Source organism: Athene noctua, chromosome 24, assembly GCF_965140245.1.
Source record: "Athene noctua chromosome 24, bAthNoc1.hap1.1, whole genome shotgun sequence".
In the NCBI taxonomy this organism is placed as follows: Eukaryota; Metazoa; Chordata; class Aves; order Strigiformes; family Strigidae; genus Athene; species Athene noctua.
Genome location: NC_134060.1, coordinates 44,648 through 115,985, shown reverse-complemented (window position 1 = coordinate 115,985; position 71,338 = coordinate 44,648). Strand labels below are relative to the sequence as shown.

The following is a 71,338-nucleotide window of genomic DNA, read 5'->3' as shown; positions in this document are numbered from 1 at the left end:
GAGGAGAAAAAGCCTTGCAAAGGATGAGCCAAACTATCACTCTGCACCTCCCATGCTCCCCAAAACATATGAACAGTACAGCGATATTTCTACACAGTCATCCTCACATAACTTGGGACTTAAAAAAAAAACAATTTAGGTTTGAAATGAACTCTAGATAGTCAGGCAATTTAACACTACTTTGACTGTAGAAAAAACTCCTGATCTGCTTCATTCCAGTTTACACTGGTGTGGATTTTTTCCCTGTTGCAGGTAACTCAGTATTGCACTGCAAAAGCAACCCAGAAACATATTTCACTTTCTGTTGACTAAATGGATGGGAAATGTACTGCCAAGATAGACAAGTCTCCTGAGTGCAAAAAACATCTGTAATCATAATTAAACAATAAAGCGCTGGTAGCATCTGTTTCCTCACATCCCTGTGGGGCTTATGTGCAGCACTTGAGGTGATCTCAGTATACTGGTCAAAAGGGTTAATTATTCTACAGTGGGAAGTAGAAAAAAGTAACACTCTGAGGGGAAAGTATCACTGAGGAAAAGTACATTACCGAACCAATGGCCAGGACTGAAGAACAGATTCACAGCAGGCTGCTAATGATGAGACAAAGATTACAGCTAGAGGGATCTTGCTGGTAAGGACATCAACTCAGAAATAATAATGCTGAGGTAGCACACGCTAGAATGGATGGTGTAAACAACAACAAAAAAAAAAAGATAAGGAAAGAAAACTATGAAGATGGAAAAAAAAGATGCTCTTAGCTGATACTTATTAATTCTACTAAGTATTTTAAGTTCTGTGAGCTAACTAGGAGGAGAGGGGAGCTTCTTTCTAATCACACTTCAGCAGATGATGAGGGTTTTTTTCCCCTCTCCTTAAAAACCACCTCCATAGAGCTCTGTGTTGCAAAACAGTCCATAAAACTTAAGGATTTTTAAAGGGTCACGTTCACAGGGCCAGGCACATGTATTCTGTTATGATTGTTGAACTTATAAAAATGTGTCATTTTGAATTGTGAAGATGAAGTATAACACAGTGAGATATGTTCAGTTTCCTCATGCCTTAAGAATATTTTGTTCACTGTATAGTTATCACACACTTATTTCTGCAAGGCATGCTGCTTCTTGTACATGTCAGCTGAAACGACAGCAGCTCTACTCAAAGACAGATGATGTACCTCCTGCTGTGCTAGCAAACAGACACTCAACACGACTTGACTTTCACAGCTAACGGGCATGGACATTGAACTTTGCAAATGAAGCCTCAGACTTAAAGGATGTGTCCAAAAAGTCCAAAACTTCAGACTCCAAGTTGTAGTCTCTGCCTCTCAGCTTGATCAAAGCAGTGCTCTCAGTTGGCCTTGTTCTATCTTCAATTCAGCTTGTGATTCAAGGAAAGATTTGAAATGGGAAAAGACACACAACCTGACTACTGACAGTAAAAAAAATGTAACACTCTGGAAAATCAATACAGTTTTTGTTTAATGGAAGAGTTAAAATGGAGACAGCAAATTGGTTGAGTTTTCCAGTATTATACCATTATATTGCAGAAGAGTTTTCTCACACAGACTTCAGAATAACTAAAATAACTTTGTATGTTGAACTGGATTTCTTTATAGCAGAATTTCCTAGTTAATTTATGTAAATAATGACTTAGAAGGCAAGCAACGAGACCATCAAGGACTATTTCCCAGAACTGGAAGGATGGCAATGATCATGCATTTACATCTACCATTGCTGAAGACAGATAACTGGAGCCTGATGACCAATGAGATGTTCTTAAAACAAACAAACAAGAAAACCCAACAAGTTTAACCATGGAAGTTATTTTTGAGTGCCAGCAGCTGATTCTACCCTTTAGATATGCAGTTTCTTGAGGTTTGTGGTAATAAAAAAAAAAAAAATAAAAAAAAATTAAAAAAGTAATTAAATCCTCGGTACTTCAGAAACACTCAAGTTACATAAGAAAACTTTCTTGCCACAGTCCCAATGGCATTTCATAAAAGACTTATGCTGAAAAAGGCAACCAAAAGAAAGCAGCACAACATTCTTCATTCCTCAAGGAAGATCTCCATTATGCTTAGTAGCTTTAAGGAAATTTCAGTAAGTTCTTTAGTCGAACCATTCACTCCTAAACTAATAAAACCATGCTGGGAATTTTAATGTGTTTTTTTTTTTAGTCAGCAATTACCTGAAATTCCTACCATTAAAAGAAAAAGACATGAACAACTGTTTGTGCCTTATAAATATCTCAGAACACAAAACACAGATAAATGGTATTTGATTCTGCTATTTACCACAGTGTAAACCAAGAGCAACTCAGAGGTTTGGAAAGGAATAGGGCTGTATCAGAAGGGCAGAGGGAGGGCGACAGCAATACCTTTACAGCAGAGTTTTATAGTTTCTCAAATAACAGTGGTCATCCCTCCCAGCCCAATGATCGCTTTCACCTGGTTAGTCAACTGCAAGCAAATTTGGTAGAATTTCCTTTAAAAAAACCCCAAACAACCAAACACCAACAAAACAAAACCCAGCCAAAAAAACCCCCACCCAAACCCACACCCAAACAAAACAAAAACCAACCCCCAAAAAAACACAGCTAGAGGAAAAACATTCAATTTGTTGTCCCCATTGAAGTAAACTCTACACTATAAACTAAACAATTGCCCATCTTTTTGCAGCAATTCTAGATATGGTTTGCTTGGAATTGGTCACAATACTGTATTACCCTACTCCCATTAGTAGTTAAACAACATGAGACGGAGGTGCAAGAAGAGGAAGGACATGCTTAGGGCACGCAAGAACAAGTGGTTATCACCAGTTCATGTACAGTGGTTACAGTACATAAACACATAAGAAGTAAGAATTATTTCCTCACATACTGACTGGCTAGGAACATATTTTAACCTTAGTTACTCGTGGGTATAAGTCCTTTCCTATAGCATTCAAATGAAAACCAAACAAAAAAAAACCACACACACACACTGCCAAGTCAGGCTTCTTAAAATTTAGGATTCTGTAAAAACAGCATGGTAGCCCTGGGTTCTAACATAGAAGTAATAAAACCCAGCTGATTTAAAAGCTTATACAAATCTTCATTTAGACTTATTGTAAGCATATCATTAAAAAAGCAACTGAAAGCAACAAAGAACAAGACAAGCAATAAATTATGATCTCTATGTTTTCATTAAAATGTTTGGGTTTTTTTTTTTTAAACATTCACAGACAGGTGGGGTATCTTCCATTTTGCCATTGTCTGGAAAACTGATTGGCCTGCTTTTCTTTGGCATGCCATTAGGAAACGTGGTGTGTTTACTGATTGAAGTATTAGGAAACTAATACAAATTAAGAAAACAGAAATAAAGCTGAGTCTTATTTTTCCCTTTGCTATCCCAAATACTTGGCTTGCTGGAACACTGCCATTAGGCTTAAATTCAATACTGAAAATGAAGTAAGTTATTTTACAGTACCAATTAGTGTCCATTTACTCTTTGACCTTCTGGTTATGGGATTCCTCAGAACAGAATTTGTTGTAAAAGAAATCTAAGTCAGATTTTTTTTTTTTTTTTTTAACGACACAAATTGTAGAAGTATGACCTGATGGTAAAGCAAAAAACCACCCCATTACAAAAACAAAGGATGGTTCTTACTAGAGAACAGACTTTCTCTTTTGCAGCCCTGTGTCAGGAGTTCACAGCTCTAACCTAAGCATTCTTGAGAGGCGTGGATACCATTCTTCACCACCATTTTTTCAGGCTGACAAAGACTGTACTTGGAAGAAAAAAACCTCTAATCTCAGAAAAAGTAGAGCAGTTGCTGTGTTCTCTAGGAGTTCAGGAAACACTGTCGCTCCACAGAGCAAAAAATCTCCTGTGACTGAGAGAGGAATGGATAAAATAGTGCTGACTGCAGTGAACCCTTTCCTTAAAGGCAAGGTATAGCCAGTATGCAAAACACATTAAGATTCTATACATTTGTGATTTCTCTACTTAATCAAATCCAATCTAGTAATTACAAACTATAACTTCCTGTACAAGATACCTTGGGTTAGATTTAGAAGACACTATTCATGTCTTTGTTTTGCCTATTGACAAAAGCATTTGACTGTATCAGACATACTCAACAGGTTTAGATCTAGGTTGAAGCATAAAACCAGCAAAGCAGCAAATGCCTTTTGGCGTACAGAGACAGTGCATGAGTAAACACTTTATGTGTTCTATAATCCCATATATTCCCAGCAAGCACTAAAATGAACGTTTTGGACAATTTTACTCAAAATAAGAGCTAACTTTCTATTTGCAAGCATTCTAAGTATGTATTGCTTCCGTACTGCAACGGGTTAGAAAATTAAAAACCTACATGATACAATTTTCAAAGACAGTGATAAATCTCACACAATCATTAAATTTAGTAAAAGAACAAAATTTTTGCACATAAATCCAAAAGCAGGTAAGAGTTAAACCAAAATATTTCAGAAACAAATGTACAGAAGAAGTTAGGCAAGTTATTTAGTTTGGCCTCTAATATTTTAACTACAAAAGTAGCTTTGTTAGCTTTGCATTGTTATAAACATACACCAAATGAGTGTCCTTGTATAATCGTCCACTTCCATAACTATGCAGAAATGTCAGAAAGTTCAATTCTATCAAAACCTTTTATTTACACATATAGAACAATTCAAATGTAATTTTAACTGGGCTTCTTTGAAAAATATACTTCAAACTCATGTCAGGCTAAGCTGCAACTTGACTAAAATTTGAACCCTCAAAAGCCTAATCTTACTTTTCAAGTGATAGTGTGCATGTCAAACACTAATTTCCTAAGTTTTAGCTTTAAAGAACCGCACTGTAAAAAGGTCAGTCAAGACTACAGTTCATTTTGTGAAGAGGAATCAGAACTAGAGAAACCAGTGACAGAAAACTCTTCTTAGAGGAAAACTGCAACCAATAAAATCAGGTATAAACAAAACACCTTTCCTTGCTGTAACTGGCATTTGACAATACTGTGACCATATTCGAATGCATTAATATCTCTACATGTATTTTGTTGGAATCTATTCTAAAATACAAGTTGAAGATGCTTATATCTAGAGAAATCTAATACCCACCAATGGGGAGCACAGTGATCTCTGAACCCTCTACCTCGTACTCTGCTGTGTGTGGGCTCTTCTACATGGAATTGCTCCACCAAACCCAATAAGTATTTTTAGCATGCCACGTACTTCCTTCCTGGCCTGACAGAAGCAGCAGCAGATATTTTAGCACCACAATATAGCAAGAGAACAGTAACAGAAAGATGGAAGCTAATCCGGCTTCTCTACATACAAGCTTTCTGTTATGACTGAATCCATTTAGATTTCTTCAGCTATCACAACACACAAACTGTGCATGAGGATTAGCTGACTGCTGAAAAACACCACACAAATCTATTTAAAAAAAAAAGCAAACTCAAAATTTAAGCATCGTGTCTACCACTACAGACTATAATAAGGCAAAAGAAGCAAAGACAAAGCCTCTTCCAGTATTTTGTTCATTCTACATTTGACAGCTTTTTATCTAGCCAGGCAATCCAAAATCTATAGTTACAGAAAATTGTAGAGAGGGATTCAAAATGAGAAAGGAAATGGGAACAAAATTCAGTGTAGATCTCCTCTACTTTGTATATAATATTTGATTAACAAAACGAGACCTCACCTTAAAGCTTCACAAACCAGTGCAAAAATAACATCCTCAAAGTAAAAGAAATACATGCCATGAAGAACTATCAGAGTATCTGTGGGCATTTGTCGGAGCAGCAACTCTATTCTTTCCTGTGTTTTCATATGCTAGAAGGAAGAAAGTAGTCAATTATGAATGGATCACAGAATCTCTTTTTATATGCATGGTAGGGTAAGACCTACTTCTTGCTAAATGGAAATGGCTTGGTATCTAATGTTCCACAACTGCAATTTTACATAGGGCTTGGCTAAATATATTCTGGATATACTAATGCAACTTAAAAGAAAACAAAACAAACCTAAAATAAGGCATTATACTCTAAAATCTTCCCAAATATTGAAGGCTGCTAGTATTATGCCAAGAAATGAGACCCTCAAAAGTTTAACGCTGTTTGTACTTATTTTCATAGAACAAATCATCTATAATTAGGTATAGTTATGAACTACATATGTTAAAGCATGTTACAATACATTTTCTTACATGTATCTACCTTGCAGAATTCAGAATAAATTTGGTTTGACTTTATTGTTTAAGTATGAATGTACATTACAAATCATAGTTACCAGTTTGCTGTGTGTATTATAAAAGCCTAAGAACTATAGATTACAGTATATGTCAAAAAAAATCTGTATTTTTACTAGAATATTACAAATCTGAAGGGATAATACCACATGACTTAAGTTAAATTTCAAAGTCTCTCCAAGTATTTTTTCTGCATTTGGAAATATTAAAAATGTAACATTGTTACACGAACATTCAAAATATCAATATACAGAGAAAGTAATGCAAGATTTCTCCTTTCCCAACAGACAGCTTAATTACATATAACTATATCAGTATGCTGATATACAGTATTCCATTCAGCCAAAGATAGGTGAAGTCATCTCACTGTATATGAATCTCTACACTACCACTGGAAAAAAACCTGCAGTTAAGGAAATGGCTGGCTAGTAATATATTTAAAACCCCACCTGACATGATAAATGAAAGAGAATAAATGTATACAGCTAGTGAAACTTCCAGGGAACAGGGGGAGACTTCAACACTTTTGCTGACAGTGACTTTACTGTCAGTGGCCTGTCTCTCTCGGAGGCAGCTGTCAATCACAGACCATCTTTCTCTCCCAGAGGAGTTCATTGTGCCTGCAGACAGTTGTGGAATAACTGCTCCTAGGCGTCAGAGCAGCAGATGGAGTGTATCTGTCAATCATTGTCACTAATTATTAACTTCTGTCACTCAGAGCAAGGCAACATATCTCCGCCTGATCCTCTGTGATTTGATCTGCTACGCCACCTCAGAGACAGACAGTTCAACCTTTCATTATGTGTCACATACACAGCCCTCTGCTGGGTCAGCCCTCGTGACTCAGTGTTCCAGCAGAATTCTATTTTAGCCACTGAACATTACAGGAAGAAGCTGGCATGAAGGAATCAGTCTGTGCTCAAATGCAGCGGTCACTCATTTTCTGTAAACATTGTGAAGGTAGAGAAGCATGGAAATACCAGTCTCCTAAGTTTTAAACACGGAGAAGGAAAAGAATCTAAACATAAGCCAAGTAACTCAGATTTTCACACGATAAGATGCCCTCTGTAATTTACCAAAATATTATCTTATCTCAAAAGACTTACTCTGAAACTCTGGCAACTTCTTTTAATGGCAATTATTTACAACTGTTAGTAAGGTTAGGGGGAGGCAGACCAGACAAGAATAATCACCCCTTCCTTTTACATTGGCCAGAAAAATGACTAGACATTATCATCGGTGATTTCTGATTGATGTTTGTCTGCGTTTTCTATCTTGAAATTATGGGTACCTCTATTAAAATTCCATGCAACAACATCGGCCATACTCACTAAAGAAAAATGATCAATAATGAAAATACATCACTGCAGGAAAAGCATATTCACTCTATTTATTTCCAACTATACACTTGATGCCCCTCTAGAAATTCTACTTAGAAACCCAATGCAGTGTCCCAAGGTTGACTAAGAACTTATTATACACAGTTGATGATATAAAAGAAATCATAATGCCTTCAGTCCTATAAATGATATATAAATGATATAAAAGAAATCATAATGCCTTCAAATCCTATAAATTCAAGAGGCTCCAGACACTTTTATAAACTCAGAAAATTTCAGTTTTTCTTCAAGCATCTCTGCTTTGGGAAAAGTCTTATGCAGACCTACTGAAACAAAAACACCCCTCTGCAGACTTGAGTCCTTTCCATCATTTTCAGTATTGGCAAAGTCATTAATGATGAGATGTGTTTAGGCATAAAAAGTGGTGTGGATTTTTAACAAACTACTACTGCTATATTATAATATTAATTGTATTCTACCATATTCTAATAGCAAAATTCAAAAATGTGGATATCAAAAGGGGATTCAAGCCACAGGTACAAATTACAGGACAAGATCTTGAGAGAACGCTTTCAAAAATTACTTAGGGAAGCATTCCAATTTAAGCTTCCCCTGCGATGTAGTGGAAAAATAGATGAAAGCAATACCTGGGTGCATATAAGAGTAGAGAAGGCAAAGAAAAATGGTTCCATTATTGCAGTTTGCATCAGTTATTCAAGTGTAATGCAAGTTCTTCTGGTGTTCACTTTTGAAAGGAATAAAAAAGACTTACAGGAAGAACCTCACCATTACAAGAGACTTGCAAAACTCAGTATTTTTTGTTTCTGAAAAGACTCCAAGAACTAACTTCATCATCATTTATAAGGAACATCATGGAGAGAAAATGACAAATATTCTGCAGGCTTTTGAAAACTGGTCTGAAAAGAAAGGAAACAAAGTGAAACATGAACAAGTTAGACATAGGGTGAAAAAACCCAAACACCCCGCGTTACCACTTTTTAATAATAGAGGTGATCCAGTTCAAACAGCAGATTGTCCACAGTTTCTTGATATTTTCGAACATCCTTCTCTCCAGACAACCCAATTTAGGTGAGTACAGGTCATTTTTAGAAAAGTTAATGGGTTCAAGAAGGCATTAATGGTTGAAATACCATATTAGTCTGTCCCATTTCCATTGTTCTCAGTCTTTTTAGTTTCCTAAAAAGCTATTAAAGTTTAAAAAATTTAAGTAGTTCAGTTCTCATCTTAAATTCTATTAACTCCTTTAACCAATACCACTTAGCCTGACTACGGCATCTCAATAGCTAGCTATGCCACGTTATTTCCTTTGTTTCAGTTAAAAAGTAACCAATAAAGTTCAAATCTTAAAGACTCATGGTAGACTTGAAAGTGCACTCATAAATTTGAACAGTAGATTCTACATTCATTATCTTCCCCTCTGAATACTAGATGACTTTTCCATACCCAAGGATACAGATCCCAGCCAGCCCCAGGTTCAGTAATTCCCTCGCCCAGCAAAAAAACAACACTCAACCAGCAAACAACAAAAAATTAGATTTATTTAGGTATCTGTTTTTAAAAGGTCATGACAATTTTGATATCTATTCAAGATCCTTACCCACTTCTCTCTTAGAATACTTCTAACTCAAGCACAAATCAAGTTTCAAATTGATAAAAAACAAAAACCAAACAAGCACATAGCCAAAAAGGAGAATCATCACTGGAAACTGCATAGCAAACTGATATTCCAAATCTTGGAAAATTTTACTTTCTTTCCTCACACATGTCCATTTGAAAGAAGATACATTCCAGTGCTTCTCATTGTAAGGACTTTTACTAATGTACAGTTTTCACTGGAAAATGGGAACAAAAAGAGACCATGAGACTATTTCTATGTCCTCTGGTTTACGCCCTGACCATCTGCTGTCATTACAGCTCAAAGTACATTTAATTTCCTTTCATAACCTTTGACAACAAGAATCACTAACAGTATTTTATTCTTCAACAGAAACTTTTATAAAATATTACAGTCAAATCAATTGCATTAACACATTTGAACCCCTAAGTTCAACACAGTGGAAAACACAATACTTCTTTATTGTATCAGCTGTCTGGTCATATATAAATCATCTATTACTAAAACCAAAAGTATTGAGAGTACTATTTATCCAGAGTTAGCAAAAGGAATTATCTGACAGCTGAAAATGAAAAACCACTAATAAGCATTACATTGTATTGAAAAGTTTAAACAATGTGATTAAGGAAACTTTTGCAATAATAAGGAGTGTATGTGATTCTGTTTTACCTTGCTAACAAAATTCCTCTGGGATTTCTTATTCTGTTATACAATAACTAAACTGGAATATTATGTTAAACAAGTCTCACATTCTACCCGTATCCAGAATATATTTAAAATTAGGAGATAATGTTCTTTCAATGTATTGCATTTCACGAAAGCATTCGTATTTTCACTCAAATTATTTGCCTAAAGCAATAAACAGAACAGAAGGAAAGTCAAAAAGCCCTAACTAATGCCTCGGCCATTTGGAGGCTTAAGAGATGCACTGTAAAGACATTTAAACTGTATTTTATAAAGTTTATTTTTAAGAGATGAAACAAGGAATTCTTTAGAAAGACTGAGAGAAGTCAGTGCGGGAATATAGTGAAGAGATGGCAGAAAATAGTGCATTTACCATATCTCCTGCTGTACGAAGCCAGTAACAAAACAAAACAAAACAGCAAGCATGCAGTGTAATACTTCAGGAATCAAACAACATTGAAAAGGAAAAATGCCACATGGATAATCTTTATGTTGCCTGTACTGTTCACTTAGTGATTAGAAAATTTCGGTTACAAAACAAACGAAATCAATCAAGATTTGTCTGGGAATAATATGCAGTTAAGAAAGAGCAAAATTTGTCACTTCTGTTATTTGCTGTGGTCACCAGTGATTAGACCCGATCAAATAACCAAGATGTTATCAAGATACAAAAAAATCAGGCCAGATAACTGTCACTGCAATGCAAGGTCTGACAGCAGCCCCACATTGTTGATCAGAAAAAGCCACACGATAAATACGGTATTCCCAAGTTATACAGAATTACACAGTTTCTTTATACTTGCATTAAGCCTAGGTTGTAAACCATTCCTTATTTAATTGCAGTTTAATTTTATTTAGGGCACTATTTGCAAGTATTCAGAGATGAAGAAAATGTTCCAATAACTGCTTTTGCCTGGTGCTGCCAACATGCGATTTGCACCGTACCAACCAGCAGCTTCACTACATCTGAGGCAGAGACTATTACTTAATGTATTTAAAGTCAAAATCCTTGAATTTAAAGTCTTCCATAAATGTCCTCAGTATGTGTACTGCAATCTGCAAATTATTGGCAAGTATTCTGGACATACAGCTTGCAATTTACTATTTATCAGTCAATAAGCCCAGACACATAAATACTTTCTAGCCAAGTATAATGCCCTAGTAAGTTACCATTGCAAAGCATGATGGAATTTTCAAACAAAACAAAGTACACCGAGACAGAAATAATATCTTCCACCCTCCAAACTATTAAAATTATTACCCAATACTACTTTAAATACTTAAGGTTCAGACTTGTATGCACCCAAACCAGCATATGCAGTCCATTTGCTTCCATAGAGTTATAATGCAATGATGCAAATTCATAAAAATGCATCCAAATCTAGGTCTTTATTTTGCTCAGATTTTAAACTATATTTAAACCCAGCCACAAGAGGTCAAATTCGTAATTCTGTATAGCTGTTTTTTATGTCAAGTAGGTTGTCACAGGAACATATGAGGGTGTAAGTTTATCCTACATTTGAAATTCATTTCAGCTAGACAAGGCAAACCAATCTCAGACACTCCCTCTTTTATACTATTTCTGGTTTAATCCCATCTCAACCTACAGTGCTTTTATTCAAGCCACTACTGGATTCAATAAATTTCATACATAATAATGGAGGAAAGGAGATGACAAAAGCATGTGTCATGAACACTTGGTTTAGAGAACAATTTTCTGAATCTCAACAGTTCATGTTTCCAAGCAAGACAATTAAAAATCCCAAGAACCTATAACTGTGGTTCCTAACATCATTGTGAGCACAAATAAATTTTATTGGTTTGGTCATGTACACAGGCATAAAGAACCACACATTCTCCTCCTAGATCTTCAGAAAAAGTAACTATAAAACTCCAAAGAACCATTCAGCAATGAATTTACAAGTGGGACCTATGAGCCTAATTCCCAAATGCTCTGCTCAGCTGTCAGTCAGCTCCGAAAGCTACCCATATTACCTGCGCATTTAAGTTTCCACTAGGTAAATTCCTAAGGCACTTAATTTCTGCCTATCCATAGCAGGTATAAGTGAACCTTCTCCTTGCTGTACTCTGTAGGAAAATAAGATTAACCTGCTTTGGTTGTTTAAAAGTCAGGCATCTGAACCCTTAACAAAGCGGAATTTTAAGCCCATCATTTTTTCTTTGGCATTTTCAATTTTCTGGTTAAAGCAATTCAGTAAGCAGGCTATTGTGGATCCCAATTTTGGGGACTAGGTATTTCCTCGATATAGTACAATGAAAATGAGATGCTTAAGACTGGAATCCCCATGCCAAAACTAAAAAATGTGAGGTAACTGTTTCCAGCAACATCACTGAAAGAAGGATGGCATATTATGTTGTGCCATAAGACATAAAAGATGGGGACTACAGTGCTGAAATAACAGCCTATTGTGTAACCTAGCTTTTTTGGCTTTCTCAGGTGTTCCCTGCCCTGTAGGCCTCCCATGTTTCCATTTAACATCAAATTTTACTCTCTTCATGAACAGTTATATATATATATATATATATACACACACACAGCTAAGAACCCACCACACAAATAAGAACATAAACTTGAATGCTATTCAAGCTTCAACAGGCTTTTAGATATTACGATAAAGAATCTGCAATGGTATGAGGTGACCAAGGATGAATACCTTTATCTTTAAAAAAGAGAAGTTGTGTGGCAGACACATTACACAATGCTGAACCAATCAGGAATACAAAATAAGCACAAGGTAGAAAATTTTTAGAAATAGGCTAATATAATTCCTGTGCTGTCACTATAATGATGGAGAACAGCACCAGAAGAATATTCATTCTAGTAATGTCTTTCCTAGGCTAATAGGAAAATATTATTCTAATGTTGAAAATGAACATCCTGCCCTGTCCACGTCAGAGAATTATTTTACAGAACAAAATGTCAGAGTTGGAGCAGTTCCAGAAAGACATTTTCTATTCCCCAGAGAATTGAGACTGGTAATAATGATAATAATTTTTATTATCGTATCACAACAACAACAACATTTCATAACGAATAAGCTGGGATGCTTTGTGCCCTCACAGAAATGCATGAAACCTGATAGTCTTAATGTTTGATTCTGAATATGTCTGTCAGGAAACAAGCTCAAGCCTTCAGCAGCAGCGGCTGCCTGATTAGTCTCACAGTCACTCCAACGAGCTATCAGCTTCTCAGCGTGAAGTTCTCCTGCATCACTGCTCCAAGCCTTTAGGCAAAGGATTCTAATAATGAGTCACAGTGCCGTGACTGAGGCCACACTTCTGCTCTGGTGAGCTGCTTGCTGAGAGGGACTGCATGCTCCCTCATTATCATTTTACAGCTTTTTTTCTATTTTCTTTTTTTTTTTTTTTTTATTTGTTCTTTTGTATTCCTTTTCCTTCCTCCAAATGCTTGGTGCATTTCAGTGAGAGTACTTAGTGCTACCACCAGGACAGAAGCCATATGCTCATGTTTAATAACCTTCTGGTGTGAGGTAGTCAACATAGGAAGCATAGGAAAAACATTAGCTGAAAAAGATGTGATCAACTTGGTAAGTCTTGGTCAGAGCATGTTGGTCTGCAAGGTGCACAGCCAGACCATGAAATTCAAAGCTTCGTTTAAATTCACACTGCCTTTATGGTATTTTCAATTAAGTTTGAGAAGAGGATCTGTTCGTTCTTGGTGTTTTGACATTTTGCACAAGTATCTTTTGAAGAAGGCACTATCAGAAAAAACAAAGAATTCAACACAGAAGAAAAAAATATTATCCAACTTTTGATTGAAGGACTCTGCTGCAGACACTGAAGTGAAAAAATCCCCTTTCTGTTGTCTTGAAAACAGATTTTCCAAAGATGAGAACTCCCCCAACTCTTCCATTCACTTACTCTTGACAGATTTCAGGGATCCTCCTATCTCCTCAAACATGACTGCTTTCACTACCACTACTCCTAGTGATACATCATTTTCATACAGAAATAGCTGCACAATGACTAAATCTTAATCTTTCTCCTGCTCCTTGAGATTTCTGATTTCTTTTTTTTTTTAATATTACAAATAGTTCAGGTGATCATGCATTTCTGAAAGTCAAAACAAGTGCAGGTCTTGAAGCTTTTTAAGAATGTTACCAACACATCTACTTGGTTAGCATTATCTTTAAGTTAGGTAGTCTTAAAAATTCTATAAAAACAAATAACTAATAAAGTCAAATGTAATTCTCATGATGGGTCTTTCTTAGCCTCAAAATTCTCATATCTGGCTTTTGATTTTTTTAAGTGAACTGACCATTTACCCTCATCCTACTACTTAAGAAGCTGTGTGACCTAATTGCACTGGATTTCCTCTATATTTAACTTTTTGTCCCTGAGAGAGTTCTGTGGTACAATTACAGCTAACTTAACAGTAAAATTACAGCTAACTTATTCACTAATAGATTCATGTATTCTTTAAGATTGATGTGCTGTGAGCCATTACAGGCTAAGCTAAGTTGACAGACTCTATTAAAGCGCAGTACTGTCATGGAAATTGTGATCTTAGCACAAATGCATGTGACGGATACCAATTACTTTGCTCTTTTTCATAAAAAGTCTGCATGACATTGGAGTTATTATGAAAGACTGATAAGATCACAGAATGCTTTACATCATGATTTTCAAACATGAATCATCCTTAATCATGGAGTAAGCATAACTGCTTATCTATCACATTATGACCTGTTGTATGCAGGAGAGGCAGATTAAGCCACTCACCTCCTAACCAAAGTTACTATCAGACTATGAGACTATCAGTCACTGATGGAAACTGGCATCTTTCTTTATGACAACAGAAGGATGCTTAACGATCTTAACATCTTCCATTCAGAAGCATTAACTTATTAGATGAGCAAGTCTTTTCCAGAAAGCAATTATTTTAATCAATGCTACATCATGTAAGTTATCATCCCTTAACAATTGTCTTTAAAAGCAATTAACTAGACAGTTGTTTCTAAACACCCTAAGACTGGTGTTGCAGTCAAAAGGAAGGCACTTGTTCAGTGTGCCACTTACTGAAAAAAATCCATTTCCAGTAGTTCAGAAGCAGGAAAAAATATATATGTAAAGACATTTAGAAACAAAGGAAACACTAAAATTTAAATGCCTTCATCAGAATTCAGAAAACTGTAGACTAGATCCTTCTGCCTCTCTATATTTAACACAGCAAATACCAAGGTCACGTTCTAGGTTGATTTACTTACGAATAAAGATAAATGCCAACTGAATAGCAAACACTGGACTCACTCCTTCCTGCATTAAGCAGCTGTATCTAACAAAATAAATTAAGGACTTTGAGAAACAAAAATTTTAGCTTTATTACCAACGAAGAACTGAAAACCTTGGGAAGTTTTCACTCCACACCACTATGAGTGATTTCTGAAGATTTGGTTTTATTAGGCCGTTGTTTGGCAATTATTGTACGATTTACAAGAAGTGATAAAGCCCAAAACATGGTTAAATGTCTGACTTGTAAGTGGTGACTCAGATATTCAAAGAATGCATTGGTATAAGAATGCATGAGTTCGGTCATCCTACATGTCCCACAAAGTTAGATTTGGGTATTGTTACTTAGAATCTCAGCCATAGGCTGCACATGTAATTGTAAGAGGGCCCTTTGCGCTTACCTTAAAACACATAGGCAAAAAAACAAACAAATCACAAGTCTACCAAACAACATAAATTTACAGTTATCCAATAAATCAAAGGTTTGCGCAATGACTGTGGCATGGCACTCAACTATACATACTGTCTTCCTATAAAGGCATATAAACCAAGCGCTGACTTCCCATGCAGAGACTCATGAGCATTCATTGATATCCATAAAGCACTTATGTTTTAGAAATAATTAAACTAGCCAAAACAGACATATGACACACAATCAGTGTTTCATGTGGGGCTTTTCAGGAGTTTCCTCTGCTGTATTGTTTTTTAATTTTTTTTTTTTCTTGTAAACCAACATTTACAAAATAAACAGATTTTTGTATTGCTGGCTTTCCTTCATGTAAAGTGTACAAAACAGTTATTCATCTTAAAAAACAATTCACAACAGTCCATTTCAAGACAATTCTCTACACAAGTTTCTTCTGAAGACAGTTTATCTAAACACAAACTTACAAGATGAAGCCAGAAATCTTGGGGGGGTGGGGGGAAAGAAAAAGTAAGCAAAAAGATAAACCATGCTCAGAAATCCTTCTTGTATGTCCTGTGTTCTAACACATTAGAAATACTGCAAGACCATTCATTCCCTCAGCATCTTTACTATACTTCCCACATGCTTGTAGCTATAGCCGAAATACTTAAAGAAGATAAATTAAGAAAATTCCGACAGAATTAAGTAGATGGAAAAATACTACTACCGCTGTGCCTGTTAGAACCATGACATAATTTTTCTTCCCACGATAAATTAGCACTTTCCTGATACAATGAAAAACGTATTTAGAAATATTTTCCATTCTCTGAAACAAGTACTTATTGTCCTCCTGCCCAGTAGCGGAAGACGTTATCAGCTCACAGTTGTTCACAGCAGGTTTTCAATGATATAGTCACATATCAACATTTTTGCTCATAAATACTTAAGTGCATCGCAAATATTCAAACATGTAAAAACTGTGACTAAATAAACTTCCTCCCTTGCAGCTCTACTAGACTCTTTGTGTAAGATTCGTTAAAAGAGAACAAGAGAGCCATCTAGAGGGCAAGGAAAATAAACTACCTTTAACGATCACAAGGGAACTCTGAATGACCAATTCACTCACTGTAAGCTGGAAAAAAAAAAAAAGCCAAATAGATATAAACCTAACTGAAAACGATCCACGTTACTTTATCCACCAGAGAGCTTATTTTTACTTGGTATTTCAACATAACTCACTTAATCGATAAACCTGAACCCTGAAAGTGTCAGTTTTCTCCTTTTAGGATGATAATTTATACAGAAAGTACATATTTTGATAAAAACAAAATGGTTTTCACTACATGGCATGGAAGTCTAGAAAATTAAAAGGACTGATCCATAATTAGGGGTAAAGATGTCAATTCTGTCTAGCTCCTTAACTGCATTACTGGACTCAAACTTTCCTTCAGTACTCACTGACTGGTGCAAAACAAAGCACAGCACAAAAAGGCAGCTAAACTCACCTTGACCTTCCTTACTACAGTATCATAAAACAGCATTTATGGCCATAATGCAAATGGCAGTTCATAACTGATAAGTTGTAAACCTTCATGGTAAGTCACAGAAGCGGGAGTTCCAAGTGGAGCATCTTTATAAGTAGCTATTTCTTGGTACATCAGAGAATTCAATATATTACAATTGAGTGGGAAAGGGTTCTGGATAATTCTTACTGTTTAGTCAGATCAATTCGTGGCAGTGGGAAAGCTTAATGCAGTTCCATTAGTGCAGCTGTTTTGGAACAGATGTTATAGGTTACGAAAAATGTGCAGAAGAACCAAATTATGATTTGAAGAAAATACAGAGAAACATCTTTCTAGAGTTTTGATTCAGACTGGGCAGAGGGAAGATTCTGGGGTGAAACAACTAATTAATCGGCAATGTTTTTCTCTCTGGACCGATTTCCTTTTTTGTTGGGCTCATTTTCTACTATAAACTGTTTTAAGAAAAAGTCTAGAGAAGACCGTTCACATTGAAGTACCTCATCCCCTAGATTTCTGGATGAGCCTGAGACATTTCACACCTTCCCTTTGTTTCATATCTGGTATGAAGTGTGAATGGCCCGCTTACCGACACCACCAAGAAATAATATGGGAATTAAATCTGAAAGTGTTCTCTTTAAAAGATTCTTTACACTGGTTTTCTAATGACCTCTTCCCTAGTTTTGTGATGGTTTCAATTGACTTTTTGATCACTGGTATAGCTATAAAAAGCAAAACACCTCCTCCTAACCCTAATATAATGAAATCTTAAAATTTTATTATTCATTTTTAATGGAAAGAACTTAAACTTCCTCAGAAACCATAAAAGGCAAGTTTTTGATCTGTCAGCTAATGGAAGTTTGCTACAGAATCATGCCTTCAGCAGACAGTCTGATAAAGGGTATATCTTGTACTTGGATGACAAGATACATGTTAGATATTGCCCATTATTATTTAAAAAAAAAAAATTCTTTCATTTTAAACAAGACTATTTTAGGGGTTCTTCTATTATTTAGTGTTTGGTTACTCTCTTATCAGTCTTTGAATAGTTCTAAAGAAAAAATCACATACCATCAACCAAAATTACAAGCTCAGACCAAGACACTGTCTTAAAACATACGTTCATTTAACATTTAGGTCATCCCGCACAAAGGTAACGTTTCTGTTCATCACTCTGTAGTTCAAAATTGTAATATAACCCCTGCTCTACATAGTGTCATTTTCCAAAAGCAGTTAACATCAATATTTATATCAAATATCAACAAGGATATATGTATTAAAAAAACCAAAAACCAATAAGCCCCGCACACACCAGAAGAGGGGGGCAGAGGGGAGGAAAGACTGCATGCAAATCACATCACCTTCCAGGTCAAAAACTGTCCGGCCTAGCTCCTGGTTGATCTTCAAGTGAGATTTCAAAACCTGCGTGACTGCAGCAGCTCAGAAGATGTCCCTGAACAACGAGTCCTATCATTCTGTTTTTACCCCACTGAGTTCCAGCTCACAGGTACATGTGTGAGAAAAGCTAGCCTTGAGACAGATGGGATTGGAAGTGTGACATGCGAAGGCTCCGAATTTTTGAAAAGTGAATGTGCTTATGGGGAAGTGAAATTTTTCCCTTTTTTCAATGGTAAACAAAATTATCAGTCTCTCAAAACACTTGCAATTATATAGGCTTATAAATGCAAGTGTTGCCTCTTCTCTCTTACAGACTTCAGATAAAGACATAAGCAGTCAGCAGCCTGAGATGGGGGGGGGAGAGAGAAGGGGATGAACATAACATCAGCAATAAAAACTCTATTGCGAAAACCAGTCAGAAGTGAGATGTGGACAGACTGTAATAGTTTCTCCTCTCAAGATAGGAAAGAAAACAGAATATCAAAGAATTAAAAGCCACCTAATTTTCACATTTGCCACTTTTTAATCAAAGAAAGTCTTACCTTAAGATTGCAACAGACTTCAGAGGAAGAGTTAATTCACCTCCAGACGATTCCACTGTGAAAGCAAAGTGTGTAACTTTAGACACTTGTAGTTGCTAGAAATAAATATGAAAACCCTATTAAAAAGGCTGCATGAATTCTAGGTAAAATACCAATTTATCTCCTGAAGCTGAGCTCTGTTCCTGCATTTGGAATATTGTCTATTTTGCCGTGAAAAGAAAACAGCTTCCTGAAAAGTCACAATTCAGATTCTGTATCTTGCAAACACTCCACTCCTCAAATGCCTCCAGCATTTGTCTAACCTCCTGTTTAAACAGATTTATTTTAATTGATCCTTTTCCTTCTGAATGGTCCCCAACTGCTTTTCTTCACTTGCCTCACCAGGTGTCTGAGAGGTAAATCAGAATAATTAGTTCCAAATTACCTAGTCGATTGCTGAAAAAAGTGACATTATCTAAGGTAAAAAATCAGGAAGAAAAACCAGACTCCTCTAACACACAAATAAAGGACAGAAAGGAAGAGGGCAGTCAGAGGACTCTTTTGTCCTCCACCAAGTCCATTAGGTTAGCAAACGTGGCCATACTCCCTGCTACCAAAGACAAATCAGTTCACAAACCTAACTAACAAGCACTGACTGTAGCCTCAGTAACCCGAAGAACATGACCAACCGTCATATCTTCAGCATCCGTAAAGCAAAGAAAGCAGCAAACCAGTCTTCAGGAGGTTTCATCGGCCCTGAACCTGTTTTCTCTATAAAAAACTTCAAAAAATTTCACAGATTTGGTCTGGCTTAGCTTGGACTGATTTATCAATACTAGCTGTGAATGTACTTCCACAGAATTTTGTGTTTATGTTGTAAAAATGTCTTAGCTAAGTAAACGGCAACAAAAAAGACAGAACATGTATTCGCATACAGTCGGTACTATTATAATCCAAGCCAGAACTTTTGAAGAACACTGATCTCTTAAAAGATCAGGAGGAAAAAAAACCTGCCTACGTTGTGTCAGTAGAAAGACAGAGAGCTCACATGGAAAGTCGTGACAACTGTTCACTTCCCATCAAGCAAGAGGTGGGGTTACAAGCTATACCTGTGTGTGCTTGGCATAGAATTTAAGCCTAGATCAGTGGACAAGGAAGTAAAGACCTTTCTCGCCTTGCTAACAGGCATGCTTTGTACCCAGAGTCGCATTTTGTATTTTATTGTATTTTGGTGGGCTTTGTTGTTGTACACATTTGCTATATTTTCACCTAAAAAACAGAACAAAGGTTTGTTTTAAAGACTCTGCTTCTGATTTACTCAAATCAAATTTGTCATCCCAGAGCCCATATGAAAATGTTTTCAGGATACCTCTTAGACTTGATGAAGAAATTATATACAATTAGTAACTGTAACACAGAACCAGGTTCTGATGCTGCTGAGCAAATTATTTTAAAGCCAAATCCTTCTGTACTTGCACTGAGGGCAATTACAGAGAAAGTCTGCTGTGGCACAAGCCTAGTAACTAACTATGCTACTTTTCCTAGTTGACATGAAGTATCCTACTCAGTAATTGCTTTTGATTGTATAGTACGATACCAAATCATTCAAAGAGATTACTCTCTCTGTATGCACAGACTGGGAATAATGAGCAATCTATCTGTCACATGGGACAATACTGGAAAATTGTCAGCATTAATTACATTATCAAATATAAAATGGTCTATTATTTCAGTGACAAGTTCTATAAACAGAAATACAATTTGTTTAAAGGGCATGGCTAGCAGTGTCAAACAGCAAGCACTCAATGCCTTCTGTGTAGTTCACTTCTACACCATGCACACCAGACTGGTGAGGAGGAAAAGAATCTGAAATATTGTGTATTTTTTCCTCCATTATATGGAACTTTTACAGTGGGAGTGGAGAAGAGGACCAGGTTAAGATCCTCAGCTGTGCTCAGTTCACACTGAAAAACAGCGAAAAATAACTACAAAAGGCTGCACAAGTAATTCAATAACTGCAAAAGTAATCCCAGTCCAGGCACACACGATTTCAAATGCTCTCATGACAAGTGAAAGTCCACCCTCGTACTACTTACACCTGTGAATGGTTCATTATGGTGTGCATTCAGGAATAGCCAGAGGGAAATGTTTTCTAAACAATGCGCAGAATCTTTAGCCCAGTAAACAGTCAATATTCATGACATGCAAAGGACTGAGGTGTTGTGGATATGTGTTCATTAAAGTGAAGGATGTGCTTTGCAGCTTGTATTATCACTAAACTTTTCGGGGTTTGGTTGGGGGATTTTTGGGTTTTGAGCGTTTGGGTTTTTTTTTTATTTGATACAGCTCACATTTTCTTTCCGTTTTCAATGCTGTCACAGCAATGAAAAATAAAACAGTAGTACTTTTATTTGCATTTCTAAAATACCATGAAAACTGTTCCCAGGCAGGACCCAATAATGTTATAGACTCAAACTATGCCACTCTGCTTGAAGCTATAAAAGATACTCTTTTTAAGAAACCAAGAAATTAGTAGTGTAATGAAGTAGCTAAAACTGCTGTCACGGTTTTTGCTGTATATGAATTGCATAGCTGTGGAGGTACAGTAAGTGCCTGACATAATGACATAATGAGTCATGACTGGAGCTGGAAAGCTTATTTGCCCCTAAGTGACACGAAAGCAGGGAATTAACATCAAAGTACTTACATCGAATATAAGATATATTGCTTCACTTCACAGTAGGTTTTTAAACTCAGATGTTAAATGATGGAATATTGATCTATTCCTCTGTGAAATAACGAAACTTGAATTTTTAAAAAGCATATCTTATTTGCTGTTTCAATGGCAATTCTTTTCATACTGAATATATTATATTGTTATAAATTCTTTAACTAATATTTCACCCCAAACACAAGCATCTGGAAGGTGAATCACAGAAACAAAACAGTAGCTGCTTAAGACCAGACAAATTATAGCTTTCAAAACAAATACCAGAGCAGAGCGCGAAGAAGGAAAATATTCAAATTGCACAGCAGCAACTTTGACTTCTATTCAGAACCACAAAAAAAAAAAGGAAACTCGTTCTTATCCTCAAAAACCAATCTACTTCCTGACTAAAACTAGGAAGAACTTACAAATTTCAATAAAATCATACCAAGACTATGGAATTTTCTCTGTGATACGGCTCTCCCTTTTTTTTACAAGGTCCAGATTTTTATAATGGTATCACTAATAAAGCTGTGCACCTGGAGATACACAAACACCCACTAGCACCATCTTTACATGGATTTCAGAGCATGACCAGAAAGCAACCTAGGGTTAATTAAAAATGAAGAAATTGGTCTTTCTTTCTTTTCTTCTTTCTCACACTTAAAGGATATCTGTCACACGTTAAGACCAAACTGGGCAGTAACATACAGCTTTGAAACTCAGGAGCTCCAATGACGAGTAATTCTTAAATCAAAAAAAAAAGTGCAGCTCGTATAGCTACATATTAAGAGAAGCTCGGCAGATTTGCTTGGTTCCCAGTAAACTCTGACGATCTACAGTTTTTAAAACTACAAAGTCAGTTAAAACAGAGATACACACTTTAATTTTCCTTTAAAAATGTTATACACACTTTATTTTGCCTCTACTACTTGATGCTGTGCAATGTTTACATCAATATGAAGCTTTATTTATAATCAAAACATTTGCTGACCCACATTCCCTTGGGGAATAATACCAAACCACTTCCAGAGAGGAAAAAAAAGCATTTTTCTTTCTATTTTTAAGCACATTGCACACTACAGACCATACATCTATGCCTGGTGGTCCTACCACCAATCTCTCTTCAGTGATACTGTATTTTAAACCACATATATACTGCAGATTAGACAGTGTTTCATCTGTTGCTTCTACTCTTCAGCTAGCAGTCAGAAGTATTCTGCAGCATCAGAAAGCTGCTGGGTGTATGGAGCCCCTGAACGTCATCATCTCCAACCGCCCTCAAAGCTGTCGCTAACGCTAGACCAGGTCAGCCCTAGCTTTTCTTAGCTGAAGCTCGAAAACATCCAAGGGTGGAGACCTATAACACCCTATGTAACCTGCTCCAGAGGACTGCATCACCTTCTCAGCGAAGGCTTTTTTTCCTTAGTGTCTAATCTGAACGGCCCACGCTGCAACCTGATGTCACTCTCCCCCATCACACCAACAGCCACTATCAAGAATAGCTCAGCTCCGTCACCTCTGTACCTCCTCTTTGACAGCCTATTTACACATATGTAGTGAGAACAAATGCTTACGTTAAAAAGGATGTCGAGTAGTTGCAAAAAAATAAGCAGTCGTACTCAAAATAAGAAAAACGCAGTAATAATTCTACACATGGAAAAATACTCTGTTCATAACACAAAGGAAAAAATCCTGACGTGATGGATCTTGGGAAAAAAAAATTTTTTTACTCTGCACTTGAATGAAGTGAGAGGCGAACCAAATCCTATTTATGCAGACAATCATAAGAGAATTTTACCAAATGTAAGTTGACTCAAAACCCACTCCGCCGTTCAGAAAAGGCACCTCTAGAACTCCTTTTTAAAGAATACTTCTCACCTGCTAGCCATTTCCGATTCTCAGGGTAGAAACCAATGCTAAGAAGACAAAGCATAGTGGGGAAAGGAAAGGAAGGGAGAAGATGGCCATATGCACAGTAGCAGGAGTCAGTGGAAATGTAAAGCAAGAAAAAACAAAAGAAAACGCTTTACCTGGAATACGGCAACAGCATTTGACAAAAGCGAAAAAGAAGACACTGTCCCGCAGGTGCTGTGTTCTAAAAGTTAACTCAGTCTTCAAGGAAAAACTACAAACACCTCTGAACTTGTCCTACTGTGCAGCGGCAGACGGATGGGTGTCTGTCTCAAGCAAGACCTCCTTGCGACCGACAGCGCAGGAGATGGCTTCGGGGAAGGAAACATGTCCTAAAGCCCCGCAGACGCGGTACAAGAGTGCCACCTGCCGCCCGCAGGCGCCCGCGGCTAAGGCAGCCCCGTTCCTCGCCCGGCGGGAACACGAGAGGCCCCGCGCGGTCCCGGCTCCGTCCGACCGCGGCCCCCGCCCCGCGCGCGCCAACGGCGGGAGGGGCGGCCCTCAGCGGAGAGCGGCGCGAGGGCGCCTCCCCCCCCCCCGCCCCGCCACCGCGCGCTCCGCCCGGAAGCCGCGCGACAGCGCGTGGGCGCCCCCCTGCGGCGGGGGCAGCCACCGCGGGGAAGCGCGCGCCCCGGCCCCGCCCCGCGCGTACAGCTGCTGCCCGCACCCGCAGAGGGATGCGGCCCGCGGGACTTCTGCGGCGGTCTGAGGGGCAGGGACCAGCCGAGCGATACGCGGATGGCAACCTTCAGGACAGCAGAATCCCACCATCTTTTATTTCTCCGCCCCCTCTTCCCGGGCTTGCCTTTAGATTTTATTCCTTCTCCCTGCAGGTTAGTCTTTTTCTCCTTAGAAACACACATCCCAAGTTATTTGCAAAAAAAGACTGCAGAGCATCTGTGCCACTACAGGTTCAGAGGAAAAAAAAAAAAGGCAAAAAGGTGAAGCACTAGTTGATGGTCATCTTCAGAGTTTCAGTCCTATTGGAGAGACTGTGATACCGCCTTATCTCTAACAGCATCTCTCCCTGCAGGTCAGCACAGGGAGGGGACACAGGTCACACACAAGGGACAAAAAGCATAATTCCTATCCTTCCCACTCCCTCCCTAGCAGCATAAAGATTTGAGAAGAAACCAAGAACTGCTTTGCTAAACCAGCTACAGATTAAGTAACACTCCCTGAATAGCAGCATGTGACTTACATTAATTTATGTTAGGAAGGACATTAAGCCTAGTGCTAGTAAACTAAAGAAATAATGTGCTCCTTACTAGAGACAAATTTAACTTTTAAAGCTAATATTACCTGTACAATAGTGAAAATAATGAGTATTCTGAGATGCTACCATTAAGCTTTAGTAAATGCAACCATTCAGGAATATGGTAATGCTGACAAAAAAAAAAAAAAAGCCACAACCACCACAACACACACACCACACCAGAAGGTAGAATTTCAGTGTGCAGCATTAATGCTCATCCTTAATCAAAAGAAGAGAAAAAGTCACTTCATTGTTTATATGCCTTTAAAGTCTAAAGTCATATTCTGAAAACTGAGTATTCAGTTTGGAGTTATTTATTAATTGAGAGAAAAGCTATCATTGACTAAAAGTTTTAAAGCCTCACATGGGAAAGTAGTATTTAACTTTTTAAAAAAATACTGTGAAGATAACACGACTTCTTAAAATTTGCTTAACGATATAGGCCTTTACAGACTTTCATTAAAGTGTCTCACCCTTCAACAGAGACAGTGTTACAGTTTGACATTTTTTCATTTTATTAGCACAAAATCATGTAGAGAGTGAAGACAGAGAAGAACATACACATGTACTCAGAACATGGAAAACTCACTGCACAAATGGGAGTGATTTCTTCCTTCCTGTGATCTTGCCAATTACTTCTCACCTTGAGTACCAGAACACTGTTGTGATAGAGCTTGCAAACTACAAAACCCAATCTTACAAGCCTGCAGTGCTTCTTTAAAAAAACATTCTGCAGTTCCATTACCAAAAAAAGGGGCTCAGCCTAGGTTCAGAACTACAACTGCTATTAAGAGAACTGAACTAGAGCACCTGAATTCCCAAGTCTCCTGCCGACTGTGGTAACTTTTGGAGCAGAACCTTTATGTATTTAGTATCGTACAACATCTTTAGAGCAAACGATAAACATTTACACAGTATGTGCATACACCCTAGTGTTAATGCATGTATATTCATTTTTACATAGTTCAGTGAAAATCCATTCTATAAGCACAGAAGCAATCCCGTGGTTATTTCTTACCACATAAATACATCAGTTGCAGAGATCGCTTACAGTTACAGATCTTCCTGCAGAAACTTCTATAGTGGCACTTGTATAGTCAGTTGGTCCAGTGGCTTCGCAACACCTACACACACATGGGGACAGGTAAAAAGAGGCAAGGTCTTTATGGGCCAGTGGCTGAGCTTACAGCATAGCAAGGCTGATGTACAGTATGACATCTGCAGTAATAACACCAATAAATTAGAAAAAAACGATTCAGATATATTTCCCATAGTATGAAAGCCAGCATTCACAAGATTACAAAACACACTATTCAGATTGCATGGCGACAAACAAGGTGTTTGCCACAGTACAGAATCAACGCACTTTCAATGTCCAGTATTATTAGCAGGTTGTGGCACGCTGATATTTAATTGCCGTGCAAGGGTAACGCCCTCAGACATTTTCCTAGGAATTGCCTTGATTATCAGTCAGAGGGGAGAGAGAGATCCACCATCAAAAGTCAGTAACTTTGTAATTTCTTTGCTTGTGAATAGCTGAAAGTGGTTGCTTCATTCCGACAGATGGCAGACATTTCAGTTTAGTTAGCCATGCAGTTGTTTTGTGAATAGGATTAATCACACAGATTTATGACATCCATGTTCTTGCAAAAGAGAGCAGGTAGTTTATTTCTGGTTTTAATACTTCCCTTCCATCAAGGGGGCATACCAAGAAGCATGGTCTGAAAGCAAAGTATCACTATCTCTTAAAATGAAGCTCCAGGTCAGCTCTCCAAACAAACAGAATCACTAGAACAGAGCCCTGCCTTGCATCCACTTAACAAGTACAGAATTCACGAGAATACTCTGAGCACACCGGCAAGAGCAAGAACTACCTTATGGAATGATTTGTGAGACCAGCCTCACCAAACAAAAAGCCTGAGTTTCACAAGCCTAAACAATAACATCACTTTTTTTTTTTTTAATGACAAAAGGGTAAACAGAAGCAAAAGTGGATATTCTACAGATTAAAAAAAAAAAAAAAAAGTTGAGCAAGTGACTATTCAGTGTTTCACACAAAACTCAATGCAATCGTTTGTAAGTTTTGATCGGGCCATCAGTCGGAAACTGACTGTTAATATAGGACTCCAAACTGAAAAACCACTGCATTTGTGATAGAGCTGGTTTCAAACCGGCATTTCTAACTCCACTGGCCTCAAAGTATTTTTACAGTAGTTTCAGTTGTCCAACATCAGTTACAAGCTGCTGTTCCACAGTTAGCGCCACTCTTCTCCTGTGAAACATACTTCAGGCTTTCAGGCTACTCTTCTCTTGTTCCACAAAACTTTGGAGTGAAGAGCTGACAAGTCTATCCGTCTTTCATTTTCTTCTAGACTGCATTCCGAGGTGTGCCATTGTGAGTCACTGCTTTCATATTTGAGACGCCTGACTGATGGTTGCAGATTCTGTGGGATGCAACACCTACTTCAAAGACTTCATGAATGGCTTTGCGGAAGCAATGAAAATTGTAATCTATCAGACCTGTCAAGAAGGAGGGGAAGAGAAGAGGAAAAACCGTGCTCAGCTTGGCAGATTTATGTAATCAACAGAGCTTCAAAATTAATATCAAATGTTTCATTTTACCAACAGCTATTTTGTTACTTATTTTAGTATGACTTTGGATTCAGAAGATTTAACAAAGTTTTACTGATGCCAGCATTTATTTAGGCTGTCCCAGTTTTTAGAAAGAAAAGGTACTCATTTGGAATGCAAAGTGTATATTCATAATTAAACAGCAAGTGAGGGAACAACACAAGATTATCCCCCCAAAACATGCTAGTACAGCATGACCACACTTGAACGTTATCTTGCACTTTGTGTCACTGATAAATATCCTAGCTGTGGTGAGAAAAACTTTGAGATCAAATACAGTACAGTTATTAAAAGAACCCATCTGCTTTTTCTCTTTTAAAATGCCAAGGTAAGTACCATCACCGTTAAGTGAAATACTTTGAAATTAGGGCCTACACTGTCATTTCTACCCCATAATGTAGGCAAGACCATTCCTACCATCATCTTCTACAGGTCCAAGCAACTATATAGCTGGTTAGACCCACAATATATTACACACTTGGTTCTAAGTTCCTATCACATACAGCACTAGCGTACCACTGCTGATTTCTTTTTTCTTTTAGTCATCGCTAAATTACATCAGTGCGACATGAGATAAACAATATGGCTATTCCCAAGACAGCAGCTGTCAAGCAGAACATAGTAAGCATTACTCCATTCTACTGATTCCACTATAGCAGATGGTAGTGACACAGGCCACATCAGCTACACAAGTCATTTGAGCAGGAGGACAGCAATTAAAGTGATGATTCACAAGAATAAAAATAAGACCTTTTCATACCTATCTCTAGGAAGGGAGAAAATTCCTCCCAGAAGAAATTAAACAAATTTAGTTACACAAAATTCAAAGTGACTTGTTTTAGTCAATAGTTTTATATTTGGTATATAGTATTAATATTTTATAGTTGATTAAAAACATTAGATAAAAGACATTCCATGGGAGGAAGTCCTTACCTTTGCGCTCAAAACTCTCTTCTCTAAGAATGCAAACTAATGCCAAAAACTTTGTTACTTCCTTTAAGTACAGGACTGTTGTGTTATTGAGCTTGATAATTGCCATTGACTCTTTATCATAAGCACTTCCAGTGCCATCTTCCTTTAACCTAAGAAAGAATGAGTTAACCCAACACATAATCTAGTAGGCATGTATATGTAACTTCAAGACAAATACCTGTTAAATACAGTTAGAAGAACATTACTCATGGTAAGCAAGTGAAGAACCTGCAAAGTGGGTATTAATACTATTCTAATTAAGTCCATTATCACACCTCGAGTTTCTCCACTAGATACTCTCTTAGATGAGCAGTTAAGAGCAAGTGATCAGCATGGACTCTTTTGATATCACACTAAGAGCTGTAGCTGTTTAGTCAATACTATTTTCACCTTACACCTGAGCACTCTTAATGAAGGCAGTATAGTACATTAGTTATAGCACAGTTTACCTTCAAACTGAAGAGCCACTGCGACTCACTGCCTCACTGAGTTAACAGTGCCACAGTAAGGTATCAAGTGATTGGTTTGAAGATTCTAATGCAGGACTCCTACGTAGAAATGTCAATGGAGTGACACCTCAGAGAAATTACTTTTGGTAAATTAATACAAAGGCTTCCTTAAGGAGGCTGGAGTGGGCATGGGAGGGGGAGGGCAACAGGGAGCAGGGCACTTTTTGGTTTTAAGCTAAACCAGCCCACAATTACAAGGAAAGATCAGAATGCTGCTTTCTATCTGCAAGTTATTAGTGTTAGTTAAATTATTGCAGAAGCAAAAGATGTATTGCAAGCTACTTCTAAGCACTCCTGAAAATAAAACCCAAAACAAAGAATTACACAACTCTGGGTTGACCCATCAGGAGACAGACTGTTAGGCATTGTGGTATTTCTTGGCAGCACTGTATTTTCCAGGCTACAACCACAGTTCTAAAATAAGTTACCGCTTCTCCAGAGCCAGTTCAAAAATCAATTGAGAAGTCTAATTCAACCGTAAATTGTGAGAAACAAGCACTATATGCATCCCTCAGAGAAAGTCAACAAGAGTCAAGCTGACCTCACAGATGCTGTTCTGTTTAGAGAGCAGCAAGTCTCAAAGCAATGTCACTGCAAGTTACACTTGCAAGCTATGGCATGCTATCAACTCCAATTATTTGCAGGTAATTAACATAATTAACATCATTGTGCCCACCATGCCAAATGAGACACAGTAGTATTCATATTTTACATGAAACAATTGACTTTTACAAATGTCAGATGGCTGTCTAAGGCCATGAGTGGAAGGAAACCAACAGTACAAATGCTTGATCCAGCTGCCAAATCCTTTGGCTTTATTCTAACTACTTACAGAACCAACGGGCTTTACAGACCAATCGATAGCATCTTGCTGGATGACAAAGCCAGCACCACTTGCACAGTTTGAAACCTATTCTACAACTTTTAGGGACTTTTTTCCTAAGAGTATTCATCACTTACCCATATATACAGGAAACATCTATCACTACATCAATCATGTCACAGCACAACTCATATGACTGCATGTCCACAGGGGAACTGTCTGTTGCGATGTAGATTTTGCTGACTACATCGAAGAGAAAAGCTTTTTCAATGCCTGAATTCTTCAGAAAGAGAAAGAATCTGCATGAATTTTTAAAATAACTGCATTTTAAAAATCTCAAGTAGAATTCATACACTTTTACATTCTTAATAGCAGGAAATGCTTTAAACGTAACCAATTTAGAGGTTGAAGACAGAATCAAGATTTACTATGTTGCCATAGTACCTATCAACAAAACCTTCCAGTTGACAGAAATAAAGCTGGGGACTGGGTTAGAATTCTTTTTGTTTTATTATTTACCAGATTATAATTAAGGTTACTTTTTACTATGCATCCAGAACTTAAATTCAGCAGTTTTCCTCTTCTGTGGTTCTATTAACTCTAGAAGAGCCAACTCATTCACATCCACCTGACGGACCAGGCTCAGAGACAAATTACTTCATAGCAGTGTGCTGACACTTAAATTTTATGCTTGTAGAATCTTGGCAGTTCAGTTTCTGCGTGAGGCAGTTGCCGCGTACTTTAACATACAGAGCAAATAAAGTCAAACTTCTAAACTTATGACTCCATGAAGAGTATCACATTACAGCAGTTATGGGTATGGAAAAGCACCGAGCCAGTTGTACCATCCCATTTTTAACTGAGCACTTTGGCAAAGTGCACATGCTCATACTAAGTTCAGAAGCTTTCTGCAGTTAGGCAAGTTACCACATACACGCTATGGATTTCTGGCAAAGCTTAATTTCTATTTATGCACCAGAAGCCCTCCTTATTGCTTCTTCCTAGATAGTCTGAATAGCCAAAGTCCTGAGGACATCCAGACGATCCTTTTGGCATCAGGGCCATGCTCCATACCCTCATGGTGCTGAGCAGGGTGTGCATTAATGTGCCCTTTATCCATCGGGCCAGGTTATTACAGGCAGTCCTCTACCAACACAGGAAAGAAGCATTATTCAGTAGCATGGGGCGACGATGTCTGACCTGCACAGGTCCTCTCAATCACAACTGGTTTTATGCTATGTTGCCGACATGCCTGCAACAGCCTCATAGACAGTTTAAATGATACAGGCTGCTTCAGCCTTGTCTCTAGGGTGGTATTTTGATTTAAATTACATAGCAACAAATTTCTGTGTCACAAATTCTGTAAGAAACGCACACACTAAAAGAATAAGGGCAAAAGTCTCACAGGCCACGTGAAATAAACAGTTTAGTTCAAGGACAAGTTTACATTATGAAAAAAGTCTCTCGCCATTTACAGTACAACTACATTTACTAAGTGCCTTAGCAGACTAATTGTTATATTGTGCTGGTAGAAGACTTCCATATCAACCAGCCAAACTGTCTTTTAGCAGTATTTAGTGAAACCCACACAAAGCACACACCAGTACAATTCAGCTGTGGTAAAGAGCTTCTAATGCAGATAAGCAGACCAGCAGAGTACACCAACATTAGTGCCACCCAAATCTTCCACAGGCACAGCTAGCTAGCACTCCTTAGCAGGAGGATTTGCTTTACCATTACATGTATTTCACTCAAAGTTCTGTCAGATTAACACTTACTGATATAAAGATATTTAGTAGATTTTCCAGTGTTGGCAGTTGCGGAATGAGCTTCTGTACCACTTTACTGAAGGCTTCAAATATCGAATGGTCATAGATACTGGTCAAATAAAAGCTGAGATGAGGAGGGAGGGAAAAGGAAGAAAAAAGATTCAAGAGTATTTCAGGATTGTAATAGAAATGTTAAAGCTATGTTTCCTAACATTCAGGCCTGATGATTTAACTGGGATGCCTTTATCACAAATATACCTGGCCACTGCACCAAGAACCTAATTTCTGAGTGACTAGAGTAAATATGAAACAGACTTCGACCGTCCCCAGGAGATGGGAGAACAGAGAGAAAAATCTGAACATGCTTTCACAACACACTTAGCCTACAGAGTGCTTATCACAAAGGCATTAAATGCTCAACTAGGTTTCTTTAAGTCTCATTCCTGGCTTTCCACTTTGTTCACACTAACACCAAGAGATACTGGCAATACTTAAAAGCTCCATGTGAATCAAAATAGCAGTAGAAACAGAGAAAAGACAGCTCATTTTAAAGGTACAAGACACCTTAAAAGTGAGCCAAATATCAAGTAAGAGACTAAGCTTTTAAAGCCAGTCACACACTGAACAGTCAGTACTGGCCACGACTGGAAGGCAGGCAGCTTCCTCTGCCCCTCCAGGCCACATGTGCAAATTCAGCCTGTTATGCTTTGTGGAAAGTATGCAAAAGGACCTTGAATTATCAATGGGTTTATGAATAAATATGTTAATTTGAATCTGTAGCCTGCCTTATTTTAGTCAGCCTAACAGCCAAGGCTGAGCTGTAAATTCAACTGTGTATTTTACAACAAGTGTTTGTGCAATATTAAACTAACAAGGCCTTGCTCGGGTCAATCCACTATTACATCTAAAAGCCATTAGTCAGCATGCATATATCAGCAACAGTAGAATCACATATACCAGAATCTTTTACTCACCTAAGGTGAAGTTTCTCAAGCCCAGCATCTGTAAGGTCATCATTAGCTCTCTGATGAATATCCCTCTGAGTTTCTATTTTGTGGTCATCCGATAAACCATCAACTTTATGAATAAAAACTTCAAAGTTCATTTCTGGGTTGACCTTGTAGGCTTTTGAAACTGTAATGTGGAGTCTTGTTAAAGCTTCCATGTAGTCATCCTGTAAATCAGTTTTGGCAGGAGTGAATGACAAGACTTTATCTCCGATAACTATTCCACTGTGCACAAGGACAAAATATTTCAGTGCAAGAACTTCACTTCTGTAACTAAAGAGAAGTATGGGAGAAGAAAATACCTTGGAGTGTCAGAAATCCAAGTAGCTTAGAATGTTATTTAAGTTGCATTAGCTATACAAGGCTTAGCTACACAAAACTAGGCTTCAGAGAAAAAGGCAGGTTACACTTCAACTCCAACAAAAGGTGTCAGTGATCTCCAAGATGGTCCTAATAACCTGGTAATCTCCCACAGTGCGATTCCTAAATTCCTTAGAAGCTACCAGATACCCAATAGTACCAGAACTTGAAACCGAGGTCAGAAGTGTGCTGTTATTAAATGAACTCCATGGCAGTCAATAGCAGAGGGAAGGGATAATTCAGATCACCTAGCACTTCAGGTTCTCACTATTACTGTAGAAAAGGCAGGTTCAGAGTACTTGCCCCTTTCCACTCTCTCCACTGGGAGCATATGTTCCAGTCACTTCACAAAATTAAAAACCACACACCAGCAGTTAGCTTGGCAACGCATCCTTTCATATATAACATATGTTTTATGAAGTTACCTAAAAATGTAAGTTATTAGCTTCTCCTCGATCGTTCCTCCCACACAGAAAGCAAAAAAAAAAACCTGTTTTGTGATTCTTAGTGATTTGTATTTACCTGGGCATCAATAACATATATTAGAGCACCTGTTCCTCTGAAGATCATCTCATAATCAAATGTTGGATCAAAAAAGTCCATCTGTCCAGGAAAATCCCATATTTGAAAATTCACAAATGAACTGTTGGAAATATCGTCTTTGTAGATCTTGTTGGTACTCTCCAAGAACAGAGTCTCATTGGGAGACATCTTGTGAAACACCACCTGTTAAGAGAACACAAATAATAGTCTCAACTTTATCTGATTAAAAGAGACTGGTAAATGTTTTGCAACTTGAATCTTACAAATGGGTTTACCCATTCTGAAGTGTACAGTTTCATTTTGGTAAATGGAGAGCTTCCTGCATCAGCTAAGGAAATTACCTACCCTCAATCCAAATCAAGCAACCAAATACAGTTAAAGATTTTTGCAAGTCTAAATAACACCACTGCCTAAAGACAGAGACATCCCAGTTACTCCTTCTTCCTTGCAAGTCTAACAGTCTTTTCAAATTCAGCTATATTAGCCAATTCAGATCTGATATATAGAGCCACCGCACCAGTTGAGCAACTGTGAGCTTCTAAGAACTGTTCCTTTCCAGTCTTAGAAATTCCTAAAGGAAACTTTGCTTTCAGTCTGGTGTCAAGTGTTATGATATAATATAATCAGACTGTTCCTGAACTACAATAAAAGTGTACAAAAATAACACCTCAGTTTTAGAGACCCAAATAACTAGGTAGTTTGCCATCTATTAACAACTGAATTATGTTGGCTGACCCTCTCCTTTCAAGTACCCTAAAGAAATAAAGAAAGCTTTCACACTAGTTGGTAAACAGTTTAGCTGCTGTGATGAAAAACATACTCATTGCTAGTGCTCAGAAAGACCCGCTGGGATTCTAGCCCTTCCCTGAACAAATAGAACTAGCCTGTAACCCCACAGCAAAGCAGGCTGTGGCAAAAGCAGTCAGCTTCGACAGCAAACACTGCGGTAAAGCAACTCACAGATATTTTACAAAAGTTACTACAAACTTGGTGGTCAAATGCTAGGCCTGCAAAAAGAAATATGTTTCCTATAGAGAATCCAGTATTTTTTTTTAGAAAATGGCTCACACAGTTACAGAAGTCATCCATTAAAGAGACCTAGTGCAACAACCTCTGTCAAAAAAACCTGCAAGAGAGAACTCCATGCTCACTGTTCAGTGGGGTTCAAAGTAGTAATCAGTCTAGATTTTTAAGACCAAGGGAAAAAAAAATCAGTTCCTCGAGGCAAACGTTTAGGGATCTAAATGAGCTTTTAAACACCAGGACATTTGTACGGAAAACTAAGAACAGTTCTAGGTCCTACTGGCTATACTGCAAGGACTATAAATTCCTCTGGGTTTACAGCACAGTTTTAAAGCATTCTGAAATCAATGTTCCTTCTTTGTAAATCATCATCTCCCACAGGGAGCAGGACAGAATTAGTGAATCCAGTTTAAAGCAGATGAGTCCCTGAGAAGCAATACCATCATCCCCCTTTCCCCTCCTTTGCAAAGCAGTGCATTTCATCAGACTGATGTCCCCATGGTTTTTCCACTAACAGGAGAAGCAGAACACAGTTTTGATCAAATTCCATTTCTATTGCCTAGCATCCACCCCTGCTCTTACTTGCTTTACACAGCTTCAGTAAAGCAAATAAAAAGGCAGTGGAAGCATCTGATTGGAAGCAGGCAGCTAACACTGATAGCAAGCAATTTTGACTAACCATACGCAGGCAGAGCAGACAAAGCTAGTAAAATTCTAAGAATCTGCTGAGTTTCCTTGCTATGGCTTTTATCATTCCCAAGTGTTCCTGTTACACCTTCAACATCCAATGGTCTCACTGACTTCTTGGCAGAGTTCCTGCTTTGATTGTATTTTAAGAACTTTTCACTGCCAGCCAAAGCTCTCTTAGCAGCGTACTTTCTTTTATCCCTCTGAATTTCTCATTCACATCTGCCCTCCCACGATCTACAAGTTTTCAGGATATTTTTTATTTGGTGACATGTCAACCTTTCCTCTACACTACCTTCTCTTCAGCAGCACTTGGTTTTATTTTTGAATTGCAACAGTTAAGCTGCACTCCTGATGCAGTACTTCTGAACCACTTCTATGTTTTTGGAGTGCCCCTTTCTTTGGTGTTTTTTTTTTAAAACTCACAATTTTTTCCCCAATTCTCAAGTAGCTATCCTTCCTTGAACCTGTGAGCAGAATTTGGCCGACGTGTTCATTACAACTACCTTAAACTTTGAATGGATGAATGGACTCCCCAGAGAAGCATGAGTCTGTGTTTTGGGGTTTTTTGTTTGTTTTGTGGGGTTTTGTTTTACTTGTTGTTGGGGTTTTTTTGTTTTTTACAAAAAACAGAGAACAGCCATATTTGGAATTTCACTTCCAGCTGAAATGCTGTCCCAATCCATCCAAACAAAAATTTCCCAGACCACCAAACATTAATCCTATAAAGTGACAAGCATGCCTTCCACAACATCCCTACTGGAAGGGCTCACAGCCAAACCTGATCTGCCACTGCAAGACACCTTATCAGGTACATTGTAGCAACACCTAAAAACTGCAAGAATAATATCTAACACAGGAATTGCAAGTTGCTGAGAAAGTAACAAGTCTAGGATAGTTTCCTTTTTTTGACACTTTGTCTGGAAACAGTAGTAACTGGTTTGTATCTAAGAAATCTACATCCTTTTCCTCTGAAGGAAAACAACAACCAAAGCTTGAACTTCTCTAAGAATCTCCACAGTGCAAATAACCTAAAGGGAAGAACCCTTCACTGGAAGTGGTCCCAAGCCCCCACAACACATGCCTTGAGGAAGTCTGTACAGCCAAAGCAGGCAGCTTGCCCTTCATAACCAACCAGTCTCCCCACTGCAGCAGAGGATCATTCTGCACATAAAAATAGGCACCTTTACCTATAAGTCCATATGCAGAATGGGCTTTCAAACTCCATTTTTTTTTTCCAGTCATGGTAAACCCCTTTTTTTCTTGAGGTAATATTAGACTATTTCTAGTGCCCTGATGTCCAGAAAGGAATTTGCATGGGCAGATGGAAGGAGGTCCCTGAAAAGAGAGAGAAAAGGTACGGTATTGCAAGATGGTGTTGAGAATCTACCAATTGGAAGCAAACAGTTGAAAAACAACTTCCAAAGGATTCCCTAACAGCAGTAAGACATACTTTTGTCATTTTCATGCTTTCCAGAATCCTTGATTTAATTTTCTGGATTTCTTAAGATGGCATAATGAATGAGATGGCCTCAGAATTAGCAGTAGTCTTTTTTTTTTTTTTCCAGAGGAGAGATTGCGGGGGGGGGGAGGAAGACAAGACAGACAAAGTTTTTTAAAGAAATTCACTAGTTATTAGGAGCCCTACATTACATCTTGTGGTAAAATTTTCTACAAGAGCTTGCTACAGAAGCATGACAGACAGCTAGTTCTGACTCCCTACTCCCCCAGTGTAATTCATTTAACATTTTTAAAGAAAGCTGGGTATAACTGAAAGGTTTACAGCAGCTCCAAACAAGCTGCTGCTTCAGGTTCTACCACACACACAAACTCCTCTCCTAGTAATAGATTTATGGTAATCTTATGAAGGCAGAGCATGAAGTCTGATGACCGTGAAAAAATAAAAAACAACCACCACCACACCTAAAAAAAAGGGCACACACACACATACACAACCCGCAAAATCAGGTACAGTTTGAGGTTTTTCCAGGTCCCTATTATGTAAAGACAGTACAGTAAGTCCAGTTATGCAATCAGTAGTCCACACAAAAATTTGTTTTATAAACTGAAGCAATTGTCACATTCCCAAAATCTTCTAACCTCAATTTGTTACTGAACATTTACAGGTTATATCAGCATGGAAAATTCAATTGACCAAAGGAAAAGAGAGTTCCTTCCCAGCACCATAATTTTTTTCTTTTGTGAGAGGCTTCCTGTTAACATTACTTTCAGTAGAAGGCTGGAATGGTTTAATAATTCATGTTTCTCATGCAAATTTCTAGATTCCCACAAAGCCAGTACTCTTCCTAATACAGTGTTTATCATGCATACCCCTACTCCCTAGCAAGACGATCAATGCCCGGACAGAAGGGTCAGGTCTGGTTATGACTATTTTTGGACCAGACAGATCTAAGAGCAGGGATGCTGTCAAAGAGAAACTTCTTGATGCTCCAAGAATGTCTCAAATTATTGCCACAGTTAGTTCACTCAGGAAGCAGCACCATGAACTCCTAGGTAACAGAACTACAGCTTCTAATTCCCAAGCCAGCGTGACAACCAATCAGCATGAGATAAATTTTATATCCTCTTATTGCAGCTCAACATCACGCTGTTCCCTTTCTGTACAACTACCTGAACTGGTCCTCAGAGAACTGGTGCTACCAAATTTGGTCATAAAAAAACCCCTAAAAGTCCAAAAGCTACATCTATAAAGTGACTTCTAAGTCTTAAAATCTAGCTGCAATTTGGAGTTAACGGTCTTCCTCTAGCCTTTAGGGTTCAGCCTTGGGTAATACAATAAGATCTCTAATGAGAGTCTACAATGAGTGCCGTCCACATGACTAAAGACTTAGAAAAAGAGTTTCAGCCCAATCACTGCATTTGCGCATCCAGTGGGGGCAATAGGCCTAAATAACGGGGAGTAACTGCAAAGACTGAAAAGCAATGACAGCCCAGTCTGCCACTGTATTTCAGAATAGTACGATGGAAAAAATTTCTAACAGATAGGGCACCTTTTGCAAACCTTGTCTAAAGAAAGGCAAGCCTACAGCAAAAGACAGGAGTCTGCTGACTAGACCCATTGGTCTAGTACAGTCAGTGGATTACCAAGTAGTCTGCATAAGATGGCTAGAAGCAGAAATTCATACCTGCTATAATACAATGTCCAAAAAAGGCTTCTCTGCATAAAACCTTTACAGAAATCTCTAAAGGATTCCACACTTGCATTTGAAGAAAGCTTGAGGTCCCTAAGTCTAGAGCTTGAGAACCACTGCATTTCACTAGTAACACCTTGCCATAAAAATATCACCTAAAACCTTCATAATCGGGACGGCAAATACAAAATTTGCACTGAGGAATAAGCATCATTATTAGTGTTGTCACACTTCTCTTGAGCTACGTGGCAAACGAAAAGGGTCGGTTTTGTCTTATTTTTATTAAGACACACTAGCAAATTCACAAAGCTACCACCAAACCTAGGACACCGAAACGGTTTGATTTCCTCTTCGACCAGTGACTCCCGTTCATTCGGTCTATCGTACTAAAGGAAACCAGAAGCTGAATTCTCTTTCAAGGGATCAAAAGGCAGAATAACAGCCCAAGTCTCCTTCCGACTGGAAGCGCTAGCTAAACACCACACTCCTGTACGCTCACCGTGTTTTCACATCCATAAGAAAACACCTCATTATAGGATTCACAACAGTATCTTCGCTTTTTATTTTTGAAGTGTTACAGTTAAGAACTGCAAGGGCTACAACCTATGCTACACAACCTTCCTCTCTAAAGCAGATGACCGGAGTCCGTTCCGGGAAGTAAGCGTCTTTCAGCAGGAGCCTGCCTTTGCTCCAACTTCGCCACAAGCGCCCACGTTAAAAAGCAGAAACTGCCTAAACAGCAACACAGAAAGGAGAAAAAGCTCGGCGCCAGAGAGGCAGCGCGGCAGGCGGGGGCGGGAAGCCGCCGGCTGCCCCTCACCTTCTGGATGGAGGACTTCCCGCTGCGCCGCAGCCCCATAAGCAGGATCCGCGGCTTGGAGTCCGCCCCGCCCGCGCCGCCGCCGGGCCCACCCGCGCCGCCGCCGGGCCCGCCGGGCCCTTGGCCTCCCTCCAGCTCCGCCTCCTCCTCCTCCTCCCCGTAGCCGAAGTCCTTGGGGAACGAGTCCGCAGCCCCGAAGCTACCCCCCACCAAGGCCGGCTCCTCGGCCGCGCCCGCCGCGCCCGCCGCGCCGAACTGCAGCGCCATGTCCGCCCGGGAGCGCCGCCCGCCAGCCACGGCGCCCGTCCCAGGGCCCCTTCTGCTCGTGCAACCCAGCCCGACGCCGCACGGCCTTCCCCGGATTGGCTGGCACCGAGCTCCGCAGAGCCGATTGGCTCAGGAGGGCAGCGAGGTAGGGTGGCCCCGGTCAGACGACCCGCGTCACCTGACGGCGCCGCCGCACGTGAGCGGGAGGGGCGGGGCGAGCGGCGGCCCAGTCGCGCGCGCAGGGTGCTACCGGCGGCCGCCGCCGGCCCGCCCGCCCCCCCCCCCCCCCCCCCCCGCGCCCGGCCCCGGGCACCGAGGCCCGGGAGCAGCCGCCGGTCGAGAGGCGATCACCCCGGCCCAGCGACCGGTGGAGCAAGGTCCCCCGGGTGCGTCAGGAAGGCATCGATTTTCGGCTGGCGTCATTCGTACGGGCGAGCAGCTCGGCTGAAGCTGTAGCCAGTACTGGTTATTTCATTACAAGCCCACTCCAAGGCTCAGCAGAGCAAACTGCGCTCAGAGGGAAGAGAATACAGCGAGAAGAGCGAGTGCGTATTCCCACTCTCACACCCGAGGTCTCGGCCGCGGAGTGCGTCCTGCCCCGTGGCCCCCAGCTAAACCCCTCACCTGCTGCGGCTCCTCCGGCCCCACGGCGCTCGCTGCTGCCTTCCTCCCGTCACGGCGCTCGCAGCGCACGCTCGGCTCTAGGACGCGTTCTCTACAGCGTTATCCTCTCCCTATTTTCGCACGCTACAGCTTAACGCTAGGTATACGTTTAACTTAAAAGTGAGCTTTCTTCTTTGTTGCAGCAGGTAGGACATTTTTGCTGTTTGGGGTTTTTTTCAGTGGGGTCGTGTTTTTTTTTGTTGTTTGCTTGTTTGAGGTGGGGGTTGTTTGTTGTTTTACAGATTTAATACAGTATTTTCTCCTCATTTACCTCTTTAGATCAGTAACAGGTACAGTAGTAAGGTAAGCAACCATTAAATTCATTAGCCCTTGATTTCAGTTTGTACTTCTCCTTTAGCAAAAGTTCTGATTCATCCTACCATGCCTCTAAGAGAAGATGTGAAACCCATCCCAGAAACAAGGAAGTGAAACAGCTAGTAGATCTAACACTTAAGACAGCTACTGCACTTCATCTCCCTCTCCCCCTTTATTTTTCCTGTCATTAGTCGCCCTGTAAGTACCTAGGTTTAGGATACAAAACAAATGCAGCTCCTTAAAATGTATCTTTTTACCTTTTTTTTTTTTTGTAAAGGCCAGCTTTGTTCTACGGCCCTTGTTTCCCTGAATTGGGTTCACAGTTCTTCTGAAATTCACAGAGGCAAAATTACAAATCACAAGTCACATACGTCCCCTCTCTTGGATTTTCTGCCCTGCCTAGGTTTTCTTTTCCCTGTTAGATGAATCAGAGGAACTCTCCAAGCTGTACTGTTACACAGGACATCCATTACAAGTAAGAATTTTGTATTCTGTTCAGAACTGTCCAGGCAGGATCTGGATCAACTCTTCAAGACCCAGTTTCTGAAAGAGGATTGGAGACATGAACTGCATGTAAATCGGTACACTTCATGCAAATTAAAAAGTGTAAGTTCAGTAGGTACTGCTTCTCCAACACTGTGCGATGTACATCATTTGACATACCTATACTCAGTCCTTTTGTGCTCCTCTGGGTAGGCAGTTACCCTGTCAGCGCAGAAGCCTAACCTCAGTGCCAACTACCAACTTCAAACATACCTTGGGGGTTCTGCTTTAGCCTACATTTGGTCCATCTCTGTCATGTCACCCACTCCAGTTATAAGAAAACCAAGACAGAGCAGCAGCTTAACAGGACCATTGACCACAATGCAAAATCTACACAAAGTTGGCAGGCACAGTTATCTAGAAGTTAATCATAACTATCACCTTTTTTTAAACAAGAAAGCAAGAAAGTTGGCCAGTATGCTGAAACTCAGCAGTTGCTGCTGCAGCTGCACAAAAATAGCTGTACACTCATGATACTACATTTTTTTCTTTAAGATGATGAAGTAACAAAGTAGACATGAAGAGTTCACATACACACACACAAAAAAAGACTGCAGTTCTCAGTAAGCCCTTTATTAAGTCAAGGCATTAAAGGAGAAACTACTGTTATTCACCATGCTTCTCATCTCGAGGTGGTTCATACAGAGCCAGCTGTGGATTTAAAGACAGGAATTTAGTTAGCTGCAACATTTCAGAGACAGTTTCCACATTAAGAAATGTAGGAAAATATTTGCTCTAGAAGTGTTCCATTTACTTTGTGCATTTTAATCACTGATATTTATGCAAGTCCATTTTCAAGTCAGGCAACAAAGTAATCCTTCCCTCAAAACACCCATTTGTCACATCGTATAATCATGGAGCTCTACCAAGTGGGCTTTTTAAAATGCACTTTCAAGCATATACGTCTTGCCCAGATTTTTGCCAGTTTCTTGTTCTAGGTCTCGTTAAGTACTTTTCATCTCAAGTAGCAGCTGATAATGATCGGCACCTTGTAAGCTTTGATTTCACTGAAATATGATTAATTGAAACAGTCATTCTCGTAGCACCAAACTAACATTTCCTGTAATCATTCTAGCTTTCATTATGCATTTTGGAGTGTATGGCCTAGGCAACTGTGCACTGAAGCATGACCTTTACTTGCAAGGTTATTTCCAAAGAAACAAGTGAAGGCATTTACTTGACCTCGGTTGCATTAAAGATAAGGTCAAGCTTCAAAATCAGTTCAAGCATTAGGACTGAGCCTCCAAAATATGCCAGTCCAGTTTCCTCAATTAAGATTTTTTTCCCCTCTCCTGCAAATTGCAGAGTAAGTTAAAAATAAAGTACATGAAAAAACTAAAATGCCCATGTGTTCCTCATAGCAGCACTAAATTACAGCAATCACGATGCCACTAACAAGAACCACTAAAATAGCATTTTGTCATTCTTGTAGATTTTACCACAAAAGATTGTAAGTACACAATCCAAAGCCAATCTTCTTTTCCTCAAAGGGCCTAACTATTGACTTCCTGCCCCCCGCCCCACCAAATACCTGACATTCTGACCAAAAACTGTAAGGAAAAGAACAGATCTTCACAGACAAATGCAATAACAGAACACTACCTATCTGGACATGATTCGAGTTATCAATAAATGCATAGTTAAAGGCATGTATTTTATGCTAGAGGACTGCTAAAAAAGAAAATAGAAATGGTAGTGTTCTCCCTGCATTCTGTCCATGAGAACTTCTACAGTACGTCAGAATGATGGGCAGAAGATGGTAGGGGAAAGAAAGGGAAAAAAACCCAAAAACATTAATGCTGGAAAACATGTAAAGTTAAGAGTTATCATGTGAAGGCTGAAGAAGATGAGAGCACACACACACACACATACCCACACCCCTGGTTATAGAAAGGCTTACTTTGCTGGAACAAGTTTTGACTTCTTTAAAAGATTTCTACAAACAAAGACCCAGGTTACTCTGCTTTCATGTGTCTACTTACTATCGGCTGCATTTTTAAGTCGGCTATGCCGAATGAACTGCGGGTCTATTGCTACTCTCCCTAAAGTTCTGCTCTTTGCCATATTTCCTAGTAAGTAATAACAAATGTAGCTGTAATGACTCACAATGGGTAACAGAGAAGGAGAATTACTAGGACAGCAAGAGGGCAGTCCGGACAAGAAATACAAATGGGTAATGCCCAAGAACTCCCAAAACAAAGGTGAGCTGGTCGTCTCGCAGTGAAAACCGTATGGGGATGTTCATGTGTAACAGCAGCCATCCTGTTCCAACAAATGCATCAGAACATGTAGCAGCACATAAACTACTAGATTATTAAGGTGCTTAAAGGTTTCCTTCTTCAGCATTGTTAGGTTTACAGTCAGTGCCCTCTCGTAAGGGGAAGTTCTTCACATCTCAGGGCTGTTTCAGACAGCCTGTAGATGCATTAAAGAATGGCTCTGCCTTAGCTAGCATTTCAGATCCATTGTTGTTGCAGATAGAGGAATACCAGAGTCGTTTTAGCTGAAAAGTGCAAGTTAACCATTCCACGTGGATATGAGTGCCTCCACTGGTAACATTCTGACACAAGTCTGTGCCAGGTCAAACAAATTAATATATAATATTCCTCCTTTGCCTTGCCATTTGAAAGGCTTTATAATAGATACATTAGCTTTTTTCTTTTTCAAAACTCTTGTGAAAGCATGAGCTACATAATATCAGACAACTTAAACACATCCACACAGGACTGAACAAAGACATGGGATTAGCCTCGATAACATTTACTTTCACTAAATAAATAAAATCCCTAGTTTAGTAATACTATTGTATGTTACAGAATATAAGAAGTATCCCACCAAAAAAAAAAAAATCTTTACTGTGATGAATTCTGTCAGCATTCCTCAGCCACGAGGCCAAACAGTGCAACAACATTTATTGGTTACTCTAATGGATCAAAGTTAGCTGTATTCTAAGTATTAAAGTATTCTACTTATTGCAGAGTATGAAACTACTGAGGAAGACTAAGTATACTTTTACCTTGGTTTTCAGTTTTTTATTTTCTTCCAATACAGCTTCATATTTTTCTTTCATCTCTGCCACTTCCAAGCGAAGTGCCTCTATTTCTGGATTCTCAGGAGCTGAAGCTCCCAGGTGATGCTTCAGAAAGCTGATATTTAGATGTTAAGTATTTCTTCAATTAGATAGCATAACCACATTTTAGTTTTAACACTTATGAAGTTAGTGCAGCAATACATGTGACTGAAATTCCATTAAAACACTTAAGATTACTGCAGTGCTCTTCATCCTACAGGATGAAACTACAAAAATAAGAAAGCTTTTCATGTTATCAGTACACTCCTTAAAAAACCCCATCAGTACACACAGGACAAATTCTCATGTTTTACTACACCCTCCTCTCCTTTTCCTCTCAAACATATTAGTTTGGAAGACTTAAAAGGTGAATAACCAAAAAATAGAAGCAATAGCCAAAAATAGCTTAAAAGCAGCAAGAAAAAAAATGTTCATTTTTCCCCCCCTTGTATTATTAAAAAAAAAAAAAGGAAGTGTGAAGAAGCTGACTTCAGAAGCCACAGATACTGTAAGCACTCAAATCTAATGCTGCAGGTCTACAACATTCTCTAGTGGCCTATAACTTAACTTTGTAATTACTGGCATACCAGTATGCATAGTTGTCTTGCATCCTGTCAGACTTTCTTATCGCTTGTAAGAAAACGATTATTAGTTAAAATGCATCCATAAAAGCCATGTTGTCAATGTAAGTCTTCTAAACAAGCCTACCCAGGTCACCAAAGAGTCAGAAGATGTACTGCTGTTTTGTGTGAAGTCTCTATGAAGAATTCACAGAAGAGAAAAAGGATACTCCAGTGCACTATTTGGTTTCTCTGGCTCTTCATATAAGGCTACCAACACTGCAAATAGAAAATATTCAACAATTGCAAAAAGTTCATGCAACTCTAAGTTCTCAACAAATGTACCAAGCATGAGAAGGCATACAAGTTACATGCCACATTTAACAAGATTTTCATTTATACACTTGGACATAAACAATGGGTCTGCTGCACAGGAGGGAACAGAGCATCCCACCCAGTAACAGCTAGACAGAAGTTCTGTTGATCCCCTAACCACAGTCTTGGCTATTCTAGCACAGAACACAAAACAGCCCAAACAATTTTTACACATTCCACATGCAACCCTAGTATTGGCTTTCATCAGCAAAATTGAAATTCTAACTATGTTGAGACTTTCCCGTCATAAACCATTACTTCCACTTAAGCTACATCTTTGAACATGCAGGACAACATCAGCACTTCTGTAACTTTCAGCATAAAAGCAAACCTCCACCAAACACCTACACTGACAATACTAAATGGCTACCATCAGAGTAGATGACACTAATCATCTCTATGGATTGGGGGCTGTAGCAGCCATTGGAGTGCTAAAGAGGTCAGGCACAAGCAACAGTACCCTGGCAGCTTACATAAAACTAGCCATACACATACCAACTCCGTATCTGGAGAAGTCAGTCACAGGAATACTCAAAGTTCTCAAACATAACCACTCCCCCTTCCCCACAGAGGCAGACAGACGATGGCTATAGAATATGTCTGCTTTCATAAATACTTAGATGACCTTCTCCCAGTTTCAGATGTCTGAAATGCACAGCCAAATTCATTTTAGGGTAAGGACATAATTAAAACAAAAATTAGGATGCTATTATGCTGCTTAGAAGACTTGTTTTGCCATCCTAGTAGGATGCTTAACATGGTGATCAAAAGAAATCAAATGCTAGGCCAAGAGTCTTAGCGTGGCACCTATTCACCTGACATCCTAGATCTGCTGCTCCCTCTTTAAACAGCATATTTTTCCAGCAGGAATATTAACAGATTTTCTCCACATACGATTGGAAGGCTCTCAAGAAGATTTCAGAAGGATTTAAAACCTGCTACTCCATACACCAAGGCAAAGTATGCATCAAGTTTGGTATCATCATTTTCCCCATTCTGATACAGATAGTCACTCTCACAAAACTTACAGGTTTGTTAGTTTTTGGAGAAGCACCGAGCTCTACTCAAGAAAGGGTCTTTCAAACAGAATGTTTTTAAGAGCACATTTGCTGTTATTTTGCCTCAAACATTGACTTGCCCTGGAGAGCTCTGGCAGAATAGCAGCCCCCAAGGAATTCCCCTCTTTCCAAAAGCGAGCATAGAGAAAGGCCCTTTGGCCGAGTAAGAGGTCTCCAACACCCCACGTAGTGGTGTCGCCGTTCTTACGGGTCTCTGCTACTCCTGTTCCACACGCGTCTCTAACAGTTAACCCAGTGGCACGACGAAGGTGCGAACCGCCACAACGGCGCTAACGCACCGCAGTTCGCAGGCCGCGTTTTCAAGAGGTCCCCTGGCCCCTCACCCCACGCCGTGCGCGCTGCCTGGCTCGGACTCGATTTCGAGGGCCGCCCCAAGTTCTCCGGGCGAGCTCCACTGCCGGCCGCCGCGCAGACTGAGAAGGAGCAGCCGGCTCGCCCAGGCGAGGAGCCGGCGGGGAGCGTCGAGGCAACCGGAGACGCGGCCGCGAGACGCCCCGAGGGGAACGGCCTCTGCCCGCAGAAGCGCCCGAAGAGCCGCCCACGGGCCGCAGACTTACCCTTAGTGAGCGTGTCCAGCACCCCCGACTTCTCCAGGTACCGGCGGAACTGCTCCCGCTTGGAGTCCGCGGCCTGAGGGAGGACGCCCACACGGTGAGGTCGGCGGCGCCTCCCCGCCCTCGGCTCCGGAGGCGGCTCGCCGGACAGGACCGGGCCGGGCCGGGCCCGCCGCGAAGGCGGCACGAAAGGCCCGGCCAGTGACAGCCCGTGGCCCGCCCCTCCGCGCAGACAGCGCGGAAAAGCCGCCCCGACCGCGCGGCGCCGCCGGCGGGCCCGCCCGCCCCCTCCTACCTTGTAATGCGCCATCTGACCCCCGCGCGCCTGCCCCGGCCGCGCGCCTGCGCCCTGCGCTTTTACGGCGCGAGGGCTTCGCCGCGGTTACCATAGCGACGGGGCGGCAGCGGCCTCCCCCCCGCCCGCCCCGCCCCGCCCCGTCTCCCAGCCCCGCCGCCGCCGCTCCGCCCCGCGCTCGCCGCCAGGCGCGGAGGCGCGTTCCGGCCCCGGCGGCTCCGGGGCTCGGCTCTGCCCGGCGGGAGGCCGCGCTGCCGCGTGCGGTCCCGAGCGGCGCTGCGGGAGCCGCCGGCGGTGTTGGGGGCGGGGAGGAGCCGCCGCGCCCGGGGCCGTGGCCTCGCTCGGCCCAGGTGACCGTCGTACCCGCGGCTCGAGGAGTAACGAGAGCTAGGCGAGAAGTCGCGGGAGGAGAAAGTTGAGCAAGCTGCGGCTGCAGGGCGGCATGCCTAGGGGGCTTCCTGCGGTGGGGTCTCCGCAGCGGAAAGGCCCTTTGCCTCGGCCTGTTTTGGAAAACGGAAACGGTTATATCGGTCTATTTTTGTGAAACGCTGGGGCACCTACTGACTGATAAAATTTATTTGTTATAAAAAAGAACCAACCCAATAATCTTGCACCCACGGTGTTAGGGTCTTTTCACGCTTTTTCTGCATGCTGGTCTGCAGTATCTTCGGTTCTCACTGGAAGTGAGTTACACTTCACTATTGACAAAGCGCTGTGATGAAACAGAATTTGACCCATGTCCACATACAACAAAAGACAATAAAAATCCTTTGTCAGCAGCAGAAAAACAAATTCTTTTGTATCTTGAACCAACAGAAATGCAAGTGTCATATCCCATTATGTAAGCATCTGAAAGCTAATTTTCTATTATTTAGACAGCGGGAGCGGAGTGCATTAAATACAAGGCTTTTTATTACAGAGACATGAAGTGCAACACATGCATGAGCAGTTATGGCCCACAGAAATTTACGCATCAAGGAATGCATGGATTAAAGACTGTAGCAGTATTAGCTCAGCTAAAACACACTACACATTTATATACATTCCTGTATACTACACAGTGCTAAATATTACAGTGTAAGCAAAATTACGTAGGGCTGTATTTATGTATACACATAGAGCGATACTAGAGGTGAGAAGAAAAGCTGCTGGAGAGAACTCTACAGTGAACAATTTTAGTAATTTAAAAATATTAATGTATCTTCCTTATGTGGACAGGGCCAAATTAATGCTGCAGCTGCAAGCTAAAGGGCCTTCTTTTTCCTAATATTGCACAGCCTTCAGCCAATCTGAAACATGTCTGGCTCGTGAGCATAGTGATAATGCACATTAAATATTTAATGATGCCATATCGTGATGCTACATTCCCTCCTTTATTTCAAGATGTTTCATGGAACTTGCCTTATGCTATATGGATTGGAGCAGCAAGTGGATGAATATCCTTTATTTGTTTTATTACCCCCATAAAAAGCACAAATGGAAATGCTCCTTCTAAACAATTGTAAGCATCTTTTGGCTTAAAAGTTTGTCTGAATTTTGGGGACAGATGAACCCCATAGTATCCAGAAAAGGAGTAGTTTTACAGTTTGATAGACCTCTTATGTTTTTTGACACTGTAGCTGAAAGTAGGAAGGAACTACCTTTATTTTTTTCCCCCCATTTTTTCATGCCTTTTTCACGGTTTGTGAAATACAAAATTTATGATTAATAAATTTCAGTAACTTGTTTTCTGATTTAAAAAACCAATAAATTGCTAAATTATTAGTGTTATGCAAAATCTCAAAATTAAAGCTTGTAATTCATGATTCTTTACAAATGTAATAGAGTATTTACTGGTAAATAAGAGATTCACTCAGTTTTCTGTGGAGGAAGTCAGTGGTGATACACTGAAAAAAAAGTGTACTGTGGAGTCAAAGAATTAGTGATACTTGTGTCTATTGTTTTGTTCTTTTTGTATTTAACAGTTCAAATAGTGGAATGTGTTAGACATTCTGCTTTTAGACAGCCATCAAACGTCTGTTTGAATTCTCAGAGAGATTAAGCAGAAACATATTTACTGATAATTCATTTCTCCTGAGAGCACCAGTGCCATCTTTAGCATAATTTCATTTACTAGTCTTAACGTAAAATATATTGTTAGACTGTAAATTTTGTTTTGTACTTTTATTCAATTTAAATAGTATCAGCTGTGATTTTATGCCTGACTTTTCCAAATATGTGCACTTATACGGTGTATGTTTTCCTTTTTAGCTGGAAGGGTAGTGTAGAATATTATACCCTGAGGTCAAAGCAACCCTTTCATTACAGAGGAAGTAAATAGACTGTTTAAAAGGTTTAAAGGACTGGTTTCAAAGGGCTACACAACTTTTCTATCTGAATGTCATGGTTTCAGCTGGGATAGAGTTAATTTTCTTCCTAGTAGCTGATACAGTGCTGTGTCTTGAATTTAGTGTGAGAATAATGTGGATAACACACGTTATCAACATGCTGATGTTTGATTGTTGCTAAGTAGCACTTATCATAAGTTAAGGATTTGCAGTTTCCTTTGCTTTGCCAGTAGGCAGGCGTACAAGAAGCTGGGAGGGAGCATGGCCAGGACAGCTGACCTGAACTAGCCAAAGGGATATTCCATGCCATAGAACATCATGCTCAGTACATAAACTGGGGGCAGTTGACTGGGAGGGGTGGATCACTGCTCAGGCATCGGTCAGTGAGTGGTGAGCAATTGCATTGTGCATCACTTTTCTTGGGGGTTTTTCTCTCCCTGTGTTATATTCCTTTTCATTACAGTTATTATTATAATAATATTTTATTATTGTTGTCATTATTATTCTATTTTATTTTATTTTAGTTATTTAACTGTTCTTATCTCAGTCCACGAGTTTTACTTTTTTTTTCGATTCTTCTCTTCATCCCACTGGGAGGGGGGAGGAGTGAGTGAGCGGCTGCGTGGTGCTTAGTTGCTGGCTGTGGTTAAACCACAACAGTGAAACAGCTGGTTATAGTTGAATGATTCAGCTACTTCTATACATAGATCTTGCTTATGTTGCAATGTTCGGTAATTATCCCAGCATTGACTATAGCAATTAATGGGTTAACTCACACTATATTTGAAGATCAGTGGGGGCACGCCTGTTGCTGGCATTACTTGACAGCGACAGTTGCCTGAACAGAGAGAAAGGCTTAGGACTATCACAGTTTCTACTTTGTTTAGATTCTGAGCTCACCTCCCCTGTAGAGTCAGGAGTGTCTGGTTGGTTAGAATTGTTTACATCAGCATTGTAAGGAGGTTGGGCTTTGTTTGCACTGAAACTGCTTTGTCTTCTGTTGCTGTTTGTTGGAAGAGAATTTGTTGAGGCTCCTGCACTCTCAACCATTGCTGAGCAGTTCCAAGATGAACTGATTCCATGTTGTCTTCTGAAACTGATAATAGGAACAGTTCTATCAGGTTGCAGTGAAGTTTGAGATGGTGTTTCAGCAAAGCTTCTCAAGCATGTGCTCAAAGCGTTGTCTGCATTCTGAGTAACAACACGGAAATATTTCTTTTCAGTTTCTTTTTCCTCATCATGCGCTTCAGTCCCAAGCTCACCAAGCAAGCCTTCATTATTATTTGTGCTAGCATTTTGAGTCTGATTGTCTAAAGCATTTGTAGCTGGCCTCTTCTTTGACCATTTGTTTTCCTGATTGCGATGGGTGTAATTGCTGCTGCTTTCTGTGTTATTCTGCACAGACTGAAACATGCGAGAATTTAGAACTGGGTAGAGGTCAGTGTCAGTTTGCTTCTCCATTAAAAAGGTATAACTACTAAGTGCAGAAGGAAGAGTTTTTTGAGAGGTGGTGGATATTCCCAAAGAAGTGTGTGGTATCACAGAGTATTTCTTAGATTTGTTCACGTAGAAATTGTCAGGGTCATTCTTGTCTTTATTCTGCCCACAGAGTCCCATTTTAATTTTTCGGAATCCTAGGTGGATAATTTCTAGGATATTTAAAAGCAATGATACAGTCGCTATTGACTGCATGAATAATATAAACACTGTCTTTTCTGTTGGTCTAGATACAAAGCAGTCAACTGTGTTTGGACATGGATCTCTCTGACACTTATAAAGGGGATCTAGATGAAAGCCATAGAGAAGATACTGCCCAATCATAAACCCGACTTCCACTGCAGATCTTGTGAAAATATGTATCACGTAAGTGCAGAGCAAAGAGCCTCTCAGGGGTGCTTTGTTTAGCTTTCTTTGGTCCAATTGCCGAAGTTCTCTCTCCAGCCTTTTCCGATTTTCAGTCATTTCTAATTCGGTGCTTTCAAGTTCCACTCTCACCTGAGCTTTCTTTTTTTGCCTCTCTTTTTCCAAGGCTCTTAGTCTGTATAAGGCATGACCCATATACACCAAGGAAGGGGAAGACACAAATATAACTTGCAAGACCCAGTATCTTATGAGAGAGATGGGAAAGGCCTCATCATAGCACACGTTTCTGCAACCAGGTTGTTCGGTATTGCATATAAATTCTGATTGTTCATCATTCCAAACATCCTCAGTTGCCACTCCGAGAACAAGCATTCGAAATACGAAGAGGATCGTTAGCCAAATCTTTCCAATAATAGTGGAATGAATGTGGACCTCCTCTAAAATGCCTCCAAGGAAATTCCAGTCTCCCATGGTTATTCTGCCATCTTAACACTAAAATGTACGAGAGAAAAAAATATAAAACATCGTAAAAGCTGCAGTCCTTCGTTAATGCATTACAAAAAAAGTGACACCGAGAAAAGCTATCATATCTCACAATGTAACCATGGCAACATGACCCACTAGCTCCTTGATAATCTAGGTATTAGTCTCTCTCATCTACAAGAGGGAGAAGGGCATCATCTGCCCGTGTCTAATTTATCAGTACAAGACATCCTGATAAGCAGATCACTATGAGGTGTTAAGCACCCTCAGTCTGCATCAGATCAGTGGAAGCTAAGGTGCCTGACTTGTAGTAGATTATAAGAGCAGTATGCGGTCTGTGTGGACCATCATCCAATAGCAGTGCCAGAGCAGTGCATTTATACTACGGACACTTATGAAGGTAGAGGAGTATTTCCTAGTCCTCCTTTTTTGGATGTTCCAAGCCCCACGTCGCAGCTGAGGTTATGGTAATGTCCAATTGCTGCTTTGTAACAAAAATTGGTTATACAAAGGAACTCGAGAGGGAACATCTCACTACAATTGCACTGTTAAATTAAAGAATATAATTAGGCATATAATTTGGCACAGACAATTGATTTTTGTTTGCAGTTGTCAATGATAAATAAATAGAGTCACTGTAACTGGTCCAGTTTCCCCTGCATTTGAAATACAGAATAGAGTGCCTAAGTGTCAAGTGTTGCTATCTTTGGTACCAATTCTGTGAAAAAAATAAAAAATCTGCAAAAATTCTCTACTGGAATTTTCCTAAATGATTACCATCTGGGTATAGATGAACTGGTAATATATGTGTGTAATTGCACATCTTTCCTTTCTTTCCTATGTTTCTTTCTTTCTCCATTACAGGATACTACATTGTGGACAAGATTTTAAATTCCTTTTGAGTGTTTATGTTACTGTAGACCCTAACAAAAATATTTTCCTTTTTTATGTGAGGGGATAAGTGATACCACTGTAGATTTACCTTTTCATTGTATGTACAGTACAAATCAATAGAATCCAGTTATACTAAAACCAGAATAATCTGGGGTTTCTTTTTTTAGAAGAAAGGTGGTTTAACACAGTGTTTTCGGTTCACATGGGATTCATTTTCACCCAGTAAAACAGGAGTGTTATGAAATCAAATGGAAGTTGCAGTCTGACGGCTGCAATACCAATGAATAAAGTTTCCAAAGAGGAAACTTTATGTTAAGGCAGCCTACTAAACATGAAAATACTCTTGCAAATCAGTACACAGATTAGACATTTTTTAGAAGACAAACAAATTAAAAATAAATGCAAATTAAAAAAACGTACCTTTCTTTACAAAAATGTGTAAAATTAAAGATGTGCGGTGTCCAATAAAAAGTTACAACCCCTGCCATCTTCCATCCGAGTAAATTTCACATTATAAGCAGTTTATTTTGCTACAGGAACAAGTGATGGAGCACAAGCTTTGCACATTGAATTTATATTTGCTGGGGATGGAGGGAGGAGAAAATCAATCTGTTGTTGAGTCTGTTACTGCTCCGAGCATAATTTAACTATGACCAGTGAAAGAATCTCAGCTTAAAAAGCTAGAAATGAAAAATCTGCAGCTCTAAATTCCTTCAGATTATCTTCCCTTTTGCCTCCCCAGCACTTTCCAAGTTTTAAGAACAATGTCAGCCTCAGACAAACAGAATAAAATAGAACTTTCAGACTAACTTTTAGTTTACTTAGCAGCAAACACTCAGCTTGCCTGTGCAAAGGCAAAGAAGATAAATCCTCCAAGATACTATCGTCATAAATTTCTGCAGAGAATCTGTTCTCCTGGAATGGCTTAGCACCATGCTCCTGATGTAAAAATCCAGTGGTAGTACTTTTGGCCACTCCAGACTCCCTCCCTCTTCATAGATAGCATCTGTTCTTATAGTCCACGGTTCTGCACCTCTCATTTATTCTCCTTATGCCATCTTACTTGTCATACTGACTTCTTTAAAACATCCCTGAATGTGGCAACTGTTTTCCCTATCCATATAAATCAGTATTTCTTTTTAGGGGCAGATCATTATCATTACAGTCTAAGTGTCTCGGTCATTCTTCTCAGTAGTGATACCTATGTATAGCCTGTAAAAACAGACCAGGTGACACAAGTGCTCTTTTTATCCCAGGCCTTCAGCTACCCCTCTGCATTACCTCAGCAGGAAGTATACCTAGAACAGGCTGACATATTTTCTGGTATAAAAGTATGGGAGACCTCGGCTGGTTCGAGGGATCGGAATGTAAGTTTGATATTGACCTTGAGCAGATATCTGTACACCCTTAAGAGACTTGAAAGTCCCAAGAAGAGCTGAGTAAACAAGAGTAAGGAACTACCAGACCAGAACTGCCTGACCACAAGGAAAGGAAGGTTATCAAGGTTGTAACAGAGAAGAGGTCATCCAATCATGAACTGTTAGTCTCTAACCAATCATATATGGACACATACTCTTAATAAAGTTATAAAAAGGCTTGTTAGAACAATAAAGTAGCCATTTTGCACAATTTGGTGTTTGTCATGTCCTTCTCAACAGTGACATACAAGAGTGCACAAACTGCCTAGTCTCAAAGAACAGGGATTTTCTAGGTGTTTAGGAATGCAAGGGCCACACATATTAATTCATATAATTGCTCATGGGTAACAACCTCCTGTTGTTAACTTTTTCTTTTCAATTTCTCCCTTTCTTATTCCTTTCTTTACATCAAATGGATCGTCCCAGCAGAGTTGCCCTGCAACTCAAGTGAATAAATGGGTTTATTCTACTGAAGAACCTGCTTACTTACAGTAAATGATTCAGTAAAGCTGTACACCATACATCCTCTCCATGTCAGAATGTGGCAGAATTAGAAATGGAACCCATGGTTGCACCTGTATTGCACAAATTTACCAGCCTCTGTGTCTCCCTAAAGGAGGATAAAGATGGAGCCACTGGAACAGAATGAATACTCCCTATCCTAAATTACCCTTCACTGAGTTTAAAAAAGACAAGGTTAATGTGGAGGAGGAGAAGATGGAAGAATGGTGGCAGAAGTTCTACAGGCTAAAGGTACGTAGAATCATAGAATGGTTGGGGTTGGAAGGGATCTTAAACCCATCCAACCTGAGTTTGAACACTTCCAATGATGGGACATTCACACCTTCTCCGGCAACCTGTTCCAGTGTCTTCTTCCTTTGCTTACATAAAGATTCTAAGAGTAAATGCTATCTTTAAAAAGTCTGCCTGGCACGCAGACATAGATCGTGGCTTGCAAGCTGAGCTGATGTGTGAAAACTATTTGAGAGAGCTTAAAATCTACTCGAAATTTTTGAGCTGATCAGACTGCTACAGGGCATTTTGGGGACTGATGTTAGGCTGGGGAATATGCTTTCAAACACTCTAAACTTCAGTAAATGCCTGCAAAAAATGTTGGGGAGAGGGGAGGGAAAGAGACCTTGTGTAGAAAAGGAAAGACGGGAAAAGAAATATGCTTGTTTTATCTACAAAGATTGTCCTGGAGCCAGCATTAGCAGCGCAATGGCCAAGTATATGGCCTCGTTAGACATGCCTGGTATTAATGTGTAAGTCCACTGCTAGGATCAACACGAGTTAAGAAATATTTCTAGCACTGTAATTCTCTTTTACATGGTTCTCAGCGCTCTGCAAAAGTGTATCGCTGATCCAAGTGTCCTGTATAAGATAAATAAGCTTCCTCGGCTGCAAATTCTAGAAATCTAATCATTATCTTTTAATTTTGGTGCTGAGGATCTGTCAATAGGTCATGTCCGATTTCATAGTTAAATGACAACTTGCCTGGGAACATTCGATCAGTTTGACAAGCTATCTGTCTACAGCCAGCCATTTCTACTAAGTACTTAAAGCTGGTTTCTAAACATATTTCTCTTCTATCGAGTACTTAAATTAGGTTTCTAAACATTTTTTCTGCTACTGGTGAAAAAAAAAATCTAAGTCTGCTGAAGTGGTCCACAGGCCTCCCCACATCTTGCAAAGATGCTGAAGCTTTGTTTAAAAATCCTAAGTCATCAGTGAGACTGAACTAGGGTGGCTGGGGATCTACTTGTTCTCTAAAAGGTAAATGTTAAGACAAACGTTTAATAATCTGCACATAATATTCTGGGATGCATTATCTCATTTAAAATAGTATTTCAGTCAAATAACAACTCAACAACATGCAGTGTTTAGTAACAAAATACTTAGTGACGTTAAGGAGATAATACTTCTTTTTCTTCCAGGTCTAGAATTTACCAAACTGGCTTTTCATCAGTGGTGGGTTTGCTGCAAAACATCCCCCAAACTTTAATGACTATATTATGTTTTCTTATCTCGGGGTCAAATGCCACAGAAATCATTCAATCATGGAAATATTCTCTGACAATCAAGACCTTTTCATTCCTACTCATCAATAATGTGCACTTTATGTGTACAATTGATTTTTATTTTCTACTGTATTTGTCTGACCCACAATGGCCAGCTAGATGACTAGAGGCACAAACATCCGTGATGTGTCCTATAGGCTTTCAAGGTAGCATTGACTCACTCCCATAGTTTTCTTTCAGTAGTGAAGTTAGGATCACAAATTATAATCTGCAATAATGAGAAATTTGGACAACCATACTACTCCATATTGTCTTTAGGACCGCTAATCCAGCAGTCCCGTGTTTGAAGGCAGACCAGAGAATACCGTATAAAGACCAAAACACGCGCTCTTCACATTTGTCCATTTTCTGTGCTGGCTGATAGATTAACTTTTGATTGCTAAGATATGCATGCAGATCAGTAAGTCAGATTTGTGTTTTCACTTTCACAAGCAAAATTTCTGAAGATGCCTTGGCACTTATCCAAAAGTTTTAAGTGTTTTATTGGTCACTAATTAGCTATTTTTAAGCTTAGATAGCATGCCGTATTTCCACTTGGAACTGCCCTTTTCCCCATACGTTATTCACTACATTAAAATGAGCATCTTGTAAAGTAAGCAGGATGCTTGTACTCTCCAAATGTTCAATTTCAAGACATTTACAGGATGCTCAAAAAACAGTTTCTTGCTGTTTCTGATTGTGCATAAGTTTTGTAGATCTGAGGCCAAAACATTTAAATCGCATCCTTACATCCAATTGGATGAGCCTTGGCATCTTTAAAGAAAAGGTAATTGCTTTTCCTTGAAGAGGACTTTAGCAATATGCCAGTCGGTTAGGTACCTTGGACTGCACGTGTTCAATCATGTGAGTAATAGGCAAAAAATCATAAAAACTATTTCCTTGGCTGAAATCTTTTACACTTCTTCTGGCCACTGTGTGAAGTATTTTCCAGTTAGTCTTTAGGTCAGATTTACTGACCTGAGGAAAAATTTTTTGAGGCACTGTTGGTGAATGCAGGAGGGCCATTCCCATTTCTCACAAATGCTTTTCTCTTCAGCAGGTACCAGTTTCCTCAAGAAAAGGCTGGTTTGTTGTAACAGGTGTCACTGGCTCTGGATGTTTGCCCATGGAGCTGTGAGGACTAAAAATATCAAGTTCTTGTCCCTAATTGAAGATGAACTGGTTCTTGTGGGGTGGCAGGTAGATTGGGCTGAAGCACATTTTAGTCCAATAATTGGGACTGAATCATGCCTATGGTCATGTTAGTATGGTGGCTGAAACCAAATTTATAAAAACCAACTGTAAGGCGTTCCTGGTGTCCAGCTGTATGTTCTGCTGAGATTCCTAGTGAGGGGCAAAACATTTTGAGTGTGAGTAAAAATTCCACATCTTCCCTTTGTTGTTTTCCTGCTTATATGTGCATGGGCGATTATTGTTTAAAATGGAGGGCTCAGAGATTTTCACTTTATTTTTGTTCACAGGTTGCTGTTGAGGGTTTCTTACTGGTTCATTACTTATGGTACTTACTATTACTTATGGTTCATTGCTTTATTATGTGGGACTTGGTGTTTATCAGTCAGCATTTGCAGTTCAGTCATCTACCGATCACAGCACAGGATTTAAGATCTAACCTTATCCAAAGTTTTTAAATCCCTGATGACCACTTGGGTTCCAAGATATGGAGTTTATGATTTTTGGATTCAGGGTTTACAGCTTAAGGATTTCAAACTTGCTGTTGAACAGGTGACAGTACGCTGTAAGCCCTGCATCCCAAACAAGAGGCTGTGAGTCCTTCTTTGTGCTTCATAACTGCAGTGCACTGGGGCTAGTGTTTGTTACAATCCCAGGAAGACAGGCACTCAGACTTCATGTTGGTTAAATTTCCATTTATTGATATTAATGCTAGAAGGAAAAAGCAGCCATTTTCATGCACAAAGCCAAAACCCACCTATTTTTATGTTGTGGAAGAGTGCTGAAAAAACCCCAAATATTTTGGAAATATTTTTGAATATTTTGGAAAAGCAAAAAAACCCAATTTTTGTATTACAGAAAAACAACAACAAAAAAAACCCCAACCCAGACACAATTTGGGGAAAATTTGGGGTGAGATGCCGACTGTTTGAGGGCCATTGCTGGGGGTTCTCTGGTGTGGATTATCTAGGGTGGGTCAGTTCTCTGGAGTGGATCATCTGTTGGGGTTGTCCCAGGTGAGGGATCTGCTGCAAGTTATTCCAGGGGGACCCCCTGGTGCGGGTCACCCCCACCCGTGTCTCCCCATGTGTGTTTCTACCCACACGCAGACCCCCTTGCCGTGTCCACCCCAGGTCTCCCCCCTACGTGAGGTTTTTCTGTCCCATACAAGGTGGAGGAGGGTGGTTTATGATGGGTAGGTGGTGTTTTATTCTTTTAAGTTGTTAAACTATTTCTATCCCAACCCACGAGTTTTCTCACTTCCCCTTCCCGTTCTCTCCCTGTACCACTGGTGGGGGCTGTGAGCGAGCGGTTGTGTGGTGCTCAGCGTCCAGCTGGGCCCAAACCATGACACAGGTTTAGTTTCCACCCTGCTCGGCTGATGCTTCAGGCTCATCTTGTTCCTGCCACCATCCCGACGGGCCGTCCCCGTCCTTCACGGCTGCTTGCTAGCACCTGTTGCTCCGTGCATCGGACAGCACAGTGCACATGCATTGCCCTGTATAGATTGCTGCTCATGCGCCACTCAGCCAGCGGAACTGCACATGCGCGGAGATTTTTTTTTAGCCTCCCTCACTCTATGAGCCTCCGTCCCTGTATGAGACTTCCTCCCTCTTTAAGCCTCCCTGCCTATTTCTTTAAACCTCTGTCCCTGTGTCTTTCAGCCTCCCTCCCTGTTTCAGCATCACTTCCTCCATATTTTTTTCAACCTCCCTGCCTCTTTCAGTCCCTCTTCCTCTTTCAGCCTCCCTCCCTCCCTGTTTAGCCTCCCTCACTGTTTCAGCCTCCACTTTTCTCTGGTCTCTAGTGCCCTCCAGCCTCCCACCTCTTTTCAGCTTCCCACCCCTTTTTGGCTACCACATTTTTCTGGCCTCTATTTCCCTTCCAGCCTCTCTTTTTGGCCTCCTGCACCTTTTTGGCACCCCCTCTATTTGGGCCTTAATGTGCTCTTTGAAGAATTGAATCTGTGGAAGAATTTGAATCTACTGATTGCTTCATCTCTTTCTCTTGTTCTCTCTTCCTGTCATTTCTCATGCTCAAACTCTGTGTACTTATCGCTGTTGCTCTCGTCGGTTCCCGGCCAGCGTCCTACTCCCTGTCTCTCTCTCTTCTGCAGTCGTCTCCTGCTCTCTGGTTCCCTGTTGCTCACCTGTCTTCTAGATGCCTCAGTGCTGCCTCCTCTCTTTCTTGATCCCTCTGGTCTGTTCCCATTGCTGGCTTGACGCTCTTTCTCCACCTCTCTGCCTCGGACCTGTCCCTCTCTCATCTCTTGATTGCTAATGTTTCTTTCTCCGTCACTGCCTCATTGCCTGTCGCTTTTCTCTACTTCTCTCGGTCCTTCATCCTCTCCCGAACATTTTACCTGTAGAGCTGCATACCCCTCTGTGGTGTTCTTTCCTGCTATAACCCTGTGCCCAGCTCCCTGTGCTGTTTTCTCCTGCTCTGGGGCCCTTTCCCTTTCACCTTGTAGCCCGTCCTGATCCCTCTCCCTTTCTCCCTCTCTCGCTTTCTCATCCCTTTAATCCCTCTGCCTTCTTGACCGTCTCTTGCTCTCCCTCCTTCCCAACTTCCTTTCCCTCCACACTTGATTTCTCTCTCTCTGCCTTTCTAGTCTCCACTCATCATTATCTCTCTTCCTCCATCTTGCTCCCTGACCTTGTATTACTTCCACCATGGCCCCACAGAACTCCTCCTTTCTTTTCTAGTGCTTTCTCCATTTTTAATTCCCCCACGGCCTCTTACTCCTTTTTGGCTTCCCAGCCCTTTTCAAACTCTAATGCCCATCAGAACCCTCACCCCCTTCCGGCATCTACTTTTTTCTGGCCTACGTTTGCCCTGTGGGCTCTTCTTTCCTGCGGCCTCCCACCACATTTTGGGGCCCCCGAAAGAGTCTCCCGAAAAAGTCCCTCCCGCATTAACTCACCTTCTGAAATAGCTCGTCCCATAAGAACTCACTCTCTGAAATACTCCCCCCCCAAATATTCCCCCTTAAACTAGTGCCCTTCTGAAATGCTGGGGTTTCAACCCCAAGCCCCAAATTAAGGTTGACATAGGGGTGATTCCCACAGTCCTTTACAAAGGGGTGGTGAGCCTCCCTTTAAAATTCCCTCTGGCCTTGCAGGGAGAGCCATTAGTTAAATGTGCCCCAGGTGTCCCACAATAAGGGGACAAGCTCAGGTGTCCCATCTAGGGGATAAAAGCTGGGACCACTTGCAGGAAGAGTGGAGTGTCTGTCTGTGAGGTGGATGCGCTGTGCAGAGTTTCCTGTTGGGGAAGAACCTCCCGCCTCCCTGGGACTGGGCTCCAGTCAGGTTTGGCTTTTGTAAATGCAGGCTCTGTAGAGATTCATTATGTGGCTTCCTTGGTCTTATGTATTTGGCTTGTTGATCTGGTGTAGGGAGAGGCACTTGGAAGATCGTGGGATATACAGAAAGAATAGGGAAGTAAAGATCTCGTGAGATACCGGAAGAATAGGGAAGCAAAGATCTCATGATGTACAGAAGGGCATATATAAAGCAATTGCGCAGTTAATAAATTGAGCAAGAAGCAACCACCATATTGGCTTCTGCTTTTGTTCCCGTGAAGGTCATAATCTCCTGCATGGATTAGCTCTGATCTGAGCACCACACCTCTGTGGATTGGCAGAGAGAAAAAGACAGCTAATACCTCTACCTCAACAAACGGTGATCTGACCGACGTGATCCGGCCAAAGACAGACCGTGAAGGTCAGCGGTGCACAGCAGGAGGTGAAGGAGCTCCAAGCAGGACAGGAGACTCCATGGTGCGCCATAGAAGCCACAATTAAGGTACTTAAAATATGGGGAAAACAACGTAAGACTTCTATGAAGCTGGGGACTTTAAAAGCCATGCTACAAAGCTTAGTAAAGCTAAAAAACAAAAGCTTAAATGCAGAAGACTCCAAAATATTGCTGAAGGCGATAACGAGAGTTTGCAGATGGGTCACCAGGAGGAAGCACTGGATTGCGGAAATCCTGTAGGTAAGACCGCAATGGAAAAAGACGTGGCACTAAGGCTGTTGTTAAGTATCCTCTCTGTGAGAGGCGAAGAAACAGCTCTTAGCAATCTTAAGCAGCTCACTGAGTGGGCGCAGCAAAAGGGGCATTTTAAAGAAACATGGAAGGTGATGATAACTGCTTTGCAAACTATGAAAGCTGAACGAAAGGTAGCTGCAGCGGCCATCCTGCCCTGCGCTTGCCAGGACTGCGGGGCCGGGGCTCGAAGCCGGGCCCGGGACAGAGGTCGGGAGGTGCCTCTGGCGGCGCCCTGGTCCGTGCAGTGCAGCAGCGTTGGCGTCCCTGCCCCCGCAGCTCAACCCCCGTTGGCGCAGAGCCAGCTGCCACTCCTGCGAAGAGGGCGGGGCCAGTGACGTCACTGAGGGAAGTTGGCAGTGCTACCAGGTGGAAGCATGTCATCAGTGTTGCCCAGCGGTTCACTGCACCCTCCCGTCTGAATTGACAATAATAGTAAGAACACCAAGAGTGAAAGAGAGGATGATTCAAACAAGTTGCAAAAAATAGAAATATCAACAAAGGGCTGTGCTACTAACAATTTACCACCTAGTTACAGTCCATCACCACCATCAGCTGTAACGCCATTAGAGCAGCCTCAGTGGAGCCCTTGGTCTGGGGTTATTCGCAACATCATTCTCGAGGGAGACTGGCAATCAGCAGGAGCACTCGTGCATTCCCCGCTCACTGACTGGACAGACCATTGTGGAGCATACGTCTAGCAAGCTAAAGCGTCTATTACAACAACAAGAACAAAGGGGGAAGATGCAAGGTATCAATCTACACCTCACAAAAGGCTAAATAAGGCATTATATGTCATGAACCTTTTAAACATTCCCCTGTCTCACAGGTGCCACCAATATTGTGTCATTTCTCATCACAGATACCAGATCAACAAGAAGTCCAAAGTAAAGCTCAAGTGTTAACAAAAAACCTAGAAAGTGGTAACTGGGAAGGACCATTTCCTTTAATAACCTGGGGAAGAGGTTATGTTGTGTCTCCACAGGTCACAGTCCCTGGGGATTATTGGCAAGGTGTGTGCAACCCCACCTGAGGCGTGAGAGGCAGCCAGCACTCAGGAGCTAGCTGTGGGTGCTGTGGGTGCCCCTGTGCCAACAGTTTGCGGCCCCTTCGACTGATCATTTAAGCAGAATGTCTGAGTAATGTTTGCTACTGCAACAGAACAAACTACACTACAGTTGCCAATTCTTTTAAGAGAAAATGCTAGCAGTAATTGCAACTCCTTAATGAAATATCTAGGCTTACTAGTCACTAGTGAAAGACGTAATTTAGATTAAATGTAGTTATTAATAAGGATGAAATGCTATAAGAATGTGTGTATTCATCTTTCTCTGTTTAGCAATATTAAGAATTAAGAGCTCAAGTGTTTAACCTTATTTAGAAACTCCCTTGGTTTTCCCCCTGGAGTGCTGGCCAGGCTCTGGGTAAAACCCAACAGGAGGATGAGATAAGATGTTCCCGTTCAAAGAAAATTGCCAGTTATTTTGGCCAGTTGATTTAGAGGCTGGACCTGCTTGCAGCGATGTTGGATGCCTCACTGTTCTGCTGCTTAAGGATACCAATTAAACTCAGACATCAGAGTGAAAAGAGCAGGCATATTTTACTAGTGATAACAGTGTAATACAGAAAACATGCAGTAAGAAAAAGCAGAATAGTGCACTTAAAGCAGCAAATAGGAAAAAACAGGGTAATGCATCAAATCATTACTACACGAGAGAGAGAATGGAGATTACGAGAAATACATCACCACTTGCATATATTATCATCATCCAGATCTGCAGTAGCTGGAGAGCCCCGGTCACAGCGAGGATTTGGAGAGCCTGTCCCAGCAAGTGGGAAATCCTACGCGGTGCCTCCACCCGGAGGTGAGGCTGCCAAAGTTGCTGCAAATGGGCCCAGCCTTATAGACCAGAGATCGACAGGCCAGAACAGCTGGCACCTTTGTTTTGAGCAGAAAATTTCTGGTTTCATTCTCCTGTTGGATTCCACCCAAAGCCTGGCCAGGGCTTGGGGGGGGGGGGGGGGGGGAAACAAAGGAGTTTCTAACAAGGCCAGATACGTGGGTTCTCGCCCTTGTTCAGCCTTGTTCAAGGCTAGTTGGATACATTCTCTCCTCACTACTGATTCTATTGTGTCTAAGCTGCATCTTTCTCTAGCAAGCTTACAGACTTTGTTAATGATTACACACTAAGCAGCTTTGGCTTGGGGCCTGTTGTTTAGGCTTCAGTACTTCAAAGCTTTAGCCCTTTTTCCATCAGCATAAGTGCGTTGCTATAACTTAGTACAATACCTACTAGCACAATGGTTATCAGTTATAAAATATACAGGATTCATCTATAGGTCAACTCTGGCTTGGGCCAGTTGTCCCAGCCTTAGCACTTCACTCACCTACGGATGGACGCATCGCGTAGGATTTCTAGTTTGTGAGAAAGGGCACTGAATTCTCACTGCATCCAGGGTTCCCCAGCGATTGCGGATCTGAATGTTAGTACCCCATTAAGTAAGTGTGCTACTCTGTGTTTTCCTTACTGTTTATTTTGTAGTATTTAGTCATATCCCTTAATTATCGGTATTGAAATTAGCCTACTGTTTTAGTAATTGTAACTGCTGTGTTGTTTTAGCCTTCTGTGAAACTATTCTAAGTACGCTATGTTTTTGGAGTTTGTCTAACCCTTAATTGATACAGCTCTCAAACAAGTCTTGCAGGTGCTGTTGCAAAACCGAGAAAGGGGAGATCTGGGAGGCATCACCCTTACAGAGCCTCTGTCAAACAGCTAAGCTTTGAAGAATAACAGGCCTAAAATGATAGATTAGGGCGCCATTAGGGTTAGGGTTATGGTTAGGGCTAGGGTTAGGATTTGGGTTAGGGAGCCATTAGGGTTAGGATTAGGGTTAGCGTTAGAGCACCATTAGAGTTAGGGACAGGGTTAGGGTGCCGTTAGGGTTAGGGCACAATTAGGGTTAGGGTTAGGGCACAATTAGGGTTAGGGTTAGGGCACAATTAGGGTTAGGTTTAGGCTTAGGGTTACATTTAGAGGTTAGGGTTAGGGGTTAGGTTTAGGTTTAGGGGTTAGGGTTAGGGATTAGGATTAGTGTTGTTAGGGTTAGCATTACATTTAGGTTCATTAGCTTTAGGTTTAGGGTTTGGGCCATTGGGGTTAGGCTTAGGGTAAGGGCCATTAGGATTATGGTTAGCGTTGGTTTTCTAGAGGACTTCCTGCGAGAGAATGGCCGTGTGAGCAATCCTGCTTGAGAACAAGACTGATAAGAGCCTCAGCAGAGCAAGAATGCGTTAAGGATGTGACCCTGAATGAGGGGGGAGAAACTCGACGAGACAAACAACCCCCCGAAGGGGTTGGGACGGAAGAGGAAGTTCCACAAGGCAGGAAGCCTGGCAAGGCTGATGTGGCACTTTTTATCCAATCATAAGAAAGTTTAAAGCACGGGCTAAGTTAACTGTCCAATCTTGAGGACTTGTACTGTGTGTTACTCACGTGTGCGGGAGAACTTTATAAAAGGTCTCTCTTAGTTGTAATAAAGGGGCATTGCTTGATGACAACGGTCATGTGCGTGCTCAGCTCTCCCGCAGCACCAGAACAAGTATGGGTAAAAGCTGAAGTTTGGCCCTTTCTCCGTCAAGTGCAGGTGAGCTGTCAGCTGCAAAAATAATCTGTAGAAGTTCTTGAGAGAAAGGAAAATGTCTCAGTGGTTTTGAGAAAAAATTGTTATACTGGTCTTGGGCCAGCAGGACGAATCTCCTGGTACAGACTGCTGGTTCAGAAGCAAAAGTGACCTAAGCTTTTAGTAAAAGAAGTTTGAAAAGCAGTGGTGGAGGCGGGTTTGCTAGCCCCATTTACACAGTCCTTGTTAGAAAAAGTGCTGTGTGGACAACTTGTGACACCATTTGATTGTCATCAATTAGCAGCTATAACACCAACACAAAAGCCATTGTGGAGAGATAAATATATGGAGTATGCCAAAGCTAAGGCTGTAGAAAATTTGGAAAGGCAACCAGGCGATCCTTTGTATGGTGTAGGAGTACATCATTACATGGGAACGGGAGTGTTTGCCGATCCACGGGCAGGCAGGCGTGGCTGCAAGAGGGAGGCAGGCAGGAAGGCTGCAACATAAAGGAAGGCTGGCAGGCTGCAAGAGGGATTGCGGGAGGCAGCAATGGCTGCAAGAGGGTGAGAGAGAGGGAGGCAGGCAAGGCTGCAAGAGGGAGTGAGTCAGGCAGGATGCAAGAGGGAGGGATTGAGATAGGCAGGCTACATGAGGTACCGATTGAGGCAGGCAGGCTGCAACAGGGATGGAGTGAGGCAGGCAGGCTGCAAGAGGGAGGGAGCCTGGCAGGCATGATGCAAGAGGGAGGGAGCCTGGCAGGCTGCAAGAGGGAGGCAGGCGTGACGTAAGTGAAAGGCAGGAGAAAGTAGAGGCTAAAATGGAGTGGAAGGAGCAAAATGACTGGCAGGCTGCAGGAAAGTGGAGGCCTAGATGCCACAGGGCAACTATCTGCCCGGAAAAAGGGGATGTTGGAAGGTGGTGCACGTTCTGATGGGCATTAGTGTTTGAAAAAGTCTGGGAAGCCAAAAAGGGATGAGAGGCCGTAGTGGAATTAGAGATGGTGAAATCACTAGAAAAAGAAGAGGGAGACCTACAGGAGCATGTTGGAAGAAAAAGGGGGTCAGGGAGCAAGACAGAGGAAGAGAGATAATGATGAGTGGAGAGTACAAAGACAGAGAGAAATGAGCTGTGGGAAGAGGGAGTTAGGCAGGCATGGCTGCAAGAGGGTGGCATTCAGGAAGTCATCTAGAAGACACTTGAGCAACAGGGAGCCAGAGAGCAGGACACAACTGTGGAAGCAAGAGAGACAGGGAGTAGGATGCTGGCCTGGAACCAACAAGAGCAACAGACAGAAGTACAGAGAGTTGGAGCCTGAGAAACGACAGGAAGAGTGAAGAACAGAGGGAGAGATTAATCCATCAGTAGATTCAAATTCTTCCATCGATTCAATTCTTCAAAGAGAACATCAAGGCACCACTAAAAAGAGTGCAGAAAAGCTGCAAAGAACCTAAAAGAGAGGCTGGAAGGGAAAGAAAGGCCAGAAAACTGTGATATCCAAAAAGGGGTGGGAGGCCGAAAAGAGGTGGGAGGCTGGAGGGCAGTAGAGGCCAGATAAAAGGAGGCCGAAAAAAGGTGGGAGGCTGACAGGGTGTGGGAGGCCGGGGGGAGATAGAGGCCAGAAAAAAGTGGAGGCTGCAAGAGGTACGTATGTAGGCAGGCAGGGTTGGATGCAAGAGGGAGGGAGGGAGGCAGGCAGGCGTGGCTTCAAGACGGAGAGAGGGAGGCAGGCAGGCGTGGCTGCAATAAGGAGGGAACGAGACAGGCAGGCTGCAAAAGGGAGTGAAGTAGGCAGGCTGCAATAGGGAAGGAGTGTAGCAGGCATGGCTGCAAAAGGGAGAGAGTGAGGCAGGCAGGCAGACGTGTCTGCAAGAGGGAGGGAGTGAGCCAGGCAGGCTGCAAGAGGGAGGGAGGCCGGCAGGCAGGCTGCAAGAGGGAGGGAGGCCGGCAGGCAGGATGGAAGAGGGAGGGAGGCCGGCAGGCAGGATGGAAGAAGGACGGAGGGAGGCAGGCAGTCAGGCAGGATTGAAGAGGGAGGCAGGCAGTCAGGCAATCGTGGCTGAAAGAGGGAGCGAGTGAAGGAGGCAGGCTGCAAGAGGGAGGAAGTGTGGCAGGCATGGCTGCAAGAGGGAGGGATTGTGGCAGGCAGTGTGCAATAGGGAGGGAGTGAGGCAGGCATGGCTGCAAGACGGAGAGAGTGAGGCAGGTAGGCTTGGATGCAAGAGGTAGAGAGGGACGCAGGCATGCTTGGCTGCAAGAGGGAGACAGGGAGGCAAACAGGCTGCGAGAGGGAGGCAGGGAGGGCGGCAGGTAGTACGAGGGAGGGAGGCAGGCGTGGCTGCAAGAAAGAGGGAGCCCGGCAGGCAGGCGTGGCTGCAAGAAAGAGGGAGCCCGGCAGGCAGGCTGGAGGAGGCAGGGAGTGAGGCAGGCTGCCTGGAAGAGGCAGGGAGTGAGGCAGGTTGCGTGGAAGAGGCAGGCAGGCAGCTAGGCATGCAGCCGAAGGCAGGCAGGCAGGCAGGATGCAAGAGGGAGGGAGGGAGGGAGACAGTCAGGCTGCAAAAGGGAGGGAGTGAAGCAGGCAGGCTGCAAGAGGGAGGGATCCTGGCAGGCAGGCTGCAACAGGGAAGGAGCCCGGGAGGCAGGCGTGGCTGCAAGAAAGAGGGAGCCCGGCAGGCAGGCTGGAAGAGGCAGGGAGTCAGGCAGGCAGCCTGAAAGGAAGAGGCAGGGAGTCAGGCAGGCAGCCTGAAAGAAAGAGGCAGGGAGTCAGGCAGGCAGCCTGAAAGAAAGAGGCAGGGAGTCAGGCAGGCAGCCTGAAAGAAAGAGGCAGGGAGTCAGGCAGGCAGCCTGAAAGAGGCAGGGAGGCAACTAGGCATGCAGGAGGAGGCAGTCAGTCAGGCAGGATGCAAGAGGGAGGGAGGGAGGCAGTCAGTCAGGCAAGATGGAAGAGGGAGGGAGGGAGGCAGTCAGGATGGAAGATGGAGGGAGGCAGTCAGGATGGAAGATGGAGGGAGGCAGTCAGGATGGAAGATGGAGGGAGGCAGTCAGGATGGAAGATGGAGGGAGGCAGGCAGGATGGAAGATGGAGGGAGGCAGGCAGGATGGAAGATGGAGGGAGGCAGACAGGATGCAACAGGGAGGGAGGCAGGCAGGCAGGTGTGGCTGCAACAGGGAGGGAGGGAATGAGGCAGGCAGGCTGTAAAATGGAGGCAGGTAGGCTTTCAGGAAGAGGGAGGAAGGCATGCAGGTTGCCAGAATAGTGGAGGGAGGCAGGCATGGCTGCAAGAGGGAGGGATTCAGGCAGGCTGCAAGAGGTAGGCAGGCAGGCAGACGTGTCTGCAAGAGGGAGGCAGACAGGCGTGTCTGCAAGAGGGAGGGAGCCCGGCAGGCAGGATGCAAGAGGGAGGGAGCCTGGCAGGCAGGATGCAAGAGGGAGGGAGCCCGGCAGGCAGGCTGCAAGAAGGAGGGAGCCCGGCAGGCAGGTGTGGCTTCAAGGAGGTTGGAGCCCGGCAGGCAGGATGGAAGAGGGAGGGAAGCCGGCAGGCAGGATGGAAGAGGGAGGGAGGCCGGCAGGCAGGATGGAAGAAGGACGGAGGGAGGCAGGCAGTCAGGCAATCGTGGCTGAAAGAGGGAGCGAGTGAAAGAGGCAGGCTGCAAAAGGGAGGAAGTGTGGCAGGCATGGCTGCAAGAGGGAGGGATTGTGGCAGGCAGTGTGCAATAGGGAAGGAGTGAGGCAGGCATGGCTGCAAGACGGAGGGAGTGAATGCAGGTAGGCTTGGCTGCAAGAGGGAGAGAGGGACGCAGGCATGCTTGGCTGCAAGAGGGAGACAGGGAGGCAAACAGGCTGCGAGAGGGAGAGAAGGAGGCAGGCAGGCTGCAAAAGGGAGGGAGGCATCTAGGCATGCAGCAGGAGGGAGGGAGGCAGGCAGGCATGATGCACGAAGGTGGGAGGCAGGTAGTCAGGCAGGACGGAAGAGGGAGGGAGGCAGGCAGTCAGGCAGGACGGAAGAGGGAGGGAGGCAGGCAGTCAGGCAGGACGGAAGAGGGAGGGAGGCAGGCAGTCAGGCAGGATGGAAGAGGGAGGGAGGCAGTCAGGCAGGACGGAAGAGGGAGGGAGGGAGGCAGGCAGGCAGGATGGAAGAGGGAGGGAGGGAGGCAGGCAGGCAGGATGGAAGAGGGAAGCAGACAGGCAGGATGCAACAGGGAGGGAGGTAGGCAGGCTGGTGTGGCTGCAAGAGGGAATGAGGCAGGAAGGCTGCATAAGAGAGGGAGTGTGGCCGGCATGGCAGCAAGACGGAGGGAGTGAGGCAGGCAGGCTTTCAGCAAGAGGGAGGAAGTCATGCAGGCTGCCAGAACAGTGGAGGGAGGCAGGCATGGCTGCAAGAGGGTGGGATTCAGGCAGGCTGAAAGAGGGAGGTAGGCAGGCAGGCAGGCTGCAAGGGGAGGCAGGTTTGCAGTAAGTGAAAGGAAGGAAAAAGTGGAGGCCAAAATAGAGTGGAAGGAGCAAAATGACTGGCAGGCTGCAGGAAAGTGGAGGCCTAGATGCCACAGGGCAACTATCTGCCAGGAAAAAGGGGATGCTGGAAGGTGGTGCACGTTCTGATAGGCAGTAGTGTTTGAAAAAGTCTGGGAAGCCAAAAAGGGATGAGAGGCCGTAGTGGAATTAGAGATGGTGAAATCAGTAGAAAAGGAAGGGGGAGACATGCAGGCGCATGTTGGAAGAAGAAGAGGGTCAGGGAGCAAGACAGAGGAAGAGAGATAATGATGAGTGGAGAGTACAAAGACAGAGTAAATGAGCTGTGGGAAGAGGGAGTTAGGCAGGCATGGCTGCAAGAGGGTGGCATTCAGGAAGTCATCTAGAAGACACTTGAGCAACAGGGAGCCAGAGAGCAGGACACAACCGTGGAAGAAAGAGAGACAGGGAGTAGGATGCTGGCCTGGAACCAACAAGAGCAAGAGACAGAAGTACAGAGAGTTGGAGCCTGAGAATCGACAGGAAGAGTGAAGAACAGAGAGAGAGATTAAGCCATCAGTAGATTCAAATTCCTCCATCGATTCAATTCTTCAAAGAGAACATCAAGGCACCACTAAAAAGAGTGCAGAAAAGCTGCAAAGAACCTAAGAGAGAGGCTGGAAGGGAAATAAAGGCCAGAAAACTGCGGTATCCAAAAAGGGGTGGGAGGCTGAAAGGAGGTGGGAGGCTGGAGGGCAGTAGAGGCCAGAAAAAAGGAGGCTGAAAAGAGGTGGGAGGCTGATAGGGTGTGGGAGGCCAGAGGAGAGGTAGAGGCCAGGAAAAAAAGTGGAGGCTGCAAGAGGTAGGTAGGTAGGCAAGCAGGCTTGGATGCAAGAGGGAGAGAGGGAGGCAGGCATGCGTGGGTGCAAGAGGGAGAGAGGGAGTAAGGCAGGCTGCAAGAGGGATGGAGTCAGGCAGGCAAGCAGGCTGCAAGAGGGATGGAGTCAGGCAGGGAGGCTGCATGATTGCAGAAGGGATGCAGGCTGCAAGAGGGATGGAGGGAGGGAGGCAGAGTTGGCTGCAAGAGGGAGGGCGTGTGTAACGCAGGATGCAAGAGGGAGGGATTGAGATAGGCAGGCTGCAACAGGGAGGGAGTGATGCAGGCAGGCTGCAAGAGGGAGGGATGGAGGCAGGCAGGCGTGGCTGCAAGAGGGAGGGAAGGAGGCAGGCAGGCGTGGCTGCAACTGGGAGGGATGGAGGCAGGCGGGCGTGGCTGCAAAAGGGAGGGAGGCAGGCAGGCAGGCGTGGCTGCAAGAGGGAGGGAGGCAGGCAGTCTGCAAAAGAGGCAGGCAGCAGTGAGGCAGCCTGCAAGAGGGAGGCAGGCAGGCTGCAAGAGGCAGTGAGTGAGCCAGGTAGGATGCAAGAGGGAGGGAATGAGGCAGGATACAAGAGAGAGGGAGCCCGGCAGGCAGGCCGCAAGGGGCAGGGAGCCCGGCAGGCAGGCCGCAAGGGGCAGGGAGCCCGGCAGGCAGGCGTGGCTGCAAGAAAGAGAGAGCCCGGCAGGCAGCAAGAGGGAGGGAGGCAGCTAGGCATGCAGCAGGAGGGAGGGAGGCACGCAGGCATGATGCACGAATGTGGGAGGCAGGCAGTCAGGCAGGATGGAAGAGGGAGGGAGGCAGGCAGTCAGGCAGGATGGAAGAGGGAGGAAGGCATGCAGTCAGGATGGAAGAGGGAGGGAGGCAGTCAGGCAGGATGGAAGAGGGAGGGAGGGAGGCAGTCAGGCAGGATGGAAGAGGGAGGGAGGCAGTCAGGCAGGATGGAAGAGGGAGGGAGGCAGTCAGGCAGGATGGAAGAGGGAGGGAGGGAGGCAGTCAGGCAGGATGGAAGAGGGAGGGAGGGAGGCAGTCAGGCAGGATGGAAGAGGGAGGGAGGGAGGCAGTCAGGCAGGATGGAAGAGGGAGGGAGGGAGGCAGTCAGGCAGGATGGAAGAGGGAGGGAGGCAGTCAGGCAGGATGGAAGAGGGAGGGAGGGAGGCAGTCAGGCAGGATGGAAGAGGGAGGGAGGGAGGCAGTCAGGC

At 42.1% G+C, this 71,338-nt stretch overlaps 3 protein-coding genes and 1 long non-coding RNA gene across 5 annotated transcripts; 1 reads left to right on the top strand and 3 right to left on the bottom strand.

Annotated features, from left to right (window-relative positions):
- Positions 1–25,196: 25,196 nt before the first annotated feature.
- Positions 25,197–39,514, bottom strand: RRAGC (Ras related GTP binding C). Of its 2 annotated transcripts, none has more exons than XM_074926270.1 (7): positions 39,185–39,514; positions 33,482–33,685; positions 32,567–32,766; positions 31,602–31,716; positions 29,961–30,103; positions 28,453–28,601; positions 25,197–27,408 (listed from the first exon to the last, which is right to left on the bottom strand). In XM_074926270.1, exons 1-7 carry the CDS (start codon positions 39,449–39,451, stop codon positions 27,257–27,259), a joined length of 1,230 nt encoding a protein of 409 aa, XP_074782371.1. In that variant the 5' UTR covers positions 39,452–39,514; the 3' UTR covers positions 25,197–27,256. The 2 variants fall into 2 exon arrangements, with proteins under 2 accessions (XP_074782371.1, XP_074782372.1); XM_074926271.1 differs by having other exon boundaries at positions 33,482–33,585; positions 39,187–39,514.
- A 274-nt stretch (positions 39,515–39,788) lies between these two features.
- On the top strand, positions 39,789–51,373 carry LOC141969822 (uncharacterized). The gene is made up of 3 exons (XR_012635101.1): positions 39,789–40,260; positions 50,960–51,095; positions 51,262–51,373. It is a non-coding gene; the product is annotated as an uncharacterized LOC141969822 (long non-coding RNA).
- MYCBP (MYC binding protein) lies at positions 41,525–46,965 on the bottom strand. The gene is made up of 5 exons (XM_074926091.1): positions 46,906–46,965; positions 46,614–46,686; positions 44,833–44,881; positions 43,989–44,118; positions 41,525–41,623 (listed from the first exon to the last, which is right to left on the bottom strand). The coding sequence occupies exons 1-5, from the start codon at positions 46,918–46,920 to the stop codon at positions 41,579–41,581; spliced, it is 312 nt and encodes a 103-aa protein (XP_074782192.1). The 5' UTR covers positions 46,921–46,965; the 3' UTR covers positions 41,525–41,578.
- On the bottom strand, positions 47,903–53,003 carry GJA9 (gap junction protein alpha 9). Its single transcript, XM_074925957.1, has 2 exons — positions 52,893–53,003; positions 47,903–51,587 (listed from the first exon to the last, which is right to left on the bottom strand). The coding sequence occupies exon 2, from the start codon at positions 51,564–51,566 to the stop codon at positions 50,010–50,012; it is 1,557 nt and encodes a 518-aa protein (XP_074782058.1). The 5' UTR covers positions 51,567–51,587; positions 52,893–53,003; the 3' UTR covers positions 47,903–50,009.
- Positions 53,004–71,338: the final 18,335 nt, after the last annotated feature.

What these genes read in the sequence shown, in the direction of transcription:
- GJA9 (XM_074925957.1), bottom strand. Translation starts at nt 51,566, where the DNA reads ATGGGAGACTGGAATTTCCTTGGAGGCATTTTAGAGGAGGTCCACATT.
- MYCBP (XM_074926091.1), bottom strand. An exon ending in GCTGGACACGCTCACTAAGG is followed by an intron (nt 44,882 to 46,613) that starts GTAAGTCTGCGG and finishes TTCTATTTGCAG; the next exon opens with TGTTGGTAGCCTTATATGAA. An exon ending in AAACCAAATAGTGCACTGGA is followed by an intron (nt 44,119 to 44,832) that starts GTATCCTTTTTC and finishes TCTAAATATCAG; the next exon opens with CTTTCTGAAGCATCACCTGG.
- RRAGC (XM_074926270.1), bottom strand. Translation starts at nt 39,451, where the DNA reads ATGGCGCTGCAGTTCGGCGCGGCGGGCGCGGCGGGCGCGGCCGAGGAG. An exon ending in GGAAGTCCTCCATCCAGAAG is followed by an intron (nt 33,686 to 39,184) that starts GTGAGGGGCAGC and finishes TTCTCTTAACAG; the next exon opens with GTGGTGTTTCACAAGATGTC. An exon ending in AGAGAGTTTTGAGCGCAAAG is followed by an intron (nt 27,409 to 28,452) that starts GTAAGGACTTCC and finishes CCTTCTTGACAG; the next exon opens with GTCTGATAGATTACAATTTT.